General features: G+C 44.4%; 1 protein-coding gene across 1 annotated transcript; it reads right to left on the reverse strand.

Annotated features, from left to right (window-relative positions):
* Positions 1 to 9,687: 9,687 nt before the first annotated feature.
* On the reverse strand, positions 9,688 to 44,180 carry LOC144680390 (heme-binding protein 2-like). The gene is made up of 4 exons (XM_078541359.1): positions 44,007 to 44,180; positions 24,909 to 25,038; positions 15,802 to 15,976; positions 9,688 to 10,477 (listed from the first exon to the last, which is right to left on the reverse strand). Exons 1-4 carry the CDS (start codon positions 44,127 to 44,129, stop codon positions 10,306 to 10,308), a joined length of 600 nt encoding a protein of 199 aa, XP_078397485.1. The 5' UTR covers positions 44,130 to 44,180; the 3' UTR covers positions 9,688 to 10,305.
* Between the last annotated feature and the right edge of the window lie 27,909 nt (positions 44,181 to 72,089).

The raw sequence follows: 72,089 nt of genomic DNA on the forward strand, positions 1-72,089 counted from the left end.
GTGTTACGTTTGAACAGAGACTCTTAGCTTTCAGGACCAACAACAGGACTGGCTGCTGTGTCTCCTGTGCTTCATTCGGCAGCCAGCAGTTCACCTTGACATGTTTGTTCATTCATGCATGGGATATGGGCATTGCTGTCTGGGCCAGCATTTATTGCCATTCCTTAATTGCCCTTGAGAAGGTGGCGGTGAGCTGCCCTATTGAACCGCTGCAGTCCATGTGGTGTAGGTACACCCACCATGCTCTTAGGGAGGGAGTTCCAGGATTTTGACACAGCAACAGTGAAGGAACGACGATATATTTCCAAGTCAGTGTGGTGAGTAGCTTGGCTTGGAAATTCATGTGGTGACGTTCCCATGTGTCTGCTGCCCTTGTCCTTCCAGATGTTAGTTGTCATGGGTTTGGAAGGTGCTGTCTAAGGAGTCTTGGTTAATTCCTGCAGCGCATCTTGTAGTTGGTACTCACTGCTGCTACTGTGCGTTGGTGGTTTCAGGAGTGAGTGCCTGTGGATGTGGTGCCAATTAAGCGGGCTGCTTTGTCCTGGATGGTGTCAAGCTCCTTGAGTGTTGTTGGAGCTGCACTCATCCAGGCAAGTGGAGAGTATTCCACCACACTCCTGACTTGTACATTGTAAATGGTGGACAGGCTTTGCGGAATCAGAAGGTGAGATACTTGGTGCAGGATTCAAAGCCTCTGATCAGCTTTTGCAGCCAAATAATTTATATGGCTCGTCCAGTTCAGTTTCTGGACAATGGTCACCCCCAGGAAGTTTACAGTGGGAGATTAAGCATTGGCAATGCCATTGACTGTCAAGGGGAGCTGGTTAGATTCTCTCTTGTTGGAGATGGTCATTGCCTGGCACTCCTGAGGTGTGAATGTTACTTGCCACTTGCCAGCCCAAGTCTGCATGTTGACCAGGTCTTGCTGCATTTGAGCAGGGACTGCTTCAGTATCTGAAGAGTCACGAATGGTGCTGAGGGGTTTAAATTAAGTAGTGAGGACAAGCGTGCAAATTTGGGAAGATGTGGTAAATCAAAGAGTATAGGCATGACAAAAAAGGAAGTTATTATTATGCGAAATATAAAACAGAAGTGACAGGAAGGGTTTGAAAGTAGAAATCTAACAATAAATTGACAGAAGAGATGAGAGGTTATAAGAAGAATAAAATGATAAAACTAAAGGTTCTGTATCTGATGCAGGAAGCTTTAGAAACTGAACAGATGTTTGAGATCGCTCATAGAAGTAAGTAAATATGATTTGAAAGCCATTACAAAGGCATAGCAGCAGGAGGACATGGATTGGGACCTGAATATTAAAGGGTATAAGACATTTAGGAAGGACCGGGAGTGATGAAAAGGAGGAAAGATGGCTCTGTTAGTTAATTATGGGATTAGCGCAATAGAGAGAGATGACCTAAGTTCAGGAAGCCAGGATGTGGAAATGGTTTTGGTAGAGATGAGAAACGGTAAAGGTAAGAAGTCACGTGTGGGAGCCAGGTACAAGCCCCCTAATAGTAACCACATGGTAGGATGGAGCATAAAGGAAGAAATAATAGGAGCTTGTCAGAAGGGCACAACAATAATCATGGGAGATTCTAATCTACATATAGACTGGAAAAGTCAGATGGGCAAAGATAGTCTTGATGACGAGTTTATAGAACGTCTCCGGGATAGTTTCTTAGAACAGCATGTTTCGGAGTCAACCAGAGAGGAGGCAATACTCCACCTGGTGTTGTGCAATGAGATGGGATTAATTAACGACCTCATAGGGAAGGTTTCCCTAGATAGCAGTGACCATAATATGATTGAATTTTACTTTCAGTTTTAGGGTGAGAGGAGCGGTTCTAAGACTATGTTTTTAAACTTAAATAAAGGCATTTATGAGAACATGAAAGCAGAGCTGGCTAAAGCGAATTGGCAGATTAGGGTAAGGGTTAGGTCAATAGAGATCCAGTGGCTAATATTTAAGGGGATATTTCAGAATGCACAGTATATATACATTCCAACGAATAAGAAAAATTTCAAGGTATGGACACACCATCAGTGGTTAACCAGAAAGGTTAAAAATAGTATCAAACTTATAGAAAATGTATATAATTGTACAAAAATGGGTGGAAGACAAGAAGTTTGGACAGAATACAAGGAACAGCAAAGGGTGTCTACAAGATTAAGAAGGGGGGAAATTTAGAATACGAGAGAAAGTTAGCCCAAAATATAAAAACAGATGGCAAGAGTTTCTATAAATATTTGAAAAGAGAAACAAGTTAACAAAGTGAGCATTTTTCCTATTGTAAGTGAGTCTGGAGAATTGATAATGGAAAACAAAGAAATGGCAGATGAATTGAATAGGTATTTTGCATCAGTTTTCACTAGGGAGGATAAAAGTAACATCCCAGAAGCAGCTATAAATCAGGAAGTGGAAGAGTGGGAGGACCTCAGGAGGCTACAATAAGTTATAGATAGGTTAAGTGAGTGGGCAAAGATCTGACAAATGGAGTATGATGTGGGAAAATGTGAAATTGTCCATTTTTGGCAGGAAGAATAAAAGAGAAGGATATGATCAAAATGGTGAGAGATTTCAGAACTCTGAGATGGGGAGGGATCTGGGCGTCTTAGTACATGTATCGCAAAAGGTTACTATGCAGGTACAGCAAGTAATAAGGAAAGCTAATGAAATGCTGTCCTTTATTGTGAGGAGAATTGAACACAAAAGTTGAGAGGTTATGCTTCAATTAAATAGTCCACTGGAGAGACCACATCTGGAGTACTGTGTACAGTTTTGGTCACCGTATTTAAGGAAGGATATAAATGCTTTGAAAGCAGTTCAGAGAAGGTTTACTAGTCTAATACCTAGAATTATTGGGTTGTGTTATGAGGAAAGGTTGGACAGGCTGGGCTTGTTTCCGCTGGAGTTTAGGAGAGTAAGAGATAGCTTGATGGAAATATATTTGATCCTAGAGGGTCTTAACAGGGTGGATGTGCAGATAAAGTTTCCTCTTGTGGGAGAATCTAGAATAGGCATCACTATTTAAAAATAAAGTGTCATCCATTTAAAATGGAGATGGGGTGACATTTTTCCTTTCAGATGGTCGTGAGATTTTGGAACTCTCTTCCTGAGAAGGCGGTGGAAGCAGAGTCTTTGAATATTTTTAAGGCTCATGTGGATAGATTCTTGATAAGCAAGGTGGATGATAGGTTATCGGGAGTAAGCAAGATGCAAATTTGAGGTTATTATCAGCTCAGCTGTGATCTTTTTGATTGGCAGAGCAGGCTGAAGGGGCTGAATGGCCTACTCCTGCTCCTTGTTCAGATGCTCGTATGGAACATTGTGCAATCATCAGGGAACATCCCCACTTCTGACCTCATGATGGAAGGAAGGTCATTGGCGAAGAAGCTGAAGATGGCTGAGCCGAGGACACGACCCTGATGAACTCCTGCAGTGATGTCCTGGAACTCAGGTGATAGACCTCCAACAACCACAACCTTCATATACCACATTACTGATTTGTGTGATAGGCAGAATGACTTTTTGGCTTGATGGCAGCATCCTGCCACTAGTGAATACCACTCTTGTTACTGCTGCACAAATGATTGGGGTACTTTGCCCTTCCAGGGTAATCAGAGGTAGACTGGGCACTTTTCAGGGCTGTAAGTGACAGCCTTAGCCCCATTCATGAGTTTGTGTGATACACAACATGAACTGATCTGATCAGGGTAGCCATTCTCCAGCAGGATATCTTTGATACGCCCTATTTCAGCATCAAGCTTGCATGGGGAGCAAATGGCTCGGGCCCTATTTAGAAGGTTGCAGATAAGATCATTCTTATAGCTTGTGGAACTGTAAGAATCCCAACGCTGTAATTGACCAGTGCAGGTAGGCTTGTGGTAGACTTGGTAGAGAAACTCATGGCAGATTTCTAATCTAGCACATCAAGGAATGGGAGTGAATTTGACTGCTCCATTTCTCAAGTGAATTTGAGGACAGGATGGAGCCCATTAAGAAATGTTAGGAAATTATTACATGCAGCTGAGTTTAATGTAGCAAACGTACCATCCACATATCAGGAAATTGCAATGGTGTTATGGCACAGCGGATGGTAAATGCTGAGCTGTTCAAATACCAGAGGGAAACTTAAAACAACTGCCACAACTCATTTACAATTTCTATTTATTTTGAGCTGTGTGATTTAAGTTCAGTACTAATAGGCCCACCAAGTTTTATAGGTTCCTTGTACATCCAAATTAAACCTTTATTAATAAAAATGATTTTAAGCACATATATGGGTTTACAAATTGCTACTCTGAAAGCTCCTGGATCCGCTGGTTAATCTAACTCCCAGTTACACTTCCATTAATTCAACAGTAAAACACAGATTTTAAATGACCCAGGCAAAGTAACACGATGCCCTGAACAGTAGAATTCAAAGTGAGTTTTCATCACTTCAGTTCGTGTAGAAGCAACTTGAGGCTAAGAGGCTTGAGGCTTTTCACACTTGTTAGATCTTAGAATGCCCTCCTCTTACACAAAACCGCATCTCCTCTGTACAGGTTTCTCCCTTTTTAATGAAAATCCCATTGTCCCAATATGCCTTTCAACTCTATTTTACTAATAAAAATATTTTTTAAAGATCTTTCACAGTTCCAATTTTGTCAGTAAGCTTTGGGGAAAATAAACACACTGTTTGGCTTCTTCTGGTTATGTATAACATTTTAACGCCAATTTTGAAATTTAAACGACTCTGGTTTATCTAAAAATGCAAATTTCCCTTTACACCTCACATTCTAAAACTTCAGCCATGTTTAACTATTTATAATTTCAAACCCAGCTTCACTTCTGTTACATCAAATCCTTCAGACCAGCTATCTTTAATTCAATTAAGCCCTACCTTACAATAAATTGTGATACCAAACGAAAAATTATTATAACAAAAACAAAATACTGTGGATGCTGGAAATCTGAAACAAAAACAAAAATAGCTGGAAAAACTCAGCAGGTCTGACAGCATCTGTGGAGAGGAATACAGTTAATGTTTCGAGTCCATATGACTCTCCATCAGATAAAAATTATTATATTTTCCTAACTAGGGGTAGGAGGTTCGGTGTCACTCCATCAAAGACACGTTTCTCATGGAAACCAAAAAAGATGTTTGAGAGAGCTGGGCCTCGAGTTGACCCCATAGCAACACCATCTATTTGGGCTTACATGATGTCATCAAAGCTGAACTCAACTGCGCGAATTGTCACGATCATAAGTTCAATGAAAACTGATTCACGTCATGGCAACGCCTCTACCAGTCAGAGTCCACTTGCCAATCAATCAACACTCTCTTCTCATACAGTATAAATTATTGTTTTCCCCTTATATTGCTATTCTTGAGAAGAGTCCTGATGAGTATAAAATGAAAAGCTTTGACATGTCTCTGTTTTCAGCAATAATCATGTTCCCTACTACCAATATTGTAATATTAATAAGACTGCATTCTCTATTAGAGACAAGATTATACTAAGTTTTCCTCGAACTGTCAATGTTGCGATTGAATTACCATAAAAATGAATTGCATGCTCAGTTCCTGAATAAACATTTATATAATTTAGAAAGTATATTGTCTCATATCACCTTCTATATCCAAACCCGGAAATACATCTCTGTACAGCCTTCAGTGGAGAATTATAATGTTGTGGAGAGATGCCCGAACCTCAATAATATCTGGGCTGTTATAATCGAGTTTAAACTTGTTAAAAAGGCTATCTGGAGGACAGCAATATTCTCTGGTAGTTCCTTCCCTTCAGGGAGAGTTCGATCAGCTCTAAATATCTGTGAGGCCTCATTCTCTTAACCTGAAGTGAGAGTGATCATCCGAGGAGTGTGTCTGATCGGGAATAGCCCAAAGAGGGGCTAGGATTATAATCCACTTCATCCTTACCCAGTTTTGACCCTGTTGGAGGCTACACTATAAACAAAATTGTCAAAATCCCAGCTCCCAACCGCTGGGATTCATCCTTGAATTGAATGGTTGCTTCCTGGGAAGGTTCATCATGGAGCAGGATATCCGGCTGCCCCATGGATATGCTGCTGCCCCTCCCTGGAATTCCAGGATCAGGACGATTGGAATATATTGGGGCTGTGGCTGTGATTTCCTCACTAACTGGTGTGTCTGTCTGAGTGGGGTTTGGAGGGATATCACTGTGTTATCTTGCTGCCATGTAAGTGGGGCCTCTTCCCTGGAACAAAGATCCTTAAAAAAAAAACACCTGATTTTAAATGTTCTGTTTTTGCAGCAGGAAAAGTGTCCTTTAGAGGGAAAGCAGGTCTCACTCCAGCCAGGATCAGACCCTGGAATGCTAGTCTCCCAGTTTCCTACAGGGAGAAGCAACTTTCACACAATGGAGGTGGAACTGACAGAAATCCCAATTGATGAGATTCTCCCGTCAGTTCAACCTCTTCCTGAAAATTGTGGAGGGAAGGAGTTTTGGACCATTCTTGGGTGTAAATTTGAACACGTGAGGAAAGGGGAATGAGACCCGGATTAACCAGGTCCCTCCCTAGAATCGTCCCTTACCTGCCCAGATTGAGAGAGTTTCCATGCGAGATGAATTTCACAACACCCGACCGATGATTGATCCATGAATTGTTGTGTGTTGGACTCTGTCTATCCTGGGAGTTTATCAGTGAAATCCCATTGAGAGAGTTTTGAACCCTGTTCAGAGTGGAGTTTGACAGGTTGAAGTGTCAGGCTGCACGGGGTGTGAGCTGTCACCTGGAGAATAAGGAGCTCACTCTCCAAGTGTCACATCTCTCAAGAAATTACTCTCTGTCTCTTCATTCCTTCTCAGTCTTTCCTCTTACACCTTAATATTTTGACAGAATCATTTCACTGAAATGTGGAGAGTTTATCTAAGATTTTTATTTCATCTTCCATGGGATATGGGTGTTCACAGAATGACAGAATCACACAGTGCAGAAGAGGCTCTTCGGCCCATCGAGTCTGTACCGACACTTGAGAAACACCTGACTTACCTACCTAATCCCATTTACCAGCATTTGGCCCATAGCCTTGAATGTTATGATGGGCCAAATGCTCATCCAGGTACGTTTTAAAGGATATGAGGCAACCCGCCTCCACCAACCTCCCAGGCAGCGCATTCCAAACCGTCACCACCCTCTGGGTAAAAATGTTTTTCCTCACATCCCCCCCACTATTACCACAATACCACTATCTCCCCAGAAATAGTAAATGAGTGACCCAGATTTATTTCTGAGTAAGAATCTAACATGAGACCAAATGTTGAAATGCATCACCCTCTTTATTTCACAGTGAGAATACATTCCCAGCAGTTTGAAAAACAAAAGACAAACAAAGGCAAGAAGACAATGGCTTATTTGTTCCATGAGAGAAGCCTGTGAATGGGTCACCTGTTAACAGGGGTAATATCTGAATAGATCATGTCCTCAATCACAGGTTCAGTCTGTTGATATTCCAGATGTGAGCTCCCAATGTGGGTGAGGAGATGGGATTCTGATTTTTATTCCATATTCAGTCCTTGGATTCTAATTTTAGATTGGGGTTCTTTCTCAGTTTTAAGCTGCTTCAAACCAGAGTCGTAAAATCTTCCACTTCAGGTTCCTCACGATTCTAATGAAAACTTAATTTGCCGATTGTGTACATGGGAGACGTGTGTGACCATGCTGCGGGGAAGCTTTTCAGTGGTGAATACTGTTGTCAGCTGACATATGAACAGGTATAGGCGGGTTATAAAAGAGTCTCCTGGACAAACAGGGAGGATCTTCATCATGACCACAACTTTCCTGCCCAACTCTATTGCTACTAACAGGAGAATTATTGAGAGCAGAAAGGTGGACTGCATGTTTTTTAAATTTAAACTTCGCTTGTAAGTATTTCACATTACATTGGTTTCTCTTTATTCATGTCGGCACCATCGTTATTTGTTGAAACTAATTTAATCAGAAAGCTCAATGTCCTGTCACAGCTCATAGTTGGCACAGCTTGATGGTTACAGAAGAATTAGGGAGATACAATATTATCTCTTCCACAATAAAGGAGTTTTTTGCTTCACTCTTTATTGATGTTTATGTTAGTGTCCAGTGTTGCACTCACTGCTCTGTGGAACATGGCTGAAGTTGCCGGCTCAGCTGGCTCTCCCTTCCATGCATTGTAAAGGAGATTGTCGGAGATCACTCTCCGCAGGGATATTTGGAATGTTGTAGGTGAACTCAAGGACTCAGCCAATCAACAATTAGAAATGGATCCACATGTCCTGACATTGTCCTTTAAGCCCCTCATTTTCTGATCAAAAACTCCTTTTCCCCACCACCCTTACACCCACCCCGACCAGACCCAAGATGCCAGGCCCCTCCTATTTCACCCCTCCCTGCCCCAAGTCCACCCTCTGCCCTCCTTGGATCTTTCTGTTTTTGATTACTGTTTTGAAATTGCAATCTGTACATATTGTTCACTAGAATTATCCTTCCAGAATTATACCCGCAGAGGGAGTCTGCAGGAAGAAGTGGAGAGTCTGAAGAAGCTGTTTTAATACAAGGAGCCATGTTGCTCATGCACTTTAATTCTAGGTGTCTCTGGCTGTTTCTATTACCGAGCAACTCACACACTTTTTAACTTCTGCATGTCCCCGAGCCCTGACTCAACTCCACATACCCCTTCACCACTGAGTCACTCGTGCCGGTCCTGGGCCTCAATGCAAGCTGCCATTCTCATGCTCCTCTCCCTGAGCTCAGGTACAGTGCCAAACCTGACCACTCCATAATTTCATTCGTAACAACTTCAATTCTCTCTGCTCTGAAACACATCCCATTTTCAATTAGATACTTTCACTTCACCTTTAAGCATCCTGATCAGCATGATTGTGATAAACATAAATATAATCCACTGCTGTGTCAAGATAGAACATTCTGGAACTATTTCAGTCACTAGGACCATCTCAATCTCAGTCTGGTCATGATTCAATTAAAGCAAGATTATAGAAAAGGCAAATTACTGCAGTGATTAATCTCTGTTACCCAATGGAGGGCTCACTACCCATGTCCAACTGGGATTAGGCCTGTGTATATGCAGGGCGGTGATGTTAGACTCATTTTACCTTTGCTGCCCACAGAGGTGGTTGGTCAGAAATGAACCTGAAACATGAGCAAATAACTTGGAATTGAAGGAGGAACCTAATTATAAACAATATGAAAAGCAACAGCAGCAGTCAGGGCTCCTGTGTCAGGGACAGTCAGATCTGCCAGGGCTGGATCCTCATGTCTGGTTAACGTGTGGGAAGAAGACCATGTGGTTTCTCCATATTTGTTTGGTTAAGTGAATGGGTAAGAAGGTGGCAGACGGAATCTCATTTGAGGACATGTGAAGTCTGCCAAATATAGGAAAAATTTAAAGTGGAATATTTTGCATGGGTGAGTGACTGGAAAATGTTGGTATTCAGAGGGGCTTGGGTGTCTTTACTCATGAAGCATAGAAAGGTAATATGCAGTTACAACAAGCAATCAGGAAAACAAATGGTATCTTAGCCTTTATTACAAAGAGAGTAAAAAGAAAATAAATTTTACTTCAATTATATAGGTGACACCACAACTGTAGTTTTGGCCTCCTTACCTAAGGTTTGATGAACTTTCCTTAGAGGGACTGCAATGCCTGTTTATTAGACAGATTACACACTCGAGGGATAGTGTGGGAAGGTGGAATTGAGGGAGAAGATCAGCCATGATCTTACTGAATGGTGGAGCAGGATTGAAGAGCCTCTGTTTTATTTGACTTTGGGAAAGACAAGGAGGGACAGCCCCTGGTGAGAACCATGATCTGTCTGTCACTGGATAGTGTGGGAGACATTGAGCTGGACACCTGGAAAGAGCCGTTGTTTAGAATCACTGAATAAAACAACTAAAGGGACCAGTTTATGTAAATGAGGAAGAAAGGCTCACTGTTGATGCTAACGTGTTTGTATAATTTTGAATAAAGATTAAATGCAGCAGTGTGTTTGGGAGTCAGAGTTATCTGTCAGTAGAGGGCAATTTTCTAAACAGGGTCTCAGTGCTGAATGTGTCATTGGTGGAATTGTTCATAACCCCAATACCAGCACATATATGTAATCTGTCTAATGAACAGTCATTGCGTTCCCTCTAAGGTAAATATATCCTTCCTTAGGAAAGGAGACCAGAACTTTGCACAGTACTCCAGCTTAAATCCAAAGTGTAATTAGTGGAAGGTTCAATCAGTTTAAGAATAGAGTTAAGCACATCTCACTGTTCGATGTCTATAGAGGCAACAAAACCTACCCGAGAGGATTTACTATCTTTCTAAAAGCTATTTGCATGAGCCCATGTGTGTTAAAAAAAGCAATGATAAATGTTGGATCAAAGTGTCGATTGTCTTGTTCCAAGTCCTGCCGGAATTCAGTCACGAGTTTTTCATATTGTTGCCCATCAAGTTTCTGGTCAAAATCCCTGCAACAGAATTAAGAATATATAATTTTCATTTTTGTTCCTCCTGACAAAGCCCGTATGGAAGCCAAATGGATTGTCAGGACATTCAGCCCACTGAGGACCCTCCACCATTCAGTTCATCCACAGCTGTAGTGACATAATATCTAAGATAGCCCAATGGGCAGACAAGTGGCAGATTGGATTTAATACAGGGAAATGACATTCAATGGCATTACCATCACTGAATCCCCTACTATCAACTTCCTGTGGGTTACCGTTGACCAGAAACGGAACTGGACTAGCCATATAAATACTGTGTCTACAAGAGAAGGTCAGAGGTTGGAAATCCTGTGGTGAATAACTTACCTCCTGACTCCCCAAAGACTGTCCACCAATTACAAGAATGTGATGGAATACTCTCCACTTGCCTGGATGAGCGCTGCTCCATCAACACTTGAGCAGTTTGACATTATCCAGGAGAAAGCAGCGCACTTGATTGGCTTCCCATCCACAAACGTTCACTCCCTCCACCACTGGTGCACAGTGGTAGCAGTGTGTATCATCTAAAAGATGCACTGCAGGAACTCACCAAGGCTCCCTAGACAGCATCTTCCAAACCCACAATCGCTACCATCTAGAAGGACAAGGGCAGCAGATGGAGTTTAGAAGGATGAGGGGGGATCTGATGGAAACTTACAGAATAATGAAATGCCTGGATAGAGTGGACGTGGGGAAGATGTTTCCATTAGTAGCAGAGACTAGGACCCGACGGCACAGCCTCGGATTAAAGGGAAGACCTTTGGAGAGAGATGACTTTAGTTCTAAAAATCAAGATGAAGAATCAGTTTGGGAAGAGATGGAAGTCATTTATGGGAGTGGTTTATCGGCCCCAAACAGTAACCACACTGTAGGAGCGGGTATCAGAAAGGAATAACAGGGGCTTGTGACAAAGGTACAGTGATAATCGTGGGTAATTTTAATCTACATATAAATTGGATGAATCAGGTTGGCAAGATGTGCTCAGAGAGTGTTTTTGGGACAGTATCTTAGAGCAGCACATTCTACAGCCAACCAGAGAGCAGACGATGCTACACCTGGTCATGGGCAGCAAGACAGGATTATTTAATGATACGTAACAGTAAAGGCACATCTAGGCAGCAGTGACCATAATATGATTGAATTTTGCTTTCAGTTTGAGGCAGAGAACTTGGGCCAGAACTTCCGTGAATTGACAACGACTATTGCATTGCCACTCTGCTCCTTTTTCTGACCTTACTCAGGAGCTGCACCTTCCTGTCCCGACCTTTCACCTCGGGCCAGGTGAGAAATGTGCAGTGCAGCGTGTTCCCGAGGCCTTCAGTCGAGGGCAGCAGAATCATTCGAGAGGAGGCCAGACCCCTTTTTATGGCACCAGCTGCTATAAAGCAGGTAAGTTTAAAGTTTAATGAGCTGGAGAGGCTGGGCCGCAAAATACATTCAAGGCTGAGATAGACAGATTTTTATTCAGTAAGGGAATCAAGGATTATGTGGAAAAAGCAGGAAAGTGGAGTTGAGAATTATCAGGTCAGCCATGATCTCATTGAATAGCAGGGCATGCTTGATGGGCCAAATGGCCGACTTCTGCTCCTACGTCTTTTGATCTTTTGGACCCAGCCATTTTGAGAAGCCAGGGAGAAGGTAAGTGTGCAAGGTAAGTGGGTAGGATCGGGGGATGCCTGGTGGTCAGTGGGGGTGGTGGGATTGTAGGGTGAGCCAGAGGCTGGCACGGGAATGGGAGGGTATCCGCGGAGGATGGGGGTTGGTCATGGGATCGGGAGGGTTCAACCAGTTGCTGGGTGAGTAGTCGGGGAGGGTAGGGAGTAAAAACAAAAAGCTAAAAGCTACTGCGGATGCTGGAAATCCAAAACAAAAACAGAATTACCTGGAAAAACTCAGCAGGTCTGGCAGCATCGGCGGAGAAGAAATCAGTTAACGTTTCGAGCCTTCATGGCCCTTCGGCAGAACTGAAGCATAGTTAGAAGAAGGGAGAAATATAAATTGGTTTAAGGTTGGGGGTGGGGGGTGGGGGTGTGGTTGGTGGGGGGAGAGAGACACATTGAGGGTGTGGTGATTGTGGAGATGAGCAGATTATCTGCTCATCTCCACAATCACTACACCCTCAATGTGTCTCTCTCCCCCCACCAACCACCACCCCCACCCCAAACCTTAAACCAATTTATATTTCTCCCTTCTTCTAACTATGCTTCAGTTCTGCCGAAGGGCCATGAAGGCTCGAAATGTTAACTGGTTTCTTCTCCGCCGATGCTGCCAGACCTGCTGAGTTTTTCCAGGTAATTCTGTTTTTGTTTAGGGTAGGGAGTAGGTTGGGCATGTTGGGCCAATTTGAGTTTCGAAGAATGAGGTGATCTTATTGAAACATAAAAGATGTTGAGGCGGCTTGACAGAGTGGATGCTGAGAGGTTTTTTCCCTTTGTTGGAGAGACCTGAACCTGAGAGCAAAGTTTAAAAAGAGCTCTCCTATTGAAAATGGAGATGAAGTGAACGTTTTTTTTTCTCAGAGGGTCTTGAGTGAGTGGAACTCTCTTCCCCAGAGAGCAGAAGAGGGTCATTCAATAGTTTTAAGGTAGACGGAGTTAGATTATTGACCAGTAAGGGAGTGAAAGGTATAGGGGGTAGGCAGGAAAGTGAAATTGAGGCTGCAGTCAGATCGGCCATGATCTTAGTGAATGGCAGAGAAGGCTCCAGGGGCTGATGGCCTACTCCTGCTCCTAATTTGTATGTTTGTATGATCTTGCTGTGCACAAATTGCCTGCAGAATTTCCAGCTCTCTACAAATCTACCACATACTGCCAACCCATATAAAGGATCCACATCCAGCTGATGTCTCAGAAACTCCTCCCACCCCAACTTCTACTCTTTGAAGGGAAAACTTCCACTTTCTTTGATTGTTTAAAATATGAGGACAGAATCTGTGATCAGGAATTCCTGGAGTGAATTGTTGTTCACAGGGGTCACTGGTTGGGAATTCACAGGCCCCAAGTCTGAATTTCTGTCAATAATTTAAAGAGAGTGAAAACTAGGCCGTAATTTTACCAAACAGCAATCTCTGTGATCACAACTGCTCACTGTAAAAGCTCAATGTGCAAGCTCTAGAGATGACAAAATAGCATCACTGTTCATTGCAGCAGGAGGACAATGTCCACATTGGAGAGCGTCCTGTGTAGTGACCCTCACTGATAGTGTGAATTGGTGAATGTTTAGTGAGGAAAGGACTGGGCCCAGCTTGATCCTCTCTGAGATCAGCAAATCACACTGTCATTCATCATCCAGACACATATGAGGAAAATGTCCCATCCAAAGGGATTGGGAGCGAAGCCAGTAACATTTGGAACCGTGCCAGTTATGACTAAGCACAGAAAGAGCAGATAAAGGGACATTTAAACTAATTAGAATAGAACATCAGACATCTCAATGAGATGATGAAATGAAATGGTTTTGGGTGAGGCACTGATTAACCATAGAACCATAGAAAAGTTACGGTGAAGAAACAGGCCATTCAGCCCATCATGTCTGCACCAGCCAAAAAAGAGGAAAACAAGACTAACCACTCATTTTAATCCCACTTTCCAGCAATAGGTCCGTAGCCTTGCAGGTTACAATGTTTCAGATGCAGGTCCAGGTACCATTTAAAAGAGTTGAGCTTTTCAGCCTCAACCACCAACTTAAGCAGTGAATTCCAAAGTTTTTCCACATGTCCCCTCTAATATTCCTACCAATCTCCTTAAATCTATGTCCTCTGCTAATTGACCCCTCAGCCAGGGGAATCAAGTCTTTCCTGTTTACCCATTCTCGGCCCCACATAACTTTGTACACCTCAATTAGGTCACTCCTTAGTCTCCTCTGTTCTAAGGAAATCTACCAGAGCCTATCCAATCTCCCCTCATACTGAAATTTTGAAGCCATGGCAAAATTCTTGTAAATCTCCTCTGCACTCTCTCCTGAGCAATTATGTCCTTCCTGTAATGTGGTGACTAGAACTGTGCACAGAATTCCAGCTGTGGCCTAATCAGCATTTGATAAAGTTCCATCATTATATCCTTGCTTTTATATTAAATAGCTCGCCTGATAAAGTTAACCATCTTGTCCACCGGTCCTGCCACATTCAAGGACCTGTAGACATGCACTCCAAAGTCTCTCACTTCGTCAAACCCTCTCAATAATTTCCCGTTTATTGAATATTCCCTTGCTTTGTTTGTCCTCTCCAATTGCACTTTTCCGGATTGAATTCCATTTGCCATTTCTCCACCCACTCAACAAAACCATTGATATCATTCTGGAGTCAACAGCTGTCCTCTTCACTATCATCTGCACAGCCAATTTCTGTGTCATTTACAAATTTCCCAATGATGCCTCACACTTTAAAGTCTAATTCATTAATAAATACAATAAACAGCAAGGTCCCAACAATGAGCCTGATGGAAAACCACTGGAAACCCTTTGTTTCCTGTCACTGAGCCAATTTGGGATTCAACCAGCCACCTTCCCCTGTATCCAATGGGATCTCACTTTTCTGAACAGTCTGCCATGCGGGACCTTGTCAAATGCCTCATTAAAATCTATGTAGACAACATCCACTGCACTACTCTCATCAATCCTCCTTGTTGCTTCCTCAAAAATTTAATTAAGCTAGAAAGACACAATATTCCCGAACAAAACCAGGCTGACTATCCATGATCGATCCGTCCCAGTTCATCCTGTCTCTCAGAGTTGTCTCCAATAATTTGTCCACTGCTGAAGTCAGACTGACTGGCCTGTAATTTTCTGGCATATCCTTCACACCCTTTTTAAAAAATGGTACGACATTTGCAGGCCTCCAATCCTATTGAGGATTGGAGAGTGATCCTTAGAGCATCTGCGGTTTCTTCCCTGGCTTTATTCAAAAGCCTGGATACAATCCATCCGGCCCTGGTGATTTATCCACCTTCAAGGATGCCAGTCCCTCCAATACTTCCTCTCCCACTATGCTTATTGTATCTATATAAAACAAGGATGTGAATTTGTTCTTCCAAAAATAAACAATGTGGTGGATGTGAGAATATCGGAAAAACAGGAGCTAACTCCACATGAACCTGACTAATGTGGACGGGGAGGTCTCGCTGTGTTCTCAGAAGAAGGAACTGCAGATTGTGAGATATGAATCACTCCATTATACAATAAATATTGACCAATGTTCCAATGTACTCGGATGAGCCCATTAATCATAGCCTGATTCTAGGTTAGGTGATGTTGACACAAGAGCTGAGTTAAAGCAATATCAAACTCAATGTATCAGTAACTAAATTCACCTGACATAGTACCAATCTGTGGGTTGAATCCCTAGTTGAACTGTTGGATCTGTTGGTTCTGGTGGATTGATGACTTCAGCAACTATCATAACAGATATCAAGAATGTCTGTTCCATTGTGCCATTTTCCATGTATCCAGAAACTACCCAAGGTGCAGAGATGGGAACAATTGTACCTGTAGACAAAGAAACACATTGTTACAGCATTGCTCATGGTGAATCAGGGAGACTTTGCTGAGATGTGGAAAACACTGATGTGGCTACATTGAATCATAGACACACAGAATGATACAGCCTCCAGGCAGGCTGCTCCTGTGTTGTTTGGTGGACATAACCCACTAATCACCCTGACCTCCTCTTTTCCCACAGACACACAAAAATGTTTCCCATTATCTCAAGAATTGTCTTTTGAATTTTAATATTGAACTTGGTTCACCACCAGTTCAGGCAGTGCTCTCCATATCACAGTGACTCATTGTTTAAATAAATGTTCCACCTGATCCTTTTGCCAATCATCTAAATTCTATGCACTCTGGGTATCAGCTGCTCTGCCACTGAAAACAGTTTCTCCTTATTTACTCTGTCAAAACCCTTCCTGGTTCTGAAAACCTCTCTCAAATCTCCTGGCAACGTTCTCTGCTCGAAGGAAATGACTTCTGACCTCTCCAGTCTCTCCATGTAACTGAGACCCATCCACACTCCTATATTTCTAGTAAATCTCTTCTGCACCCTCTCCAAGGCCTTGATCTCCTTCCTATTGTAAAGAAACCAAAGATGTGCCTGGAGGAGGTGTGATTGACAGAATCTGAACAGCTACCGCCTGAAAACAAAAAGAGCAAAACAAGAGAGAGAAAAGGAAACCAGCAAAGAGAAAGGAAAGGAAATGGAGGCAGAGGCTCTGATGAGAGTCATTGGAACATGGCAGGAGACTGTGGACAGCAAGATCAGCATGGAAGCAAGATGGAGAATTAAAATGACAGGTGACCAGAGGCTTGAAGACTGAAGGGACGTGTTTTGCAAACCAATCGCCTGATCTCACTTTCATAAAAACATACAAATTAGGAGCAGGAGTAAGTCATTTGGCTCCTTGAGCCTGCTCCACATTCAGTAAGATCATGGCTGATCTGATTGTGGCCTCAACATTCTTGCCTACCCCCTGTACCTTTGACTCCATTGTTGGTCACAAATTTATCTATTTCTGCCTTAAAAATATTCAGTGACCTGCCTCTACCCATCTCAGGGAAAGTGGGTTACACAGACGCACAACCTTCTGAGAAAAAAAAAAATCTCTTCATCTCTCTCTTAAATGGGAAACCCATTAATTTTAAACTGTGTCCCCCAGTTCTGGTCTTTCCAACAAGGGGAAATATCCTCTCAACATCCACCCTGTCCAGCCTCCTCTGGGTCTTATATGTTTCAATAAAATCACCTCCATCTTCTAAACTTCAATGGATACAGGCCCAACCTGTCCAACCTTTCCTCATATGATAATCTGCTCAGCCCAGGAATCAGTCGTCTGAAACTTCTCTGAACTGCTTCTCACGCAATTATGTCATTTCTTAAATAAGGAGATCAAAACTGTACACAGTACTCTAGATGTGGTCTCACCAATGCCCTGTAAAACTGCATGAAAAGCATCACTACCTTTATATTCAACTCCATTACTCAAGGAGAGTCTGCGGAGGAGGAGTGGGCCTGGGCATGCTGGAGTTTGAAATTAAATAGGAGAGAAAAAATAAATCAAAATGTCACATCACTGGAAAGTATGAATTAATTGGCTGGTGAGTATTGTAGCTTGTTTCCCTATCTCCAAAGTTAAGGAGATAGTTTAAGGAGCAGGGAAATTAAAAACTACAAAACAAAATTAAGAAAGTCAATGAGATTTAAATAAAACATTTGGTTACATTCCCTATGTTTCAATGGCATCAGTAGAAAGGAAGTGAGAAGCTGGTGAGTCTTTATTTTTTTTAAGTAGTAAGCTGTATTAGTAGTAGTAAGTTTTCGTATCTAATAGATAGAGGAATGGAAGGGCAGCTCTGACCTCTTGAATGCACATTCTGCGCTACGTAGGAACTCCAGGATGCTATCTTCCTACCTAGCTCCCTAAATCCTGACTGCAGGATCACATTCCTCATTGCGTCTGTGCCGTTGGTACTGCTATGGACCAGACCGCTGGCTGTTCACTCTTCCCCAGCAGGATGCTCAGCAGCTGAACCGTGACATCTTTGACCCTGGCACCATGGAGGCAATATACCATCCAAATTCACCTCTGCAGTCACAGAAAAATACAACCTGTCCCCTAGCTATTGAATTTCCTATTACTATTGCTCTTCCAGTCTTCTTCAAGTGTCCCTCTACAGCTGGGCCAATGGTGGTGCTAATGACTTCCCAGAAGGTAAAAACTGTTTTGACCGGTATTCTTATTTCCTAGTTTTACTGGTGTTCCATTTTAAGGTATACAAGGTGGGCTCAGGGTAAGAGGGAGAGTAACAATGTCTAAATTAATGTTACTGTGCATGTATGTGAACACATGGGGCAGGATTTTACGCATCGGCGTAAAAACCTTTTTCTCCCAAAGGTTCATTGGTGTGTGGAATTCTCTTCCCCAGAAAGTAGTGGAGGCTGCGTCTTTGAATTTATTTAAGGCAGGGTTAGAAGATTTCTGTTAGTCAAGGGTTATGGGGGAAGGGGGAACTGAGACCACAGCCAGATCAGCCATGATCTTATTGAATGGTGGAGCAGACTCAAAGTGCCAAATGGCCTGCTCCTGCTCCTATGCTCCTACACTTATATTGGACGTCCTGTTAGAACCTCCTTATTTTTTGCTGCATTCCCCAACATTAATATCATCTGCAAATGTTGGCATTATGCCTTGCATACCCGATTCCAGATCATTAATACTTATCAAAAGTGTAATAGTCCCTGACCCCTGGAGAACACCACTGTAAACTTCCTTCCAACCTGAAAAACAACTGTCCACCACTACTCTCTGTGTTCTGTCACTTAGCCAATTCTGTATCCACACTGCCAACCCCTTTAATCCCATGGGCTTTAATTTTAATAACAGTCTATTATATATTAATTTGTCAAGCATCTTTTGAAAGTGTATAGACATAATATCAACTATACTCTCATCCACCTTTAACCATTAAATATCTCAATGAAGCTAGTCAAACATGATTTATCTGTAACAAGACAGAATTTCCTCAGTCTGGACCCAGCATTCCAGCAGCATCCAGTAACCTGAGAGAGATGCAATGTATCAGCTTCCACAAGGGTACTTGTCGACTCCAGTAGTGGGATTCATGCCTGGCATATGGAGCCTTTATTACACTAGGAAAATTCAGCAGCCACTGCTGGAGTAGGAACATGAGTTTGGAATCCCACTCCCACCATGGGCAGGATTTTCTGTGCCCGCTGGAGTCGGCATGATCGGTGGCGTGAGCGGATAATATGGCGCGATTGGTTTTGTGACAGCAGTAAACCAGTTTGCGATTGCCCGCTCAGCCCGCTATCGGGCATCATTGTAACTCATTAGGAAACTCACGGTAATACATCTGCATATCATTATCAGGCCAGCCCGCCAGAATCGGACCCCCCTCCCCCGGGTCATCCTTCCATGTCAGCAGGATAGTCCGCCAACGTGTTTCACAACAGCACATAAAAGGAGTGAGCTTGGTGGCCTGCACTTTGAGGGGAACTCGGAGGTGAGTACACAGTAACTTTGTGCAGCTCTCGCCAGGGTCCCCTGTTGGACTTCAAGCTTCAGGAGAATCGGGGGGGTTAGGGTTAAGGGCAGCCACGATGCTCACAGCTCCTTGCAATGTCAGCATCCCAGTTTGGACCAGTCTCCCCCATAGTACAAGCTAATAGGGCAGCCATGCAGCGCACTATTCTCTGACCATCCAAGTGGTGGCCAGCACTCTCCGGGAAGTGTTATGGGGCCATTACACTTAACCAGGACAGGTTCTTAGTGCACCCATGCTAACCACATGTCTCTCACTTTCATCCTGCAGGCTGAGTATATCAGGATCATGGAGCCTGGTGAACTAGCTGTATGCCTGATGGCCTACAGGATGCAAAGACGATGGAGGAGAGAGCGACTGAGGATCCTGGCTGCATAGAGGCAGGAGCAGCAACCTCAGGAAGAAGGGGCGGCTGGTGCTCCAGCAAACATCACCCACGAGCCCCAGTGAGCCATTGCAGGCCAGCGCCTAGCCACACCCAGGGTCTATAGACGCTGCCTGTCATTCCTGCAGATGACCAAGAACCAGTGTTGCCGAAGACTGCACATGTCTAGGGAACTGGTCGGTCCCATCTGCCGGCTCCTGCAGGATTTGGTGCCATGGGGACATGGAGAGTATCCAACGCCAGTGGCTGTGAAATTGACAGTGTAGCTCAATTTCTGCGCCAGTGGCTTCTTTCAAGGCTCCACAGGGGACCTCTGTGGGGTATCACAAGCTTCTACCCACAAATGCATCCATGAGGTCACGGATGACATCTTCACGAGGGCACACAACTCTGTGCATTTCACCAGGGACCAGGACAGCCAGGAAGCAAGAGGGATTGGATTCACCCAGATCTCGGGTTTCCCATAGGCGCAGGGTGCGATTGACTGCACCCATGTGGTGCTCAGGTCTCTATTGCAACATAGTGGACTATATCAACCACACGTGGTTCCATTCGCTGAATGTGCAGCTAGTGTGCGACCACCAGAAACACATCCTGCAGGTGTGCGCACGGTTTCCAGGGAGTGTGCACAATGCCTACATCCTCAGTCAGTCACAGATCCCTGGAGTTTTGCAGGGTCCACAGAGGCTGCAGGATTGGCTCCTCGGGGACAAGGGCTACCCGCAGAGGCCGGGGCTGATGACACCGTGCGGCAGCCTCAGACTGCAGCAGAACAATGTTATAATGAGGCTCATGCTGCAACGCGTAACTTGCTGGAGCAGACCATCGGGATGCTGTAGATGAGGTTCCACTGCCTGGACCAGTCTGGTGGAGCCCTGCAATACAGTCCGCAGAGGGTGACACACATTGTTGTCGTCAGATACGCCCTTTACAACCTGATCCTGCAACGTGGAGAGGAGCTGGCTGAAGAGGAAATGGAGGAGCTGCACATCTCCTCTGATGAGGATGACGCCAACAGGGATGAGGGTCAGGGGGTCCTCGGAGGCGACGATGATGGTCATAAGCCCTCACACTGACTAGATGAGACAGGCGTGGTCAGGAGGCCCTCATAGCTGCTAGATTTGTGGAGGATGATGACGACATACAGTGAGGAGACACCATAGATCCTCACATCACATCTGTTAATGTTTGACTCCAGTCTGGCTTATGGCAGAACACATACCCTCTGTGATAATGCTCCTGTCATGGAGATGCAGTGGAGGCCCTAATAGTCGCTTGATTACAGGAGGATGATGATGACATGCAGTGAGGACACTCCATAGATCTTCACGAAGCCTCTGACAATGTCTATCTCCTGGCTGGCTGAGGGGCAGGTCGCCTGTGCTCTGTGATCAGGGACATATCATAGAGACACAACCATGAAACTTTAGAAGCTTCTGATCCTTTGTCCACCTTCAGCACCTGAGCCCTTCAGGAGCACAGCGTCACTGGTCACAGATGCTGAAGAGACGGGGGTCAGCCCCTCCTTAAAGGTGCTGAGAGCACACTGAGAGAATTAGCGAGCTCTGTGGCACCTGCCCACTACATTCTGGCAGCAATGACAAGCACTGTCGAGGTGCAGACATCAGTAATATTTCCCGGGGTAGAATTTTCCGCTCGTCGTGCGGGTGCGCGCCCGATCTGAACGTGTGTAAAATGACGCAGGATGACATCAGGCGAGCATCCCGACGTCATCGCTCCCTCACGCGGTATTTCAGTGGGCAGGCGCGTGCAACAGTCGGCAGCTCGCCCGCCGACAATTAACAGGCCCATTAAGGACATTAAAGGTCCAATTGAATGAAATGTTTCACCGCCCGTCCGACCTTACGGTTGGTGGGTGGGTGAAAAGGCCAAGCGGCCTTTGGATTTTTTGTGAATCCTCATCCACGGGCGGGATGAGGTTTCGAACAGTCATCAAAAAAAATTTAAATGTTTCAACTAATTGCCTTTACCGCTCCAGCAACTGTGACATGACTGAGTCCAGAGGCTCGTCATCTGACTTGGACTCAGCACAATTCTGGCCTCCAGCGGTCCACCGAGTGCCAGAAACCTCGGGGGTCACTGCCTCCGCCTGCTGTGCGATGTGCTCACCAGATTGTGATCCCGGGGCTACTCTAAGGCTCGGTCCCACCGAAGTGTGTGTCTGCGCTGGTGGAGGGTGAGGGTCAGCACTGTGATGGGACTTCAGGGAGGGTGCCTCCAGATTCCTGCACAGAGGTTTCTTCGGGGCTTGTTTGGAGGTGCTGGGCTGTGGACTCCATCGGCTTTTTGGCAGATGTGCTTGCGCAAGCAAGGGGAGATAATTAGTGCATGGCAGTGGCCTGTGAAAGAGAACATATCATTCACAGCATAGTTGTCTGTTGTGAAGCGTTCTCAAAATTCCCACATTTTTAAAATCATCAACAAGTATATGACTTTTGGACTTTTAAACTGCTGAGTTAAGTGTAAAACCCTGCAGACAGAAGGCTGGGCCCATGAAGGCCTGGGGCTGCACATGCCCGGGCGTGTTGAGTGCAGTGTGGATTGTTTTGCCTGAAACCAGACAACGAGAGGAGACAGAATACGCATTCTTCCCTTTAATACAATCAACCCAGAGAAAAACTTCACCTCACACGAAACTGTAGCCCATCAAAAATCTTGCATAAATAATCAAAGGCACAATCAATTCAATTATGCGTACCCATCAATACTCCACACATACAATGGCTTTCAGTTTAAAGCTAGTTACCAGGCAGGAAGACAATGATAAACATCATGTGAGCCCATTAAAAACAATGAGACATCAATCACCTGGGGAATCCCACCAAAATCAAACAAAGAACTAACCTTGATTTGGATTCCAATAAGAAATTCGAAAGACAATATAACTGGGCAGTCAGTTACGAGAGGGAGAGAGGGAGAAACCAGCTAACAGAAGGGTAAGCGGTTTTGAAAGCTGACACAGGACAGTGAGCAGTTGGGAGCGGTTGAAACAGAGTTTAAGCAAGAAGATTTGGAGGTTTGTAGGCCCGCAGGCAACTTCACGGCGAGGGGCATGGGGTGGCAGGCTCAACCGAAGACAACAAGGCCGCAACCGCAGCCCTCCACGAAGACCGACCACCTACAACCGCGCCCTCCACCCAACTGAAGAACCTTCGCAGATTCCACAGAACAGGAACACGTGGGGATGGCAGACCCCAGAGGACACAAAGAGCGTACCCCAAAGCTGCAACCGGCTTACCTGGCTGGATTTCGAACTGTCAAGGAACCCTGGTTGGTGAGCATGATCCCTGACCTCTCCAAGATCAATTTAGTTAGGTTTTGGGGGTGGGACCAGGGTAAGGGGATTAGTAGCGTGATTTTCCCTCGTTATGCCGTGTGTTCCCCATTCTTATCTAAGTGTACTTTATAAATCTGTATAATCTCAGTGTAATCCTAATGTTATAAATTCATTTGTGACTTCAATAAACACAGTTTTTTTTGCACCAAAACCAGTTGTCTGCTGCACCTTGTCACAACCCCCAAGTAAGTCCAAGGTCTAGAACCCAGGGAGTGGGAGCGATTCGGACCGCTCAGAAGTCAGAGGTGAAGCTGACTCACACCACCACCTCCTACAGTTGGATGTTGCACTGCTGGACCCTCAGTTGGTAGAGCACCGCTGACCTCACCGTCAGCCAGGACCGGTCCAGATCATCACCGGCCAGCTGGACGGCTCTGTTTTCAAAGTCCATGAGGACCTTGATTTCGGGCAGTCCACCAGCGGTCTCTTGAACCAGCTGTGAGTGATGGCCCTGTGGGTCTGCGATGCGTTTGTGAGTGTGTGAGTTGAAAGTGATGAGAAGAGTGAACTGTCTATTTTTATTCGTTCATGGGATGTAGACGTTGCTGGCTAGGCCAGCATTTATTGCCCATCCCTAATTGCCCTTATTCAGAGGGCATTTTTAAGAGTCAACCACATTTCTGTGGGTGTGGAGTCACATGTAGGCCAGGCCAGCTGAGGACAGGAGATTTCCTTCCCTAAAGGGCGTTACTGAACCAGATGGGTTCTTATGACAATTGACAATGGACAATGGTTCATGGTCATCATCAGAACTTCAATTCCAGATATTAATTGAATTAAAATTTCAAATTCCACCATCTGCTGTGGTGGGATTTGAACCGGGTCCCCAGAGCCGGGGGGATTACCAGCCCAGTGACAATACCACTACACCACCGCCTCCCCTAATTACCCTGGCAGAAAGGAGGAGATCTTTCATGCTCTTGCGGCACTGGATGGCTGTTCTCTATTGAAGGGCGTTGGCACTGCCAACTGCTGCCACCACCTCCCAAGCTGGGTTAGTGCTGTTGATGCCCTTCCTGTGGCCAGAGTGGGGGAAAGGACATCCCGGGAGCCCCCAAGGCATCCAAACGGTGCTCGAGGGGCGCGTCGCTGAACCTGTGGTCTGCAGTCTTTTCCGTTTCAGGGCCATGTCTTAGGGGCGGCAATTGTGGTCTGGAAGCACTGAGATGTGTGCCTGCAGCTGGACTTTAAATGTGGTGCCCGGCGTGATGCAGCGGTGGGGTAATTGTGGGAGGGCGAATGACAGCCCACCCACCATGGAAATAGCGCATTTCCCGGGAGTACATAAATAATGTGGTGGGCTTCGGATGATACGGCGTGAAAACCCACCATCCTTTTACCTGCCTGCTTCCGCACTGAGTGCAAATCTGGGATGATTCCACCCCATATGTGGGAAACCTTCCAATTCTGGGAGTATAACATCTGCAAATATCAAAGAAATAGCCCAAGTGGCACTTCTACCCACTGGGAACAAGTGAACAAGGAAGCCTCTGGGATTGACAATGGGGGGATTTTTCGGTCAGTGTCTCAGTCTACACACTAAGTTTGAAACAAGACAGATCAAAGATCGAAAGGTTGTTTTCTATCCTTTTGTTATTTTGAGGGAACATTTGATGTACCTGCAGCATTAGAGAAATGTGAATAATTGAAAAGTCTCTCCAGGCCGGTCTCTATTGCTCGATTCATATCCATTCCACGAACCGTTGTTTCAACCCATTGGATGTATTGGAATTCTTCCTCTTCATAATTCTAAGACAAAAAGGAGCAGAATGTATTACCCTATGACACAACTGAACTCCCTCTGTAAAGCGTCATTGTTGAGAAGGCACCCTAGTTTCCCAGGTGCAGTAGCAGCATTCATGTCCTGGATGGGCTGGGATTGAAAGAGAGTTAGGGGGTTTTGATGGAATTCTTGGCATTAACACTTTCTGGTTCATTTTCCTTTTTTTTTCACTCTTTCATCTTTAGCGTTTCCTGCACTATTGGCCTTGCTCCTCCCCTTGGGTTTTCAATAAAAAAAAATAGAGAGTGTTATTGGAAGTCTTTTACACTGAGTCACGTCCCTCTGAGTGTTCTCAGGGCCAGGGAGAGAAGTGCTTCTCCTCTTTTTGGGCCCCTTATTCCCAACACCACTAACGCCCCACATGCTTACCCCCACCACACCATTCCCCCCTCAATGATGCATGATCATTTATCCCCATTCAACATTCACCAATTCATTCACCAAACAATCACACTAAGGTCCCAGTAAAATTGTAACTCCCATTGTTGGCATCTGGTTGTAAATATCATCTGGTATTTATGCAGAATGGGTCATTAATATTAAGAGCTACAGTGATACAATGCAGTGTTAGTTTGTGGGCACCCGAAAGGTGATCCCACCATGACCATTAAACAGACCAGAGATTACAAATTTTACTTTAACAGCATCATGCAATATATCCCATTAGTTATTTATAACACTGCAGACGATAACACTGATTTTGTTCAGCCCTCATTATAATATTCTGCGTGTTGTACCTTATGGAAGTGGTGACAGTAAATTAATATTTGTGGAAAGATTCTAAACTTGCATCTCCGATAAACTGCACAAGATCTTTTTCATTCTATGGAAGCAGTAGAAGACTTTATTCTGCCTTAGGTGCATGACATTATTCAATATAATTATTTCACACAAGGGGTCTTACAGTCATAGAGTCATAGAGGTCTATAGGACAGGAAAAGGCCCTTCAGCCGATCTTGTCTGTGCTGGTCAAACAAGTACTTAAGTATTCTAATCCCAATTTCCAGCACTACGCTCTTGTATGCCATGGCATCGCAAGTGCACACCCAAATACTTCATAAACGTTATGATGGTTTCTGACTCTACCACCTTTTCAGGCAGTAAGTTACAGATTCCCACCACCCTCTGGATGAAAAAATTCTTCCTCACATACTCTCTAAAGATCCTGCCCCTTACCTTAATAGATTTTACTTTACCAGTAAACTCACATGATAGAAATATCAAATACCTCCTTGTCAATAAAGTGGAATGATGGCACAACATGGTCTTCACTGTCAGTGAGAAGCATTGGAGCCCTAATGTGTCTCTGTGCAATGCAACATTTAAGAAGCTAAAGGACAAAGTCTGAATGGTTCACATTTGTATTTGTATTTTCTTGTTCAGCAAGTCTGAAGACTCTTCTGATTGCTGCTTCTTACTGTGATATATTTTAATATCTAGTATGCAATACAAATTTATCATGATATTTCAATGCCTCAAGAAACTCATAAAAGCACCAAGACAGAGTGAGGTAATAGGTAAGTAGATAAAAAGACAAGATTGAAGTCAATGGAAAAGACTTTTGAGAATCATGTAGAGTGTAAAATAGGTTACAGATTCACTATGAGCCCATTACGCTCTTGTGTCCTTGTAATTTCACCCCACAAAGTCTGCTCACAGTAAACTTCCATTGGCAAAAAAATAAACAGAACTCCAGCAATGATTCAACTTCCTGACGGCAAGATAATTATGGATGATAAAGGCCATCTTGACCAGCTTATTGGATCCATCCAGCATGACACACAAACATACTATTAGGAGCAGGAGTGAGCCATTTGGCCCATTGAGTTTGCTCTGCCATTCAACAACATTCCCTAAATGATAACAATAATTACAACTCAAATGCACTTAATTGGCTAGAAAGTGATTTGAGACATTGTGAAAGGTGCTGTACAAATACATGTTTAACTTTTTTCATTACACCTGCATTCAGTAGGCAGAGTGACTGTAGCAATGGTGATATTGCTGGACCAATGCTGATTCTCTTAGGATAATTAATCTCAGAGCAATCAACTAGTGTAGGCAAAGTGGCTACAAAGAAAACACTACATTTACAAAACAATTCGACTCTGTAACAATATAACCTTGCCATTCTGACTTCACTGGCACCAACTCATAGTATACTTTAAATGGAATTGGTCCCTTGTATGATAATGCCACTATCCAAGGGTTTGTCAATCAGACATTTACCAGCAGCTCAGAAAAAAACGTATATTGAATCGTTGATCTGAATGTTTCAGAGTAGAATGATACATGGTACAAGCATTCCGTACGGCCATCACTCAAGAACTGGATTGATTTCCCTGCCCCCAGAAGCTGTCGTACAAGTTGTGTTGAGCACTGAATTTACAGCCTATCCACAGGTTCAATGTGATGTTGCATTTCATTTCTACTAAATAAATGTGCAAATAGTATTTTTTTTAAAAATTCTACTTGCTTTTGAGATGTGTGAAAAACAGGGAAATTAAGTGGAAAAGTGTAATTAATAAAGAAGAATCTCCAAAAGGAAAAAAAAGTGACAGCAATTTTCAGTGTGACCGAGCACTGGAGTGTGACCTCAACAGAGTCCCGAGAGTTTGGTGAGTTTAGGTAACATAAATCTCATTCTAAATGTCTAATAATGTTTATATTTAGCATTTAACATTTAACTGCCAATTCTGTTTAAATTCTAAATCTCATTCAGGGGCCCAAGCAGGGAGAGAGTAGCTAACCACTGGGGCACAACTGTAGATAGCTTGAAATGTTTTTCTGTACCTGGGCTCAGCTAGTGCCATTATTTTCAGAGCACATGAATTCAAACATTTCAGTGCAACTTAGCACTGGAGTGTGACCTCATCGCACTGCTGGGAGTTCAGTGAGGAAGGGAGGAAGGTGCAGTTCTGCTTTTTCTCACTTTTCCACCTGTAGGAACTGGTTCTTGCTCTACTACATGGGAAGGAGCTAGCTGTTTGGTGAGGATCTGGTCAGTGGTTCAGGTCTATTCTATTCCTAAGGTTTAAAATAGCATAGGAACTGGTGGTGAGATTAATAGAATACATAAAATAAAATAAATAATTCAATAAAATAATTAAGTAGTTAATTAAAACATATAAAGAAGGCAGGGCAGGTGATGTGACACAGCTGCAGCATGTGGGATCTGGATACCACTGTCATCCAGGGCAAACATGAAGCCATTCAAGTGGGGGGAGCTAGAATGAATATAGTGATAGTCGGGGAGAGTACAGTGAACGAGACTGACACTGTTCTCTGCAGCAAAGAATGAGAGTCCAGGCAGCTGTGTTACCTGCCTGGTGTCAGGGATAGGGCTATTTGCTCAGGGCTGGAGAGGAACTTGCACTGGGAGGGGGAGAATCCAGTTGTCATGGTCCATGTACCAATGACATGAGCAGGAGAAGGAAGGAGGTATTACCTAGTAAGTGTGAGGAACTAGGCACCAAATTAAGAAGCGGAACTCCAAAGGTGATAATCTCCGGATTATTACCTGAGCAATGTGCAAATTGGCATAAAGGAAATAAGATTAGAGAGATAAATGTGAGGCTCAAAGACTGGTGTGGGAGAGGTGAGTTCCAGTTTGTGAGGCAATGGCATCAGTACTGGAGAAATTGGGGGCTTTATCGCTGGAAAGGCATACGTGCTGGGACAAGTGTTCTAGCGAGGCGCATAGCTAGGGAAATAGAGAGGGATAAGCTAAATAAAGGGGATCAGGGATCAAGCTTGGGTGGATGTTGAAAATTAAGGCATAGAGTGAAGGCAGGAGAGCCAATTAGCCACATGGGAAATGAGGGTTAGAGAATGGCAGGGACAGAGAGAAAGAAAACCTAAAATACACCAACAGTCAAGGCTGGATATTACAAAGATAACAAAAAGACAAAACTAAAGGCTCTGTATCTGAATGCACATAGCATTCAGCACATAGTAAATCAATTGATAGCGCACATTGAAGTAAATAAATATGACCTGAGAGTCATTATGGAAAATGGCTGCTGGGATGACATGGATTGGGTTCTGAATAAATTAAGGGCAAATGACATTCAAGAAGAATAGGAAGCTCGGTAAAGGTGGAGGGGTGGCACGGTTGATCAAGGATGGCATTGGTGCAATGGTTAGAGATGACCTTAGTTCAGGAGATCAGAATGTTGAATCGGTTTGTGTGGAGATGAGGAATAGTAGGGCAAAGAAGTCACTTATGGGACGGGTCTACAGGTCACCTAAAAGTAGCCACAATATAGGACAAAGTATACAAGAAGAAATATTGGGTGTTTTTGATAAAGGAATGGCAATAATCATGGGTGACTTCAAACTACATATAAACTAGAAAAATCAGACTGGCAGTATTAGCCTGGATGAGGAGTTCATGGAATGCATTCGAGATAGTATTTCAGAGCAGTACATTCTGGAATTAAACAGAGAACAGGTTATATTAGACCTAGCACCGTATAATGTGGTAGGATCAATTAACGACCTCAGAGTGAAGACACCCTGAGGTAGCAGTGACCACAATGATTGAATTTTACATTCAGTTTGAAAGGGAAGAGAGTGGGTCTAAGACTCGTATTGTAAACTTAAATAAGGGTAACTACTTGGGCATGAAAACTGAACTAGCTGAAGTGAACTGGGATATTAGGCTAAGGGATAGATCGATAGAAAAGCTGCGGCAGGCATTTAAGGGGATATTTCAGAATACTCAGAATAAGTATATTCCTACTCTAAGGAAAAATTCTCAAGGGAGGACCGATTGACCATGGTTAACTAAAGAAGTTAAAGAAAGCATAAAACTGAAGAAAAAAAGCCTATAACGGTACAAATTTGAGTGGCAGTCAGGTGATTGGTCAGAATACAAAGAATGGCAGCGAAGGCTAATCAGTTGAAAGAAATTAAAGTATGTGTGGAAGCTAGCTAGAAATGTAAAAATGGATAGCAAGATTTTCTACAGTTAAACAAAGGAAGGGGTTATCAACAGTGCTATCAAGTGGCACTTGCTTTGCAATAATCTGCTCACTGATGCCCAGTTTGTGTTGCACCAGTGGCACTCAGCTCCTGACCTCATTACAGCCTTGGTTCAAACATGGACAAAAGAGCTGAACTCCCGAGGTGAGGTGAGAGTGACTGCCCTTGACATCAATGCAGCATTGACCGAGTGTGGCCCTAGCAAAACTGGAGTCAATGGGAATCAGGGGAAAACTCTCCACTGGTTGGAGTCATACCGAGCACAAAGGAAGATGATTGTGGTTGTTAGAGGTCAGTCATCTCAGCTGCAGGACATCATTGCAGGAGTTCATCAGGATTGTGTTCTAAGCCCAACCATCTTCAGCTACTTCATCAATGACCTTCCTTCTAGCATAAGGTCAGAAGTGGGGATGTTTGCTGCTGATTGCAAAATGTTAAGCACCATTCGCAACTCCCCAGATACTGAAGCCGTCCATGACTTTTGCGCTACACAATGACCATCTCCAACAAGAGAGAATCCAACCATTTCCCCCTGATGTTCAATGGCATTACCATCACTGAATCCCCCACAACTGTCAACAACCTGGGGGTTACCAATGACCAGAAACTGAACTGGACGAGCCATATAAATACTGTGGCTACAAGAGCAGGTCAGAAGCAAGGAATCCTGCAATGAGTAGCTCACCTCCTGATTCCCCAATGCCTGTCCACTACCTGCAAGGCATAAGTGAGGAGTGTGATGGAATACTCCCCACTTGCCTGGATGAGTGCTGCTCTCGCAACACTCAGGAAGCCTGACATTATTCAGGACAAAGCAGTTCACTTGATTGGGATCACATCGACAAACATTCACACCCTGAAACATTGATGCACAATAGCAGCAGTGTGTACCATCAACAAGATGCATTGCAGTAATTCACCAAGGCTCCTTTGACAGCACCTTCCAAGCCCATGACCACTACCATCTAGAAGTACAAGGGAAGCCGACACCTGGAAGTTCCCCTCCAAGTCACACACCATCCTGACCTGGAAATATATAGCTGTTCCTTCACTGTTGCTGGGTCAAAATCCTGGAACTCCCTTCCTAACAGCACTGTGGGCGTATCTACACCAAATGTACTGCAGTGATTCATCACCTTCTCAAGGGCAACAAGGGATGCGCAATAAATGATGGCCCAGCCAGCGAAGCCCGCATCCCATTAATGAACATAAAATAAGCTTCCACACAAAAGCTTTTGCAGAAAATAAAAACGCAAAGTGTAGCTGGTAACATATTAATATTGAAAGAGGATTGGCTGGCTGACAGAAAACAGAGAGTATGCATAAATGGGTCTGTTTCTGATGGCAGGATGTGATGAGTGGGCTTCTTCAGATCTCTGTGCTGGGGCCTCAGCTTTTTATAATTTATCAATGGCCTCGATGAGGGGGAGTGAAGGCACGGTTGTTAAATTTGCAGGTGATAGGTAGAAAAGTATGTTGTGAAGAGGACACAAGGAGTTTGCAGAGAGATATATATATATAGGTTGAGTGAGTGGCAAACTCTGGCAGATGGAATGTAATGTAGGAAAATATGAAATTGTTTACATTTTGGCAGGAAGAATAAAAAAGCAGAGTGTTACTTAACTGGAAGACGGCTGCAGAATTCCGAGGTGCCGAGAGATCGAGCTGTTCGAGTGCAGGAGTCACAAATAGTTAGTGCGCAAATAAAGCAAGTAATTAAGAAGGCTAATGAAATGTTATCCTCTAATCCGAGAGAGGTTAAACATAAAAGTAATGATGTTTTGCTTCAGCTTTACAGGGCATTGGTGAGACCACATCTCGAATACTGCTGCAGTTTTGGTCTCCTTATTTAAGGAAGGATGTAAATGCATTGGAGGCGGTTCAGAGGAGATTTACTAGATTAATACCTGAAATGAGCAGATTGTATTACGAGAAAAGGTTGGACAGACTGTGCTTGTTTCCAATGGACTTTAGAAGGGTGAGGGATGATTTGATTGAAGTATATAAGATCCTGAACGGCCTTGACATGGTGGACATGGAAAGGATGTTTCCTCTTGTGGGTGAGAGCAGAGCTAGGGGGCACTGTTTTAAAATTAGGGGTCGCCCTTTTAAGGCAGAGATGAAGAGAATTTTCTTTCTCTCAGAGGGTTTCTGGGATTTCAATTAACTTTTTTTTGCCAAAGCTACAACGAATGATCAGGAATAGTCCTCCCCAGGGACATTTTAGTCCCACAGTGTGACCACATTCTGCTAGATTTTAAACAGGATGGTGCAGGGTGGGATGAATCTAGGATGGAGCAGGGATTTGTAAAACCTTCCTTTAACCCAGGCTTGTCCAACCTTTCGGCTCCGGGGGCCACATTTGCATATTTTTCACACTCAAGAGGCCCATGAGCAAATTTCAGAAAGATAAGATTTGGCACAACAATAAAGTGATTGTTTTTAAAATCTGAAGTTTCAAGGAAAGAAACATTTGGTGAGTGGATTAGTGATAGTGACCACAACATGGTACAATTTAAACTTCTTATGGACAACGAAATAGACAAGTTGCAAAAAAATGTTTTGGATTGGGGGAGAGTGCATTTTAGTAAAATAAGGCAGGATCTGGCCAAGGTAGAATGAGGAACTCCTGCAGTGATGTCCTGGAGCTGAGATGATTGACCTCCAACAACCACAGCCATCTTCCTTTGTGCTAGGTATGACTCCAACCAGTGGAGAGTTTTCCCCCTGATTCCCATTGACTTCAGTTTTGCTAGGGCTCCTTGATGCCACCCTCAGTTAAATGCAGCCTTGATGTCAAGGGCAGTCAACTCTTTTGTCCATATTTGAACCAAGGCTGTAATCAGGAGCTGAATGTCCCTGGCGGAACCCAAACTGGGCATCAGTGAGCAGGTTATTGCTAAGCAAGTGTTGCTTGTTAGCACTGTTGATGGCCCCTTCCATTGCTTTACTGATGATGGAGAGTTGACTGCTGGGGCGGTAATCCAAAGATTCACAAGCCTTTGAGTGAGGAAATTTCTCCTCCTCCTTCTCTCAGTCCTAAATGAGTAACCTCTTATCCTGAGTCTGTCCCCCCGTGTTCTAGGTTTCCCAATCAGGGGAAACAACCTCCCTGTGTCTGCCCTGCCAAGCCCCTTCACAATCTTGTACGTTTCAATGAAATCACCTCTCACTCTTCTAAATGCCAGAGAGCATGCTCCAATTTATCATTCCTCTCATCATAGCACAACTCTCCGCATCCCAGAAGTCACCCCCCGTGAATCTTCATGAATCGCCTTTAAAGTGTGTACATCCTTCTTTCGATCAGGAGATCAAAACTGTACCCAATACTCCAGGTGTGGTCTCCCTAAAGCCTTGTACAATTGGAGCAAGACATCATTATTCTAGAACTCCAAACCCCTTTCAATAAAGGGCAACTTAATGTTTGATTTTCTAATCATTTGTTATACCCATATACAAACTTTCTGAGTTTATTGGATTAAGGCACCAAATGCTTCTAAATACCAAAATGGAAATGTTCTTTATACCAATTCAAAAGTTAGAGCCATCGAGGCCTACAGCACTGAAAAAGGTCCTTCCGCCCATTGAGTCTGCACCGGTCAAACAATTACCTAACTATTCTAATCCCATTTTCCAGCACTAGGCCCATAGCCTTGTATGCCATGGCATTGCAAGTGCACATCCAAATACTTCTTAAATGTTATGAGGGTTTCTGCCTCTACCACCCTTTCAGGCATTGAGTTTGCAGATTCACACCACCCTCTGGGCAAAAAAATTCTTCCTCACATCTCCTCTAAACCTCCTGCACCTTACCTTAAATCTATGCCCCCTGGTTATTGATCCCTCCACAAAGGGGATGAGTTCCTTCCTGTCTACCATATCTATGCTCCTCAAAATTTTACGCACCTCAATCATGCCCCCCTCAATCTCCTCTGCTCCAAGGAAAATAACCCCAGTCTATCCAAACTCTCCTCATACGTAAACCTCTCCAGCCCAGGCAACACCCTGGTAAATCTCCTCTGCACTCTCTCTAGTGCAATCACATCCTTCCTATATTGTCGATTCCAGAACTGTACGCAATACTCTTAACTATGGCTGAACCAGCATTTTATACAGTTCCAGCATAACCTCCCTGCTCTTTTATTCTATGCCTTGGCTAATAATGGCAAGTATCCCATATGCCTTCTTAACCACCTTATCTACCTGTCCTGCTACCTTAAGGGACCGGTGGGCATGCACAGTAAGGTCCCTCTGGTCCTTGGTACTTCCCAGGGCCCTACCATTCATCGTGTATTCCCGTGCCTCATTTGTCCTGTCGAAGTGCATCACCTCAAACTTATCTGGATTAAATTCCATTTGCCACTGATCAGCCCATCTGACCAGCCTGCCTATATTCTCCTCACTATTTACCACCCCACCATTCTGATGACCCTCTGATTTTCTTCTTATCAAAGCGAATAGCCTCACACTTGCTCACAAAATATTCCATCTGCCAACTTGTTGCCCAGTCACCTAACCGGTATATATCTCTTGGCAGCAGAAAAGACAACACAACCTTCGGAACACCCGGTCATAGCTGCAGAGAATCGTATCGATCCACTGAACTGACCCCGAGGATGTAAACTATCAAGTACAGTGAATTGGTCAGCCTTTAGTCCCATTAGTTTCTCTAGTGCTTATTTTCTTCTATATTAATTACTTCAAATTCCACACTCTCTTTCATCCTTTGGCTCCCCATTATTTTATGTGGTAAGCCGTGGATGGACCAGTATTCCCGGAAAATTTATTGTTTCTCAATGGAATGTGGTTTCACTGAGAATTTGGATTTATTTCTTTAAATGTTTACCACAGTTTATCAAAACCCCATAGCTCTGTCTGTCCATTATCCAATCCCCTATTCATGTTAATGGCTCACAACATCCGGGGAGTGATAATCACCTTCTGATGCCACTCCGCTCCTTTTCACTCACCCAGGTGTGGGGGAGGGTCAGGATGTCAGGAAGGGTAGGGAGCAGTGAGAGGCAGGGGGTATTCAGGGGGGGTTTGGAGTTCAGGTGATAGTCGACGGGACTGGTAGGATAGTTAGTTCAGTGTGGGTTAGTCGTAGGGTCATCGAGATAGGAAAGGGGTGTGGTGGTTTGGGGATAGTCAGGGGTGGGATGTATTCAGAGTGTTTTGGGATAGTCATGGATTGGAGGAGTGGGGGAGTATAGTGTTCGAAGGGGTGGGGTGTGGGGGTTAGTCAGGGGGTTGTGGTGTAATCAGGGAGTGGGAGGGTCACAGGATAATGGTTGGGGGTGGTGGTGAGCGGTCAGAGTGATGCAAGGTCTTTCTGTCCTCTTTCTGTCCATTATCCAATCCCCCATTCATGCTAATGGCTCACAACTCCACTTTAGACCCACTGCTGGAGACGGAAACCCTGATATTCTCACGACACAAGCTGACAGTGGAGACCAATCAGCTGACAGCAGCTCATGTATAAAATGTTGTGGAGGAATAAAATACATGTATAATTGTGCATGATTGTGAATGAAATGAAATACACGTATAATTGTGAATGAAATAAAATACACGTATAATTGTGAATGAAATAAAATACACGTATAAATGTGAATGAAATAAAATACACCTATACTTGTGAGAGAAATAAACTTAAAATACATGTATAATGAAATTACTGTAGAATGTCCCCAGTCACGCAGCCAGCACATAAATAAGCAAATCAAAGGGCCAGTGCTACCTTCCCAGACTAAGGGGCTCCGGATGTCAGATACGGTGGCAAAATCTAAGAGGAAAAAAACTATTGTGTGTGCATTGCCCAGGATATGTAACCAATTAGCACTATCTATTTGCTGAACCATCAACATTGTCCTGTCTATTTGCTAAACCATTGACATTGTCCTGCCTATTTGCTAAACCATTGACATTGTCCTGTCTAATCGTTAAATCATTAACACTGATCGCTATCCTTTGAAGCCATTTGAAACTATTGTAAATGCCCAAGTTTCTGTCACAAACCTTTTGCTGTATCGAAGTTTTCAGTATATGGTTTGAGTTGAGATTTCTGGCAAAAATTGTAATTTGAAGGTAGTGTAAAGATAAAACAGGGCTTGCATTTGTTTGAGATGAACCAACCCTTGTACCACCCCCTTGCAGACTAGTAGGGAATAACCCTCATCATCAGCTTCCAAGCTGATTGGGATTAATACAACTGACGTTTCGGGTCCACATGACCCTTCAACAGAACTGAAGTACAGTTAGGAGAGAGGTGAAATATAAGCTGGTTTAAGGTGGGGGGCGGGGGGAGAGAGAAGTTGAGGGTGGGGTGGTTGTAGGGACAAGCAAGCAGTGATAGGAGCAGATAATCAAAAGATGTCACAGACAAAAGGATCAAAGAGATGTTGAAGGTGGTGATATTATCTAAGAAAAGTGCTAATTAAGAATGGATGGCAGGATAGTCAAAGTACAGCTCTAGTGGGGTTGGGGTGGAAAGACTAACAAGGTATTAGTTGTAGATTTAAAAATAATGGAAATAGGTGGGAAAAGAAGAATCTATATAAATTATTGGAAAAAAAAAACAAAAGGGAGGGGGAAGAAACGGGGTGGGGATGGGGGGAGGGGGAGTTTAAGATCAAAAGTTGTTGAATTCAATATTCAGCCCGGAAGGCTGTAAAGTGCCTAGTCGGAAGATGAGGTGCTGTTCCTCCAGTTTGCGTTGGGCTTCACTGGAACAATGCAGCAAGCCAAGGACAGACATGTGGGCAAGAGAACAGGGTGGAGTGTTAAAATGGCAAGCGACAGGGAGGTTTGGGTCTTTCTTGCAGACAGACCGCAGGTGTTCTGCAAAGCAGTCGCCCAGTTTGCGTTTGGTCTCTCCAATGTAGAGGAGACCGCATTGGGAGCAACGAATGCAGTAGACTAAGTTAGGGGAAATGCAAGTGAAATGCTGCTTCACTTGAAAGGAGTGTTTGGGCCCTTGGACGGTGAGGAGAGAGGAAGTGAAGGGGCAGGTGTTGCATCTTCTGCATGGGCATGGGGAGGTGCCATAGCTGGGGGTTGAGGAGTAGGGGGTGATGGAGGAGTGGACCAGGGTGTCCCGGAGCGAACGATCCCTACGGAATGCCGTCAGGGGGGGTGAAGGGAAGATGTGTTTGGTGGTGGCATCATGCTGGAGTTGGCGGAAATGGCGGAGGATGATCCTTTGAATGCGGAGGCTGGTGAGGTGATAAGTGAGGACAAGGGGGACCCTATCATGTTTCTGGGAGGGAGGAGAAGGCATGAGGGCAGATGCGCGGGATATGGGCCGGACACGGTTGAGGGCCCTGTCAACGACCGTGGGTGGAAAACCTCGGTTAAGGAAGAAGGAGGACATGTCAGAGGAGCTGTACCACTAGAGCTGTACCTTGACTATCCTGCCATCCATTCTTAATTAGCACTTTTCTTAGATACTATCACCACCTTCAACACCTCTTTGATCCTTTTGTCTGTGACATCTTTTGATTATCTGCTCCTATCACTGCTTGCTTGTCCCTACAACCACCCCACCCTCAACTTCTCTCTCCCCCCGCCCCCCACCTTAAACCAGCTTATATTTCACCTCTCTCCCAACTATACCTCAGTTCTGTTGAAGGGTCATGTGGACCCGAAACGTCAGCTCTTTTCTTCTCCACCGATGCTGCCAGACCTGCTGAGTTTTTCCAGGTAATTCTGTTTTTGTTTTGGATTTCCAGCATCTGCAGTAGCTTTTTGTTTTTATCTCTGGGATTAATACATGCAAGTTCATATTCTAAAATTCTGAGAAAAAGATATCACTTGAAATTCAGAAGGATTCTAGGAAAACCAAAAGACACAAACACAAGGTCTAGATGGTTCCAATGGATAAAAAGGGGTTTCTTATGAAGAGATGAATTAAATATTAAAGGAATTCTGCTTTCCAAAAGCACTGGAATTTGAATTGGGGAGAATCTTGAGATGTAAAGTGCAGTGTAATTTAACAGGTTACTTTTGAATCACTAGGATGCTATCTAAGATAAAGAATGTGTCGATAAACATACGGAAATTATGACTTGGATACAAATCATTACACATGAAAAAGAGGTTGTTTTAATATTCATAGTGTAAATTACAGTTCTTGCAAAGTTTAAAAATTTGAGGTTTGGTTCTTGATAAAGTTCTCAAAAGGGAATTTTCATTTTAAAAGAGTTGACAACAATTGGCACTAATTCAAATGCTGCAAGCTTTTGTGTTTGTAAGTCTGTTCCCAAAATATGAAGCTAAGCTCAAGACCTTGGCAAAGTTTGGCAGAAATCCAATTTTTGGCGGAGTTAATGAATCTGGGATAATTCTAAAAGAAAAGGGGCAGATACAATTTAGTGAGTTACTTTTAAGACAATAAAATCTTTGAGAAGAAGAAAAGGAAGCAAAACATGTCAATACCTGATTTCTGTTTTAAAACTGTTATGAGAATACTTTATTGGATTGTAAAGTCTCTCCGGACAACCTGAACAAGATAAGATGGTAGCTGTTGCAAGTGTAAACTGGTCTGAGGAAAGTAGGAGAATGAGTCAGGGAAAGAGGACATAATGTACAAACTGTTTAAGGGAAATGAATTTGATAATCTGGCCATCATCTGAGGCATTGGAACTGCACAGGGGGAGATATGCAAAGATCTAGAGACAGAGATTCCCATTGAAATGGAATAGTTAATATGGCCTAAAGAGTAAGGAAACATTTTAAACAATCAAGACAATAGAGAAACTGAACTCAAGAGAACCTTAGGATGATCATGGTCAGGGAAGAAAACTTAGAGGTAAAACTATGAGGAATCTGTAGTTCAGGAATTGAAATGTAAGGAGAAATAATACTTAACAACAATTTACCACAAGATGGATACAGGTAAAGGGAAAGCTGGAAAAAGGCTAAATAGATGTATTACTGATTACATTAATGTGCCTGTGAGCTACAAAAAGTAAAACCATAGGATTAACACCTTGATGGTAGGCAGAGTTAAGCGGTTCCCAGAGAGAACCATCACTGGAAGTGAAAATACTGAGCCATTGAAAGATAGGATAAGAAGATGCACTGTAGAGTTGTTTAAGGAATTGAGGTCTGACATGAGACAGCAGCAGGAGGGAGTAAACTGGAAGGAGTGGGGGTGCCTGGATTCAGATCAAGGAACTAATTTCACAGGGAGAGTCATTAAAGAAGCGTGCAATCTTATGGAGATTAAACAGAAATTCCATATTCCTTACCACCCCCAGAGTCCAGAGATGGTGGAAAGGATGAACTGAACTTTAAAAAAAAACATCAATCAAGAGACAGGGAACAGCCCAATATTCTAATGCACTTTGGGCTACCCCAAGCAGGACCGACAGATTCACCCCCATTTGAAATGATAACAGGTAAGGGCCATGCAGTTGCCTGAATGCATTATAGTAGGAGGTGTAGGGCCACAGAAGGGAAAAATACAGGACAATGTAAGGGAATTAAGTAGGCAATTACATAAGTTGAGAGAGGAAGTTAGAGACTGACAGATGATTAAGGATATGGAAACAGGCAAATCCAAAGAGCAACAATGGACCATACAAGGTAATTATGACAAGTGATACATGCACACTTGTAGATATGAGAACGGGAAGTAAATGGAGGCATTACACACAGTTAAAGATACATGACAATTGACCAAGCGGTAACCCAGAGAACGGGAGCCGATGTTAATGTCTCCACAGACCTACGATCCTGGTCGTGGGCCTATCAGTACTGGGAACAAGGTCGGGGATCGTCAATGCTCATCCCGCACCGCAGGAGGAACTTTGGTACAGCATGGACAGTGCCGAATGCGACACGCAACGGGGAATGATAAATGTAACATTAGGAGAACAACTGCTTTCAAATTGTAGTAAGGGTTGCTTCAGATCGAGCATGGGAGGTCTGCCCAAAAGAGCCACTACCCAGCCACCTCCCACCTCTACTTTCACAGTCTGAGTAGCGATAATTGAAGCCCCTCAAACCACACCGACTGATCCATCTTGTCCGACTAAGCATCCAGGACTGACGAATGGTTTGGTACTGGTTAATCAGAAGCTTTGTATGATAATGTACACCATGAGCTGGTACCCGTAGTCTTGAATGTATCCGGTGTCGTCCTGCCCCAATGGTACTCAACCCATACCCAAGCACTCTATACGGCTCTGACGCGCCAGTTGATGACTGAAGCAGTTCAGTTCAATGGCGAGATGCGATCAGGCTTGGGAGGGAACTGCGTTAAGCGCAGCCTGATAAATGATGCCGCTACAATATTCAATATAGGGACATCATTGGTTAATCCAAAGTCTGGCTACCGTGCTCGAAAGTCATACGGGGACTATCAATAAATTAATTGAAATAAGGAAAAATATTTCAGACAAAGCGAGCAGAAATGATGTATGCAACACCTATGGATCTTGGGCACTGGAACAAGCCCGAGAAAATTTAAGACAGACTAAAGAAGGGGTAGTCCCCTTTATGGGTAACTAATGAGCATTTATTGAATCTCTCACGACACAGTAATCATGACTTGACCGGTTGCCAACTCAGGGGTTTAACACGTGTAGAATGAATGTTGAATGTATAGTGAATAGTAATATGCTAATAGGCATTGTATTAGTAATACCTGTCATACCTATGTCAATGACATAACCCAGGCAAGACACCCACAGTGACTGCTGGTACAGGACCCCAGCCATGGGGCCCATTTGTACACCTACAAATGGACTTTATACAAGTGGCTAAATGTATGGAATATAATTATGTTTTAGTTCTAGTATGTTTGTTCTCACGATGGGTGGAGGTGTATCCCACCCGACGAAATGATGCTGTTGTTGTTGTAAAATTGTTGTTCATTTTACTGCTAAAGTGATAAAGGAACTGTTGAAGGCCTAACAATGCGACCATCACCTCCCTGCCCCCTAGTCTACTGGAGAAATGGAAAGACAAAATGGTATTCTGAAAAACAAACTAGCTAAATTATGTGAAGAAACCAGTTTGAAAGGGCCTGAAGCTCTACCCTTGGAGCTCATGACTGTGCTCTCTCACCCTAACTGTCTCAAGAGCTTGCATATAAAGGTAGTAGAAGCTCAGAAAAAGCCCACCATTGAAGATTGCCATCAATACCAGTCCGGGGACCTAGTCCTAGTAAAGACCTTCAGGAGAAAGAACTGTTTGGAACCTCGATGGGTAGGGCCTTTCTAAGTCCTGCTCACCACCCAAATGGCCGTAAAGGTTGAAGGACGCCCTTGTGGATCCACGCATCGCACGTCAAGCAGACGCTGACCTCGGACGGAAGTGCTTGTACAAGAATTTTAACTGAGCCGTCAGAATGCTGACTCTGATTTGGATCCTATCCTGCGTGGTCCTTGCGGGGGCCTGGAATACCAATTCTGCGGTTCAATGAATGCAGGCCGTAGCCTCGCAAGTTCATCGGACTAAATGTTGGATTTGTACTCATTTTCCTCTATGCAAAACAGCAGCTGAATTGCATGAGAGGGTGGAAAGGACTCTACCTTGTGCTGCTAACAACTCGAACGGCCCTGAAGATTAAGGGGAAGGAAGACTGGGTCCACGCCACTCGTTGTAAAAAACATTGTCCGGCAGTCCTATAACCGTCGTTATCAGTGAACTAATTTGCATTATGTATTGGATACTGCTTTTTGCTATATTCTGTCTTTTTGCTATAATTTGTGGGGTGTACCCAAAGGATTCTCACCCCAACACCTTTTTGTCTTTATGCTGCACCTATGGTAGAGAGGTAGGACAGGGCGCCTATTGGATATGCGCCCAGATTCCCCAACATGGGAGAGAGACGGGTAATTGGCGTGCTAAATGACACTGAGTATGCTGACGTTCGAACTTTTAATATTGTAACACCGCAGCACAATATGTTTAGGGGTTGGTTCCGTCGCTCTCCACCTGCCAATGGGTGGAACTATACAGAACATGGGATTAGAATTAGAGCCCCACTAGAGCCGGTAAACACCACCTGTTGGTGTTCCAACCTTACACTCAGCACTTATGATCTGGGACGAAGCTCCTGTCATACTACAGTATCATACATCTTTGACCTATCTGTCCGAAAGCCCGCCGGTACTGAACATCCACCAGACCCTCTTGATGGTACATACTGGGTTCGTGGAGATAAAGCTTACCCCTGGTTGCCTGGGATGCCTCAACTATCCCTTTTCTCTAATGTGCCTGTAGGAAATTTGGAAAAGAACGAAACCACTCTCACCTGGAGGGGCTGTTGCTACCTAGCATACTTAAATCCCTATCTTCGCCATATAGGTAAATCAGATATGCACCCACATCGGCGCCTACATCGCCGTGGCATCTCGGAATCTGAACGATTCTGGATGATTGCTTTGCCCCCTTATGGATCGGCTCGTAATTCACGTGAAATTATCAACCTGGCAGCTGCGCTTGAAAAAGTCGCTAATTCAACAGCTGATGCTCTGATTAAAACACAGAAGCAGATCTCAGCCAGCACCACTGAAATGATAGCATTACGCCAAACCGTATTACAAAACAGGATGACCCTTGACTTCCTTCTCGCTGAAAAAGGTGGCACTTGTGCTATGATAGGCGCAGAGTGCTGCACTTATGTACCCGATGTCTTTGAAAATATCACTGACTTGGGACAGCATGTCATGGACAAGGTACAAGAAATAAAGAAGGCTGGGGAAAGTTCAAGCAATTTTTATAAAAGAGATTCTCAGTGGTCTACAATACTAGGCTGGTTTTCCGGTTTGGGAAGTTGGTTGTTATACTTTTTAATTGGGATAGTCGGAGCATGTATCATAGGGTGCTGTGCATGTGTTACTTTACGGATTTGCTACTCCCAGATTATCAATAGTGTCTCTACTGGATTAGGGGTTGCCCCAATCATTCCCCAAATGATGTGCACTGGCTCCAGCGAAGCCCACTGGTGGGGAGAGAAAGTTTACCCTTTCAGGGACCGGCCTTTTCCTCATGGTTATGAACCCCTGTATGATGATGAAGATATTATTCCTCACTGGTGTTAATCTAAAAGAAAAGATTAATGAGGAGGGACTGTGGAGGAATTAAATACATGTATAATTGTGAATGAAATGAAATACATGTATAATTGTGAATGAAATGAAATACACGTATAATTGTGAATGAAATAAAATACACGTATAATTGTGAATGAAATAAAATACACGTACAAATGTGAATGAAATAAAATACACCTATACTTGTGAGAGAAATAAACTTAAAATACATGTATAATGAAATTCCTGTAGAATGTCCCCAGTCACGCAGCCAGCACATAAATTAGCAAATCAAAGGGCCAGTGCTACCTTCCCAGACTAAGGGGCTCCGGATGTCAGATACGGTGGCAAAATCTAAGAGGAAAAAAACTATTGTGTGTGCATTGCCCAGGATATGTAACCAATTAGCACTATCTATTTGCTGAACCATCGACATTGTCCTGTCTACTTGCTAAACCATTGACATTGTCCTGCCTATTTGCTAAACCATTGACATTGTCCTGTCTAATCGTTAAATCATTAACACTGATCGCTATCCTTGGAAGCCATTTGAAACTATTGTAAATGCCCAAGTTTCTGTCACGAACCTTTTGCTATATCTATGTGTGTAAAGAGGTGTTAGTCAGAGACTGGTTCGCTCCATTGTGTGCGACTAGGCTCTCCGTGATATCACGGCTTTAATAAAGACTTCCTAGACAAACCTCCAGGGTCTGAGTGTTCACTCCGTTTTTCCGCGACAAATGTTAATGAAACCCAAGGACCAATTTCAGCCCAGTCTCATGTTTCAGGGTTGGGGTGTGCACTGTCGGTGCACCACAGGTTAATTACCCCAAAAACGGGCATTGAATAATTTCCCCTGGTACAAACATGACAGAACGCAGTAAACTCTGAACTATACTTACCTTGTCCACAATGACTTCTGCGGGCTCAGTGCAGTCATTTTCATCACAGAAGTTGTCCACCTCATCCTGTGCAGCAAGTTGCTGCCAGAAGAGGACAGACACAGTTAGGAAGAGTCTCAGCATCCTGGTGTCCGCTCAGATCACTGGTGAATGCACTGAATGACTCTCAGCACCTTCAGGTGGATCTGCAGATTGAGCAGAGAGCTCAGGTCTTTTTATACTGATTTATGAAGATGATTTTGAATAAAGTTAAGCAGCAGGTAGCAACATCTTGTGTTGAAGAAACGCACTAGCTGATTCATTATGGAAATGTTAGTTGAAGTGAGAAACCATTAACTCTCTGAGTGCCGGTTCCCGGGAAGTCTGAACACTCGGGAAGCTATTTTACAATTGATTCCAGTTCACACACTCAGGATTGTCAACCCTCCCTGTTTGGGAGTCGCCTGGAATGGAAGATTGATCTGCCGGTCGCTGGTGTTAGTGACCCGGGAGAAAACAATTTCACATTCGGGTTTCATGTCTGCACAGTTTCATTTCTTGGGTCTCCTGCATTGGCGGAAAGTGGGAACCCAGTGGCCATGCTGCACTCCAACCACGGGACACACCACCATTTCCTCACTGAGTAGGTGAAGCTGGTGTGGGTCTCACTGCCCAATGACTTGAGCATTTCACATTGTTCCTGTTTGTTTCTTCCCCTCCTCTCCTGAGGTAACTGAGACTGGCTGAGGTTCATAACTCTTGGTAACAACTCCCACTGAAGTCCAGTTCCTGACACTGCCTTGGGTTCGCTGATGATTACACGATGTTCAGCAACATTCGCCGCTCCTCAGATACTGAACCAGTCCATGTCCAAATGCAGCAAGACCTGGATAATGTCCAGGCTTGGGCTGACAAGTGGCAAGTAATATTTGTGCCACACAAGTGCCAGGCAATGACCATCTCCAACAAGAGGGAATCTAACCATCGCCCCTTGACGTTCAATGGCATTATCATCACTGAATCCCCAACCAGCAACATCCTGACCTGAAATTGAACTGTGCCAGCCATATAAATACTGTGGCTACAACAGCAGGTCAGAGACGTGGAATCCTGCGACATGTTACTCACATCCACATTCCCCGAAGCCTGTCCACCATCTACAAGTCACAAGTCAGGAGTGGGATGGAATAGTCCCCAATTGTCTGGATGAGTGCAGTTCCCACAACACTCAAGAAGCTTGACATTGTCCAGGACAAAGCAGCCTGCTTGATTGGCACCACATCCACAAACATTCACTCCCTCCACCATTGATGCACAGTAGCAGCAGTGTGTATCAACTACAAGATGCATTGCAGGAATTCAGCAAGGTTCATTTCACAGCACCTTCCAAATCAACAGCCACCACCATATAGAAGGACAAAGGCAGCAGATAGATGGGATCACCACCACCTGTAAGTTCCCCTCCAAGTCACTCACCATCATAACTTGGAAATATATCGCTGTTCCTTCACTGTCGCTGGGTCAAAATGCTGGAACTCCTTTCCTAACAGCACTGTAGGTGTACCTACACCACATGGACTGCAGTGGTTCAAGTAGGCAGATCACCACCACCTTCTCAATGGTAACTAGGGATGGGCAATGAATGCTGGCCTAGCCAGCGAAGCCCACTTCCCTTAATGAAAATTTAAAAAAGTTTTCCTGGCACTGCCTCTCACCAGGTTACTTTATCCTTGGCACTGCCTCTCACCGGGTTACTTTATCCCTGGCACTGCCTCTCACCGGGTTACTTTATCCCTGGCACTGCCTCTCACAGGGTTACTTTATCCCTGGCACTGCCTCTCACTGGGTTACTTTATCCCTGGCACTGCCTCTCACTGGGTTACTTTATCCCTGGCGCTGCCTCTCACTGGGTTACTTTATCCCTGGCACTGCCTCTCACCGGGTTACTTTATCCCTGGCACTGCCTCTCACCGGTTTACTTTATCCCTGGCACTGCCTCTCACCGGTTTACTTTATCACTGGCGCTGTCTCTCACCGGGTTACTTTATCCCTGGCACTGCCTCTCACCGGGTTACTTTATCCCTGGCACTGCCTCTCACCGGGTTACTTTATCCCTGGCACTGCCTCTCACCAGGTTACTTTATCTCTGGCACTGCCTCTCACCGGGTTACTTTATCCCTGGCACTGCCTCGCACTGGGTTTTTGTTTCCTGGCACTGACACTCACCCGGGTGCTGATCCCTTGGCATTGAACTCACTCGGTTTCTCTTTCCCTTGCACTGCCTCTCACTGTGTTAGTTTTTCACTGGCACTACCTCTCACTGGGGTGCAATCCCCCTGGCACTGACTGACTGGGGTAAAAGGGAACCTGCAATGGGGGGCACAGTGTGAAAATAAGGAGAAGCCTAGACATGTGCATCTTTATTTTTTGAAGGCTGGGGAAAGAGGACAGGGATAGATAGTACAACCCCTCGAGACTGACCATCCATTCAGGCCCAACAGTCTATCTGAGTGTCACTCCAGGACCTGGCCTGACCTCCAGTTCAGGCATCCCTTCAACTTCCCCAATTCCAATCATTTCCAGACCTTTTCCCTGACCACTTTACTAATGCCAGGGGTCATTCTCTCCCGTCTCTGGTCGTAGCCTTTTTAATGGTTCTGTTATTTTTATCTCCCGGTAAGGTAAGCCAATTCCCTTCAACTTATTGCCAGCTTAAAGTCCCAACTAGAAGAGGTTATAAGCATTAACAGAACATAATCTTAGATTCGTTCCTCAAATACAAACCCTCTGCTCCAGGAGTCTCAAAGCCCCTAAAATATCTCAGGACCAGACATACATTGAGGCCTGTCTTAGCAGACCAGCTTCTTTGAAAGTCAAACAATATCAGCTCTTAGAAATCATAATAAGACTTCTGGAGTAGTGTATTTATGTGGATTGCCGAGACAATAAATATTTTAGATTACACGTAGCATATGCTTCAAAAACATACACAACTTATTGAAGCCCACTATTCTTTATAGCTTATACATCAAGTTATAAATGATAATTAAAGCTAAACATAGCATGTCAATAATAGTCTTAAATACATGAAATTTATAAATCCAACTTACCTGCAAATATTGTTGGATAACTCAAACAATCAGTCACAATTAATAAAGATATTTACTCACCAATTCAATATGGTTATATTGAATTTTGATAAATCTCTGTCTCAACCCGGGGTAATTCTCAAAAGGGAACACTGATCCTTTATGTTCCAAAGGTGGCTGAATGGCCTAATCCTCATGGTGTGATCTTTTAAATGCAGTGGGTGGAATTGTCTGTGCCCGCTGGCGTCGGGCGTGTTCGATGCTGTGAGCGAACAATATGGCAAGAAGGCCAAAAATGGGTTCCAGGGAGTTGTGAAACCAGTTTGCGATCGTCCTCTCAGTCCATCGATGGCGGGCTGTATTTCCATCCATTGGACATGGGGAACCTCAATGCCGTACACCTGCATATCATTGTAAAGCTCACCTGTCAGACTCATTCCTCCCCCAGCCGGATTGTCCACCCACGCTGATGTGTTTCACAACAGCATATAAAAGGCGTGCACTTGACGGGCTGCACTTTGAGGCAAACTTGGAGGCGAGTGCACAGTAACATTGCGGAGCACTCACCAAGGATGCCTGTTAGACTTCAAGGTTCAGGCGTGTTTTTCAGGGGGTTTGGGGCAAAGGCTGCCCTGCAGTTGAAGGTAGTGTACAAGCCCATGTGGGGTGGCGGGTGGGGGAGTGGGTGAGGGAAGCGGCCACGCATTAGGAACACCTTGTATAAAGTGACCCTTACTCTGCAGCTGAGACAGTTCAGGAGCAGCCACATTGATATGATTGGAGTTGGGCCTCGAGCTTATCTGCCCACTCAAGCAACACAGAGGCATTAAAGTGCCACCAAGTGCTCCAGAGCTTATTACAGCATGGGTTATGAGAATGCCTGCCCCTGAGCTGAGAGCACAGCATGCAGTCCAATGGGCAAAGCTGCCGCCAATCGGCCGGGTGGATTGGGGTGGAGGAAGGTGGGGTTTCGGGCAGCCATGCAGTGCAATAATCTCTGGCCATACAAGTGGTGGCCAGCTCCCTCCGGGATGTGTTAAGGTGACTTCAAACTTAACCAAGAGAGGTTCTTAGTACACCCATGCTGACCCACAACTCTCTCTCTTTCATCTTGCAGGAGGAGCACATCAGGATCATGGAGCCTGGTGAATTAGCTGTCTGCCTCATGGCTTACAGAGAGCAAAGACAATGGAGAAGAGAGTGACTGAGGCTCCTGGCTGAGCAGAGGGAGGAGTAGGACGTGGCTGATGACACCCGTGCGGCGGCCTCAGACTGTAGCAGAGCAACGCTATAGTGAGGCTCATGCTGCAACCTAGTGGAGCAAACCATCGGGATGCTGAAAAGGAGGTTCCGGTACCTGAACCAGTCTGGAGGAGCCCTACAATACACTCCGCAGAGGGTGTCTCCCATCATCGTCGCCTGCTGCACCCTTTACAACCTGTTGCTGCAAACAGGAGAGGAGCTGGCTGAGGAGGAGATAGAGGACCTGGAGGTCTCCTCCTCCTCCAACACCTTTGAGGACATCAACTGTGATGAGGGTGAGGAGGGTCTTGAAGGCAACCATGACTAGGATGAGGCCCTCACACTGGCCAGACGAGGCAGACGTGCTCGGGAAGCCCTCATAGCCTCTAGACTTGTGGAGGATGATGACACCATAAGATCCTCACATTACATCTATGAATATTTGAATCCAGTCTGGCTTATGGCAGAACACATACCCTCTGTGATAATGCTCCTGTCATGGAGATGCAGTGGAGGCCCTAATAGTCACTTGATTGCAGAAGGATGATGACGACATGCAGTGAGGACTCACCTAATATGTTTACATAGCCTCTGTGAATGTCTGACTCCTGTCTGGCTAAGGGCAGCTCGCTTCTGCTCTGTGATCAGGGTCGAATCAAAGTTACTCGAGAGACATGTCATTGAACTGGGAGGGCTGCAGTCTTTTTTCCATTCAGGACTATGTCTATGGCAGCAGCCGTGGGTTGGAAGCACTGAGAGGTTTTGCTGCAGCTACACTTTAAATATGGTGCCGGGTGTGAAGCGGTGAGATGATGGTGTGGAGGGCAAATGAGAGGCCGCCTGGCATGGAAACGGTGTGTTTCCTGGGAATGCATAATTAACACGGTGGGTTTGGGACAATGAACTGTTTTCTGGCCGATGGGTAAAATGTCGTTTTACTTACCTGTCACTAGTCTCCCTGACTTTGCCTCACGGTGCAGCGCACTTTGACAGATGGGGAATCCCTCACTCCCCCCACCCTGCACAGGAAGCGCAAAGCGTTTCCCGTCGGGCAGGCCGCTGGGCGGACCTTAATTGGCCCGCCCACTCAAAATGGCGGCGGGCCCCGTTTCGGTGGCGGGGGTCGGCTGTCCGCCCGCCACAGAGCCAGTGGGGCCCGCCCACCATCCGAGGGCCAAATTCTGCCCAGTGTGTTTCCTGGGAATGCATAAATAACACGGTGGGTTTGGGACAATAAGCTGTTTTCTGGCTGATGGGTAAAATGTAGTTTTACCCGCTCGCTACCGCACTTAAAGCAAATCTGGGCCAAATTCCCCCAGTGCCTGCAGAGACAAAACAAGCTCCTATTGTCTATTTTATTAATAAATCTTATCATTGAAGAATTAGTGAAGGCTAAATGTTTTCTTTCCAACCTGTGTAATGGGGTATTTTGAAGTGAATGGCTAGTTGGCTCCCTTCCAAAAGTAATTTAGCTTCAGGGTTTAGCTGTACTCTGTGTTTCTTTCAATTTTGGCTGATACAAATGAACATACGAATTAGGAGCAGGAGTAGGCCACTCAGCTCCTCGAGCCTGCTCTGTCAATCTATAAGATCATGGCTGATATGAATGTAAACTGAACCCCACATTCCTGTCTACCCCTGATAACCTTTCACCCCTTTTTAAAATCAAGGATCTATCTTGCTCTGCCTTAAAAATATTCAAAGACTCTGCTTCCACCGCCTTTGGAGGAAGAGAGTTCCAAAGACTCACAATTACCTGAGAGAAAAAATCCCCCCTCCTCTCTGTATTAAATGAGCTGTCCTTATTTTTAAACAGTCATCTCTCGTTCCCGATTCTCGCACAAGGGCGAACATCCTCTCCACATCCACCCTGTCAAGGCTCCTCAGGATCTTGAAGGTATCAATAAAGTCAATTCTTACTCTTTTAAATCCCAGTGGATACAAGCCTAACCTGTCCAGCCTGTCCTCATAAGACAACCTGCTCATTCCTGTCATTAGTCTAGTAAACATTCTCTGAACTGCTTCTAATGTATTTACATCTTTCTTTAAGTATCGAGAGCGGTGCTGTTCACAATACTCCAGATGATTCATGCATTAGGATCCCCAGATCCCTCTGAATCTCAGAGATCTGCAATCTCTCACCATTTAGATAACAAGCTTCTTTCTTATTCTCACTGAAAAAATGAACCAGTTCACAGTTGCCCACATTACTCTCCATTTGCCAGATCTTTGCCCACTCACTTAACCTACCTATGTCACTTTGTAGCCTCCTTACATTCTCTTCACAATTTACTTTCCTATCTATCTTTGTGTTGTCAGCACATTTAGCAACTATTCCTTCGGTCCCTTCATCAAAGTCATTTATATTAATTGTGATAAGTTGAGGCTCCAGCACTGATTCCTGTGGCACAAGAAACATAGAAACTAGGAGCAGGAGTAGATCATTCAGCCCTTCGAGCCTGCTCCACCATTCAATATAATCACTGCTGATCCTCTATCTCAACACTTTCTCTCCATACCCCTTGATGCCACTAATATCCAAAAAATTATCAATTTCTTTCTTGAATATACTCAGCGGCCTGGCCTCCACACCCTTCTGTGGTAGAGAATTCCACAGATTGAGCATCCTCTGAGTGAAGGCATTTTCCCTTCTTTCAGCCCAAAATGGCCTGCCCTGTATCCTGAGAGTGTGATCCCTGGACTCCCCAACCAGGAGAAACATCCTCTCTGCATTCAGTCTGTCTAGCCCTGTTAGAAGTTTATATGTTTCAATCAGATCCCCTCTCACTCTACTAAACTCTAGTGAATACAGTCCCAGTCGAACCAATCTCTTCTGATGCGACTGTCCTGCCATCCCCGGTATCAGTCTAGTGAACCTCTGCTGCACTCCCTCTATGGCAAGTATATCCTTTCTTAGGTAGGGTGACCAAAACTACACACAGCACTCCAGGTGTGGTCTCACCAAGGCCTTGTATAACTGCAGTAAGACATCCCTATTTCTGAACTCAAATGCTCTTGCAATGAAGGTCAACATACCATTTGCCTTCCCAATTGCTTGCTGCACCTGCCTGTTTACTTTCATTGACTGGTGTACAAAGACACCTTTGTACATCCACATTTCCCAATATATCACCATTTAAATAATACTCTGCTTTTCTGCTTTTCACACCGAAGTGTGTAACTTCACTTTTATTCATATAATGCTGCATCTGCCATATGTTTGCCCACACACACAACTTGTCTAAATTGCCCTGAAGCCTCCTTGCATTTGCCTCACAACTCACAACTCTGTCCAGTTTTGTGTCATCAGCAAACTTGGAAATATTGCATTTGGTTCCCTCATCCAAGTCATTTATATTTCTCCTGAATATCTGGGGCCCAAGCACTGATCCCTGCGGTACACCACAAGTCACCGCCCGCCATCCGGAAAAAGATCAATTTATTCCCACTCTCTGTTTCCGGTCCATCAACCAATTCTCAATCCATGCCGGTATATTACCACCAATCCCATGTGCATTTATTTTGCCCATTAGCCTCATATGTGGGACCTTATCAAAAGCCTCCTTGAAATCCAAATGCACCACATCCACTGGTTCTCCCTTATCTATTCTACTAGTAACATTCTCAAAAAACTCCAGTCGATTAGTTAAGCATGATTTCCCTTTCATAAACCAATGCTGACTTTGTCTATTCCTGTTAATGCTTTTCAAGTGTTCTGTTACCATGTCTTTTATAATAGACTTTAGCATTTTCCCCACTAATGATGTTACGCTAACTGGTCTGTAGATCTCTGTTTTTTCTCTCCCTCCTTTTTTAAATTGTTACATTTGCCACCCTCCAATTGTAGGAACTGATCCAGAGTCTATAGAATATTGAAAGTTCACCACCAATGCATCCAATATTTCCAGGGCCACTTCCTTTAGTACTCTGGGGTGTAGATTATCAGGCACTGGACATTTTTCAGCCTTTAAACCCATTAATTTCTCTAGCGCCATTTTTTCAACTTATACTGAACTTCTTCAATTCCTCCCTCTCATTAGACCCCTGGTTCCCTAACATTTCTGGGAAATTATTTGTGTCCTCTTTAGTGAAGACAGAACCAAAATGTATGTCGAATTCTTCTGCTATTTCTTTGTTCCCCATTAGAATTTCCCCTGTTTCTGACTATCAGGGTCCTACATTTGTCTTTGCTAAACTTTTTCTCTTCACATGTTATTGAAGCTTTTACAATCAGTTTTTATGTGCCTGACAAGTTTACTCTCATACTCCATTTTCCCCTTCTTGATCAATCTTATTGTCCACTTTTGCTGAATTCTAAACTGCTCCCAATCCTCAGGCTTGCTGCTTTTTCTGGCAATTTTATATGTCTCCTCCTTGGATCTGATACTATCTGTAATTTTTTTTGTAATCCATGTTTGAGCCACCTTTCCTGTTTTATTTTTGCACCAAACAGGAATGAATGACTGTTGTAATACATGCATACCTTCCATAAATATTAACTATTGCCTATCCACCATCAAGACTTTTAGTAAGGTTCCCCAATCCATTATTGCCAACTCGCACCTCATACCCTCATTGTTCCATTTATTTAGATTCAGGACCATAGTTTGGGATTCAAGTTCTTCACTCTCCATCTTAATGGGCAATTCTACATTTTATGGTCACTCTTCCCCAAGGGATTTCTCAGTGCACAATACACATTCTAGCCTGCTGCCTCGATGGTTCCTCAATATTTGATCTAAGAAATCATCATGTATACACTCCAGGAAATCCTCCTTCACAACCTTATTACTAGTTTTATTAGTCCAATCTATATGTAGATTAAAGTCACCCCTGATTACAGTTGTACCCTTATTTCCTGTTTAATGCCTTTCTGCGTTACTGTTTCGGGGCCTATAGACAAACCCCACTGATGTTTTCTGCCCCTTGGTATTTCTTATCTCCACCCAAACAGATTCCACATCATGATTTTCTGAGCCAATATCCTTCCTCACTATTGCATTGATTTCATCCTTTACTAACAATGCTCCCCCAGCTCCTTTCCCTATTTGTCTGTCCTTCCGAAATATTGAATAGTCCTGGATGGTCAGTTCCTTTCATTGGTCACCCTGCAGCCATGTCTGTGTAATTGCAACTATATCAGAACTGTTTATATCTATTTGCGTTGTTAATTCATCTACCTTATTGTGAGCACTCCGTGCATTAAGAGACAATGCCTTTAGACATGTCTTTCTAACCTTGTTAGTCATCTTTATGTTGCACCATTTGTTTTACACCCTTGTTTTTTGGGGTTGAGAAACTTATCAGCCATGATTGAATGGCGGAGCAGACTCGATGGGCCGAATGGCCTAATTTCTGCACCTATGTCTTATGGTCTTATGGTCTTATGCTCTCTGGCCTCTCCTCTCCGGTCTAAAACTCACCTTCCTCTAACCCGAACAGCAACTTTTAGTTAATTGTTAAATTAAAGAAAGACTAGACTTTACATTGAATTTTACCCTTAATTTAACGCTTATACTCTCTTAGTCTCCAATCTCCAACTGAAGCTCTCTACTGCAACCAAACACAGCACTCCAGTGCAGACAAAAGACCACTCGTGACATCCTGCCAACCAGAAAAAGACCCATTTATGCCAACTCTCTGCTTCCTGTTAGCTAGCCAATCTTCTATCCATGCCAATATGTTACCTCCTACACAATGAGCTTTTATTTTCTGCATTATCCTTTGATGTGACACTTCATCAAATGCCTTCTGGAAATCTAAGTACAGAACATCCACCGGTTCCCCTTTTCCACAGCACATGTGACTCCTTCAAAGAACTCTAATAAATTGGTTAAACATGATTTCCCTTTTACAAAACCATGTTGACTCTGTCTATTTGCCTTGAATTTTTCTAATTGCCCTGCTATAGCATCTTTAATAATAGCTTCTAACATTTTCCCTATTACAGAGGCTAGGCTAACTGGCCTTTAGGTTCCTGTTTTCTGTCTCCCTCCCTTTTGGAATAAAGGAGTTATATTTGTTATTTTCCAATCGAATGTAACTTTCCCCAAATCTAGGGAATTTTGGAAAATTAAAGCCAATGCATCAGCTATCTCACTAACCACTTCTGTCAAGACCTCACAGTGAATTCCATCTGTACCTGGGGATTTGACAGCCCGCAGCCCCAACAATTTGCTCAATACCACTTTTCTGGGGATTGTAATTTTCCCGAGTTCTTCCTCCCTTCCATTTCCTGATTTACAGCTAAGCCCAGGATGTTACTTGTGTCCCCTATAGTGAAGATCGAAGCAAAATATCTGTTTAATTCTTCCGCCACCTCCCGACTTTCAATTATCAATTCCCCCGACGCATTCTCTAAAGGACCAACGCTCACTTGTTAACTCTTCTTATTTAAATATCCATAGAAACACTAACTACCCATCTTTATATTACGAGCTAGCTTTCTCTCTTTCTCTAATTTGTCCCCTCGTATTACAAAGGTACAGAAGGCCAATCGGATGACCTGCTTTAAGATTTTGTCTTATGTTTCAGAGGGGAAGGGCCCAGAGTCAGAAAAAGTGTATAAACGTCAGAGCCCAAAGAAGACATCAGCGCTGCAGGCGGAAGATAGGGGCCTGGTCACTCACTGGGAGACGTGGGGAGATATCGTCCAGTGGGCCGACCACCTGTAGGGTGAACCCGTGCACAGGGAGTCACCAAGATCCCAGTACAGTGAGTACGAGCTGTCACTAGTGAATGAATAAAGGTTTTCCACCTGAAGTAGAAATTGCATCCAAGACTGGTTTTGTGTTGTTGATACCCAGAGAACAGGTCTCGAACCTTGTAGACACCTTGCTTCTAGTGTTTTACACCTCCTGGACAGCCGTTGCAGTTCAGAGCTGCATACTGCAGACCTGGACAACACCCTGGCTTGTCTGATGAGGGGTAAAGAAATTTCATGCCACCCAAGTGCCAGGCAGTGGCCATGAATGATGGTATCACCATTGCTGAGACCCAAGCATCAACCTCCTGGGTGTCACCATTGTGCAGAAACTGAAGTGACCAACCACACAAACACTGTTTCTATCCACCCAGATTAGAGACTTCATACTGGATCAGCTCCTGCACACCCAATCCTCACTGCAAGGTAGACATCTGGGTGTAATGTAATCCTCACCACTTTCCTAGATGCTCAGGGCTACCTGTGCGGGCGGGGGCAGGAGGGAGAGTCGGGGCCTGCACTCTTTCACACACATGGAGCTGCCTCAGGGACATTAAGGAAAGTCATAAAAATTGATCAACAAAAAAATAAAATTATTCAGACACGTCCCCTCATGTGACATTGTTACATGAGGTTGGATATGTTTATCAATTCATACGAAACAATTTATTAAATTAATAAAGCCTTCATGAGATCTCATCCTGCCCGTGGATGAGCTTCCATGTAAAATGCGAAGGCCGCCTGGGCTCTTCGTCTGCCCAATAACCTTAAGGTTGGCCGGGCAGCCCTGTTAATTACTTCAATTCGTTTTTAAATGGCCTTAATAGGTCTTTGACAGCTCGATGGGCACGCAGCCGATTCCGCTGGGCACCTGCCAAACTCAGGATCAGAATGACGCGCGGTGACGTCAGGACGCACGCTCAACATCACCGCGTGTCATTTTACCCGTGGGTGAGCGGGGCCCACCCCCACACACCGACCAGAAGTTTCAGGCCTTTGTGATTGAAGAGCACTTGAACAATTTAAAATATAAAAATCAGCTCCAGTTATTGCTCTGAAATGTAGGCCCTGTAAATGTCCGGAAGGACAATTGGGATTTGATTTCAGATCTGTCTTTGGAGGCAGCTTTACTTCAGTGATCATTGGGTGGTCCAGATCTTACCCACATTTACAATGACCCTGTTTTTGAGTGAGGTACTTAGCTGATTTTATTACTTTGCATTGAGAGAGCAAAAGTCATTTCTTGGCCTCTCTTCTCAGTAACATTTACAATGTGCTTTGCATCTTTTTATGCAGAACTAATGAGAGATGAAGAAAACCAGTATCACAAGACATAAAGTGACTTCATCTGCACCTGGACAAACCAAATACCTGAATTTTAATAACTGGAGATTTTCCAACCTGAGACACAAAATGTACCTGTTATTCTCTCTGACTCTTTATTCCCTGGGTTAGTTACAAAGCTTGTAGTCAAACCCGAATCTAGCAGACATGAGGAGGTGGGCGGTGGGTAGCAGTGCGATTGGACATGGCATGAGGCTGTAAATTAAGTTACAGATCAGGTGGCAAATCTGAGATTTGAAGTTGTTAATCCCAGGATTAGCAGCACCAGATTAGCAGCATCAGGTTAGCAACATAAAAAGTCAGAATTGACTTTAACTACTTAAGATGGCTGATAACTTGAATTCTTGCCAATGTAACAGAAGAATATAAGAACAAAAGAAATAGGAACAGGAGTAGACCATTCGGCCCCTCAAGCCTGCTCCGCCATTCAATAAGGTCATGGCTGATTTTTTTGTGTTTTGAATTCCACATTCCCATCTACCCCCGAAACACTTTGTTTCCCATGCCTAACAAGAATCTAGCTACACCAAAAATAAAAATACCTGGAAAAACTCAGCCGGTCTGGCAGTATCTGTGGAGAGGAACACAGTTAAAGTTTCGAGTCCGTATGACCCTTCAACAAAACTAAGCAAAAATAGAAAAGAGGTGAAATATAAGCTGGTTTAAGTGGGGGTTGGGTGGGACAGGTAGAGCTGGGTAGAGGGCCAGTGATAGGTGGAGATAGCCAAAAGATGTCAGACAAAAGGCGAAAGAGGTGTTGAAGGTGGTGATATTATCTACGGAATGTGCTAATTAAGGGTAGAAAGCAGGACAAGCAAGGTACAGATAGCCCTAGTGGGGGTTGGGTGGGGTGAAGGGATTGAAATAGAAATTAGCACATTCCTTAGATAATACCTATCACTGGCCCTCTATCCAGCTCTACCTGTCCCACCTTCCCCTTAAACCAGCTTATATTTCACCTCTTTTCTATTTTTGCTTAGTTCTGTTGAAGAGTCATTCGGACTCAAAATGTTAACTGTGTTCCTCTCCGCAGATGCTGCCAGACCTGCTGAGTTTTTCCAGGTATTTTTGTTTTTGTTTTGGATTTCTAGCATCACAGTTTTTTGTTTTTATGCAAGAATCTATCTGCAGCTGCCTTAAAAATATTCAGTGACCCCGCCTCCACCACCTTGTGAGGCAGAGAATTCCAAAGTCGCACAACCCTCTGAGAAAAAAAAAAATCTCCTCATCTCTGTCCTAAAAGGCCATCCCCTAATTTTAAAATAGTGCCTCTTAGTTCTGGACTCACCCACAACAGGAATCATTCTTTCGACACCCACCTTGTCAAGGCCATTCAGGATCTTGTCTACTTCAATCATATTAGCCCTCAATCTTCCAAACTCCAGTGGAAACAAGCCCAGTCTGTCCAACCTTTCCTCATCAGGCAAAGGAAGCTTCAGATGGTGAGAAATTAGAATGTAGCCAAAATAGACATCTACTCTCAGAATCAGTCTGAACATGAAATCACTTCAGATAAGCAAACATTTTTTAAAACAACTAAACCTTGAAGTGACATTACTTTTGGAAGGTAGCCAACCATCCAGCCATTTCAAAACACCCCATTACACAGTTTGGAAATAAAACATTTAGCCTTCACTAACTCTTAAATTGATAAGATTTATTAATAAAATAGACAATAGGAGCTTGTTTCGTCTTTGCAGACTGTCTAGAAAAAGTGCACACCATTAGCTTTCGGTCAGTCAGCCATCTTTGGAACATAAAGGGTCAGTGGGCAGTCTTTTGAGAATTCCCCTGGGTTGAGACAGAGATCTATCAAAAGTTGATATGACCATAGTGAATTTCTGAGTATATATCTTTCTTAATTGTCACTGTATGCTTGAGTTATCCAACAACATTTGCTGATAAGGTAGATTTATAAATTCCGTGTATTTAGGACTACATTATTTACATTTTATGCTTAGCTTTAATTATCATTTATAACTTAATGTATAAGATATAATCTACAATGGGCTTTAGTAAAATGTATACGTTTTTGAAGCATATAGAATGTGCAGTCTGAAATATTTATTATCTCGCCAATCCACATAAATACATTATTCTAGAAGTCTTAGTAAGTTTTCTAAGAGCTGAAATTGGTTAACTTTCAAAGAAATTGGTGAACTAAGAAATTCCTCAATGTGTATCCCGTCCTGAGATAATTTTGTGGGCTTTGAGACTCCTGGAGGAGAGGGCTTGTATTTGAGGACCCAGTCTATGACTATCTTCCCTTAATGCTTAGAATCTCTTTTAGTTGAGACTTTAAGCTGGCAATAAGTTGAGGGATTGGCTTACCTTGCCAGGAGTTATAAATAGTAGAACCATTAACAGCTGGCACCCAACATGGGGCTTGAGATAATTTTAATGGAAACCATCTGAAACTAGAGTTATCCTCTGAGAGATAAGGGCCAGGATTTTCCAGTTGTCGAGCGGGCATGACGGGAGCGGGTGTGGGCGGTCGGGAACACGATCACCGACTGCGTTTGGCTCTGCACCGCTATTTTACACGGGTGGGCCAATTACAGCCCGCCCAGTATAATACACGACAACGACATCAGCAAGAAGGGGCGGGCGGGGGCGGGAGCTCATTGATTAATGACATGTCCTTGTTCTTCCTTTCAGGTTCACCAGAAGCCCCTCAGGGTCAGGGGCCTGAAGGCCCGCCGCTCACCCCAGAGGACAGAGGCGATAGAAACGCACCAGTGTCACACCCTCTCAGCCAGGCAGGCATTAGCACAGATACCAGCACCTCGGTGGGCATTAGATCGGTGGATAGTATCTTGGTGCACAGTGGTGAGGGCACTTTACACTCACTTGAGTTGCAGGCAGAGGCAGAGTGTGCCCAGGGTGCCGGCAGTCAGAGTACTGCTGGGGAACTGGAACATGCTCAGTCGGTAGCTGGTGATGAGCCTCTGGAGTCGTCCCTGAGGCAGCAGATGCTGTGAGTCCAGCAGGGTGTGCGGGAGGATCTGGCAGAGATACATGAGGAGTTGCGTGCCATGGTCTCCATTGTGGAGGAGTCCATGCGGAACATGAGTAATGCAATGACCCTCATGGCCAAGCACACTGCCTCCTCCATGGAGAGAGTGGTGACTCTCATGAAGAGGCTGCTCCAGGGGCTGAATCAGGGCTTCCTGGGGATGCGCTCGGGCCTGCAAGCCCTCACCCCGGCAATGACCTCAATGGTCACTGTCAGTGTGGCAGATGGATTGGGCACCCAGTATCTCAGCCCGTCCAGCAATGGTGATCAGGGAGGTCCGAAGTGACCTGACGCTGGTGCACGAGCTGCTTGTCATCTCTGCAGGATCCTCTCAGGGTGCTCCGGATGATGGCAGCAGCTCCTCCGCCCATCTGCCAGGGACCATGGCATCCAATGAGTCTGTGGGCACTGGGGAGACGCCAGCCATGGCACTGGGTGCTCCCTCCCAGGCGGGGCCAGCACAGGCTCCACAGGCCAGAGGATGCCCACCAAGGTCTTCAAGGCCAACAGGACAGCAGTGTGAGCGGGCGGTCTCCAATGCCAGTGCCAGCGAAGGGGGAGAACCTGGACATCACACCCGCAAATTAAAACTTAAAGCACAACACGGGCTTATCACTGATGATAGTTTTTATCTCCACTTTTCCGTTAATTATTAGTAGGTGTGATGGAGAACATCTTTCCATTTAATTTGTTTTTTGTACGCCAGGCACCGCACCATTAAATGTGTTTGTGTTCAACAAGCCTCTGGGAGCTTCACTAATTCTGCAGGTGCAGGGTAACCCATGATGTTATGAGTGAATTGCAATCAATTGTAAAATAGCTTCCCGAGTGTTCAGACTTCCCGGGAACCGGCACTCAGAGAGTTAATGGTTTCTAATGGAATCAGCAAGTGCATTTCTTCAACACATGATGTTCCTGCCTGCAGCTAATCTTAATTCAAAATCATCTTCATAAAACAGTATAAAAGGTCTGAGCTCTCTGCTCAATCTGCAGATCCACCTGAAGGTGCTGAGAGTCATTCAGGGCGTTCACCAGTGATCTGAGCGGACACCAGGATGCTGAGACTCTTCCTAACTGTGTCTGTCCTCTTCTGGCAGCAACTTGCTGCACATGATAAGGTGGACATCTTCTATCGAGAAAATCACTGTGTTGAGCCCGCAGAAGTCATTCAGCACAAGGTAAGTATTGTTCAGAGTTTACTGCGTTCTGTCATGTTTGTACCAGGGGAAATTATACAATGCCCGAACCCCAGCCCTGAAACATGAGACTGGACTGACATTGGTCCTTGGGTCTCAGTAACATTTTATACATGAGCTGCTGTCGGCTGATTGGTCTCCACTGCCAGCTTGTGTGATGAGAATATCAGGGTTTCTGTCTCCAGCAGCGGGTCTAAAGTGGGGTTGGTGTGGAAACAGACAGGCTAGAGGGACAATGCGAAGGACTGTAGAGTCGGGACACATTCCTGTTACTCCTGTATTCACTGAATCTAACCTAATTTCGGAAATTTATATCAGACTTAAGTTCACTATGTTACATCTGTAAGAAGCCAAGTCTTGCTTTAGGCGATACCCCCACACCACAGATACCTGCAAAGTCACATCAATACAGCAGTGTCCTTAAAGCAGGTTTGGCTGTGAGAATTAAACAAAATCCTTGTTAGGGTAATATAAATTGGCCCAGAACTTCTGATCTCTGGGGAGTTTTACCCAGGAGGTTCCCCTGAAGATGTGCTGGGGACACCCGCGAAGTTCCCATGCAAGGACTTCACGGGTTTTGTCTGGGAATGCTCAAACCTCCGATGGGTAATTATCCTGTACTGGGAACTATGCGATGCTCTGACTTAAATCAATGACTTTGGATGGTTCCGACTCTCTCAGCAGAATAATTACCCAGGAAAAGTTAGGCAGATTAAAACAACTTCTAAATCCGAGCTACCCCCTGTGGTACTGACCCTCCAAATCCCCACTGAAACCACTGACACCCTCCCACCCCACCCCCGCCAATGCCCCCACCCCCGCCCCTTTGGAAGCTGGCATCAACAGAACAGATGCGATGGAGGCTAAGGTACTGAGAGAATGGGATGGAGCCCTCACAGGAAGCAGGGTGTGAGGAGCTGTAGTCGAAGTAGCTGATGGGAGTGGGTGGGCTTGTACTGAATATTGGTGGACATTCTATCACCAGGAGCAGAGACAGAGGTCAAGGAAGGGAAGGGAAGTGTCAGATGCATCATGTGAAGGTGATAGAGGGGTGGAAATAGAAAGCAAAATTGATAAATTTTTCCAGGTCTGGACAAGAGCATGAAGCAGCCCCAATACAGTCATCGGTGTACCGAGAAAAGAATTATGGGAGGGGTCCTCATGGTGCCACCTTCCAAAGTGGCACTTCTGACATGCCTTCTTTCCTCCTTAACCGAGGGTTACCCGACCCCAATTGTGATTGACAGGACCTCAACTGCATCCGACATGTTCCCTGTGCCTCTGCCCTCACCCCTTTCCCTCCCTCCTAGAACCATGATAGCGTCCCCCTTGTCCTCACCTTTCACCCCACCAGCCGCCACATTCAAAGGATCATCCTCCGCCATTTCTGTCAACTCCAGCATGATGCTACCACCAAACACATCTTCTCCTCACCTCTCGCCATCAGCATTCTGTTGGGTCCGTTCCCTCAGTGACACCCTGGCCCACTTCTCCATCACCCCCAACACCTCATCCCCTACCCATAGCATCTTCTCATGCAATCACAGAAGGTGCAACACCTGCCCCATTCCCTCCTCCCTCCTCACCGTCCAAATGTCCAAACACTCTTTTCTGGTGAAGCAGCGCTTCACTTGCACCTCCTTCAATTTGGTCCACTCCATTCGCTGCTCCCAATGCGGTCTCTTCTCCACTGGGGAGACCAAACGCAGACTGGGTGACTGCTTTGCGGAACACCTTCGGTCTGTCTGCAAGCATGACCCAGACCTTCCTGTCGCTTGCCATTTCAATACCCTACCCTGCTCTCAGGCCCACATATTCGTCCTTGGCCTGCTGCAATGTTCCAGTGAAGCCCAACACAAACTGGAGGAACTGCAGCTCATCTTCCGATTAGGTACTTTACAGCCTTCCGGAGTTAACAATAAGTTCAACGACTTCAAACCAAGACATATCTCCTTCGTTTTCACCCCCTTTTAATCCATTTTTAAAATTGTATTTATATTTCAAAAGTATATTATTCATTTATTCATTGTTTTACCCCTTCTTTAGTGAAGGAAATCTGCTTGGCTACATGTGACTCCAGACCAAAGCAAAGTCGTTGACTCTTAACAGCCCCCGAAGGCAATAAATGCTGGCCTAGTCAGCAACGCCCACATCCCATGAACCAATAAAAAAAGTGTCTCTCCAGAGTGAAAGTGCCCCTGGGTAGCACCAACCACAGTCTGATTGAATTTTACACCCAGTTTGAAAGGGAGAAGAGTGGGTCTAAGACCAGTATTTTAACTTAAATGACGGTAACTACATGGGCATGAAAGCTGAGCTAGCTGAAGTGAACTGGGATACTCAACTATGGGCTAGATCAATAGAGAAGAGTGGCTGACATTTGAAGGGGTATTTGAAAGGGGCATTTGAAGGCCTTTATCCACAGTGCATGTTACTCCTTCAAAGAGCTCCAAAAAATTGGTTAAACATGATTTCCCTTCCTCAAAACCATGCTGACTCTTCCCACTTACCTTGAGTTTCTCTAAGTGCCCAGATATAACCTCCTTAATGATCAATTCTAACACCTTCCCCATGACAGGTGTCAAGCTAACTGGCTTATAGTTTCCTATTTTCTGCCTCCCTCCCTACTGGAATAGAAGGGTTAAATGTGCTACTTTCCAGTCTGATGGAACCTTTCGAGAATCTAGCGAATAGTGTAAAATAAGCACCAACACATCTGTTAGCTCATTAGCCACCACTTTTACGACCCGAGGATGAAGTCCATCAGGACCCGGAGACTTGTCAGCCCGCAGCTCCATCAGTTATCTCAGTACCGCTTTCCTAATGATTGCAATTTCACCAAGTTCCCCTCTCCCTTCCACATTCTGATTTACAGCTAATACTGGAATGTTTGTTTGTATCTTCTATAGTGAAAACAGAGCAAAATATTTCTTCATTTCATCCACCATTTCCTTATTATTTAATATTAACTCCAATTCTACTCTCTGGAGGACCAACACTCACTTTACCTAATCTTTTCCTTTCTAAATAACCTGTAGAAGCTCTTGCTATCCATTTTTACAATTCTTTCTAGCTTCTTCCCATCATTTAATTTCTTTCCCCTGATTAACCTTTTAGTCATTCTCTGCCGTTCTTTATATTCTGACCAATCATCGGACCTGCCACTCATCTTTGCACAGTTATATGCTTTTTCCTTAAGTTTGATATTTTCCTTAACTTCTTCAGTTATCCACGGATAGTGGGTCCTCCCTTTAGATTTTTTCTTTACAGTAGGAATATACTTGTTCCAGCACCAAGCAGAGAGGTCACGTACAGGAGGAGGCCCGTCCAACCTGCTGCTGCCCTCCCGGTTCGAGCAGGACACCCTTGAGCTGGAGAGCCAGCACGCACCCGTGCACCCGGGCATGGAGAGGCGAGGGTGCCAGATGAAGGTAAGGGCTCAGTGCACAGAGGTGACTCTCTCGGATTGTGCAGCCATTCTAGTGCAGTCTCCTCATTGATGGGAGCCTCGAACCTGGCTTCCCCATTGATCATTGGAAGATTGGAAGACAATGGCACTCTGATTCCGATCTCTGTTGACTCACCAGGGTGCCTGGCATGCACAGTGACAGAGTGATGACTTTAACTAATGAAATGTCCTTCTTCTCCTTTTTAGGTTCACCAGCTGACGTCCGATCTGTAGACCTCGAAGGGCCTCCCCCTAACGGCAGAAAACCTCCGGGCATCACTGTCACCTGCATCACACCCGCTCACTGAAGCAGGCACCAGCGCAGATACCAGCACGTTGGTGGGCATAAGTTCAGTGGTTAGTAATTCAGTGCACTTTGTTGAAGGCACTTCACAGTCGCTTGAGGTGCGTGCGGAGGCAGAGAGTGCCCAGCGCGCCGGCAGTCGGAGGATTGCCGGGGGCCAGGGTGATGCTCAGTCGAAGGCTGAAAATGAGCCTCTGCAATCATCCATTAGGCAGCAGATGCTGAATGTTCAGTGAGATGTACGGGAGCATCGAGCGGAGATCAATTAGGATATGCGCACCATGCTCCCCGTGATGGAGGAGTCCATTTGGAGCGTGAGCACTGCATTGACCGTCATGGGCGAGCGCACTGCCCCCTCCATTAAGACAGTGGTGTCTCTCATCAAGAGGCAGTTCCAGGGACAGAATGAGGATTTCCTGGGGTTGCTATTGGACCTGCAAGCCCTCACACAGGAACTGACCTCAGGTGGTAAGTGTCAGTGTGGGAGAAGGATGAGGCACCCAGTATCCCATCTAGGCACATGTCCATTAATGTTGTGCAGGGAGATCCACAGAGACCTTACATTGGAGAACGAGCTGCCAGCCATCTCTGTGAACTCCTCAGGGTGGTCCAGGTGATAGCAGCAGCTTCTCCGCCCCTCCACCAGTGACCATGGCACCAGGTGAGGCTGTGGCAATTGGAGAGGTGCCAGCTGTGGCACTGGCTGCTCCATCCCAGGCGGGGCCAGCACGGGCGCCACTGGCCTGAGGACAACCGACAAGGTCATCAAGGGAACAGGATGGCAGGTCAGCAGGCTGTCTCCGCTACCAGTGACAGAGAGGGGGGAGCACCGAGAGGGAGCACTCACAAGTGTAAGTTAAAGGCAGCATGAGCACAAGAGGGACAGGTCATTGGTGATTTTATGTTCATTTATGTTTAGTTAATGTAAACTGGTCTGGGACTTAAGACCAGAGGGTTTCATGTAAGTAGCCTGTTCTTGTCAAAATGATATAAATCTGTTTTTTTCATCATGGCCTGAGTATCTTCACCTTTTTAATTCATTGGTGTGGGGAACGCCAGGATGTAATTCAGGATGTAGGTGGCTGAGAACTTTATTGCTGAGTGTTCTTCGTGTTGAAATGAAAGGGTCCTTTCAGACATCCGGGTTGGAGGAGGCAGCCCTGGCATGAATTTGAAGCTGATCTTTGGTAGCCTCGCTGAAGGGGCGTTGGATCAAGGCATCCCTGCTGTCTCTGCCTTCCTGGAGGATACCGAGGTCAGGCTCCACACCCACAGCATTCTCCTCTCTGTGCTCATCTTCCAAATCACCACTGGACACATCATCTGTGGCTTATGCAGCTGCATCAAGATCCCTTTCCTTCAGTGTGTCCCCCCCTTGCTAGTGCCAAACCACAGTCCCCATTAGCAGAGTAAAGGAAGGCTGTCTGATACCTGGAAAGGTCCACATGGTTTGAACCCTCCTGGCAGACAGCAATGAGTCCTGAAATGAGGCCGGGAAATGCTAAGAATGAGGCCCTGAACAGAGATGAAGCTGCCAAATACCAATAAACAACCAGCTGCAAACTATCTCCAAAACTCCTCACTACCCACACTGGCAATGCTGCTGACCCTTTTTATCCCGCCCTTAGATGAGGTTTGAGGAAATGTCAGCTGGCCACCTGCCTGTTTTGCCCGTACAATGAGCAGAAAATCGCTCGGGCAATGAAAAACCTCAGACAATTGCATTGTTCAGGGCCTTGAGTGGCTTGTTAATTAATGGTGGGCACCGCTCTCGCACCCGCACGCACCCACCGGGTGAATGATCGCGAGACTGCGCGGTGACGTAGGGAGGCTCGCCCAGGAGGGAAACATTCTGCCCTTGGAGTTTGGTGAGAGGGGAGTTTTAAGTGTTAATTTTGTTCTTAAATTTTGCTCTGAGAATCAAATCTAGTCGGTAATTAGCAGTAACTGGAAAGTGCTGTGTAAGCAGGCTAAGTTCTTTCTTGCAGTTTAGACAGGGTAAACTCACTCTCGGCTGTAGGAGCTGAGTAGTTAATTAGCTAACTGGTTCAATCTGGTTACTGTTGCCCCTGTTCAGTTTACTATAAATTCAGGGTTCTTTCATGCAGCTGACAAATTGAGTGAAGACTTGGAGTTTGGTTGGAGGGAGGAGTTGTTCATTTCCTCTTTCTACCATTCTCAGCCCATAGAAATTGGTTCTTGCCCTACTACAGGGAGAGGAGCGAGCTGTTTGGTGAGTATCTGGTAAGTGGGTAAGTTCTATTCTATTGCTAACTTTATTTGGATGAGAGTGGAGGCTTCAGGTGGATGAGCAAACTGACCATGGAACCGTGGTACAGGGAGCCATTCAAGTGGGGGAGCAAAAAGGAATGTAATGGTAATAGGGACAGTATAGTGAGGGGGATTGACACTGTTCTCTGTAGCAAAGAGTGAGAGTCCAGACAGCTTTGTTGCCTGCCTGGTACCAGGGTTCGGAACATCTGCTCAGGGCTAGAGATAAACTTGCAATGGGAGAGGGAGGATCCAGTGTTCGTGCTCCATGTAGGTACCAACAACTTAGGTATTCAAAGCAAAGCAGATGAACTGATACCGCAAATCGAAATAAGTAAGTACAATCAGATAGCCATTATAGAGACATGGCTACGGGATGTCAAAGATTGGCTATTGAATGTTGAAGGGTACGTGACATTTAGGAAGGACAGGAAGTTGAGAAAAGGTAGATGGCTGGCTCTGTTAATTAATGATGGTGTTAAAACTTTAGAGAGGGATGACTTAAGTTCAGGAAACCAGGATGTAGTAGTGGTTTGGGTTAAGATGAGGAATGTTAAAGGCAAGAAGTCACTTGCAGAAGTGGTGTACAGGCCTCCTAATTGTAACTACACACTAGGACAGAGCGTAAAAGAAGAGGGAATGGGGGCTTGTCAGTAAGGTACAGTGATAATCATGGGGGATTTTAATCTGCATAAAGACTGGAAAAATCAGATGGGCAAAGGCAGCATAGATGAGAGTTGATAGAATGTTTTCAGGGTAGTTTGTTAGAACAGTGCATTCTGGAGCCAGCCAGAGAGCAGGCGATACTAGACCTGACATTGAGAAACAAGATTGAATTAATTGATAATCTCCTAGTGAAGGCACCCCGGGTAGCAGCGATCATAATATGGTTGACTTTTACATTCATTGTGAGGGAGAATCGAGTGCGAACAAGACGAGTATTTCAAACTAAAATAACGGCAATTATGGGGGCATGAAAGCAAAGGTAGCTAAAGTGAACTGGCAAATGAGGTTAAGGGATTGGTCAATAGAAGTTCACTGGCAGGCATTTAAAGGGATATTTCAGAGACACAGAATATAAATACATTCCAATGAGAAAACATTCCAAGGGGAGGGCCCAACATCTGTCGTAAAGTAAAACAGTATCAAACTTCAAGAAAAGGCAGATAGTAAGAGCTTCTTTCGATATTTAAATAAGAAAAGGGTTAACAAAGTGAGCATTGGTCTGATCAAGAGTGTGTCTGGGGAATTGATAATGGCAAGTTGGGGGATGTCGGACAAATTAAACAGATATTTTGCTTTGGTCTTCACTATAGAGGACGCAAGTGACATTCCGGAAATAGCTGTAAATCAGGAAATGGAAGGGAGAGAGGAACCCGGGAAAATTACAATCACCAGGGAAGTGGGATTGAGCAAATTGTTGGGGCTGTGGGTTAACCAATCCTCAGGCCTGGATGGACCTCACCCTAAGGCCTTGAAAGAAGTGGCTAATGAGATAGTTTACGTATGAGTTTTAATTTTCCAAAATTCCCTAGATTCGGGAAGGTTCCAGTAGATTGGAAAATAACAAATATAACTGCTTTATTCAAAGAGAGAGGGACACAGAAAGCAGGGAACTTTTGGCCACTTTGCCGAACATCTGTTAGAGGAACATAAGAAGTTATTAGGAAAGATATAATAGCAGGGCACTTAGAAAAATTCAAGGCAATCAGGCAGAGTCAACATGGTTTTATAAAAGGGAAATCATATTTAACCAATTTATTGGAGTTGTTTGAAGGAGTCACATGTGCTGTGGATAAAGGGGTAAATGTACTGTACTTATATTTTCAGAAGGCATTTGATAAAGTGCCACAACAAAAGTTATTGCAGAAAATAAAAGTTCATGATGTAGGGGATAACATATATTGGCATGGAAAGAGGAATCTAATAGGAAGCAGAGAGTTGGCATAAGTGAATCTTTTTTTGGTTAGCAGGGTGTGACAAGTGGTGTGCCACAGGGATCAGTGCTGGGGCTCAACTTTTTACAAATGATGTAAATGACTTGGATGAAGCGGCCGAAGGAATGATTGATAAATTTTCTGGAGGCACAAAGATAGGCAGGAAAGTCAATTGTGAAGAATATGTAAAGAGGCTACGCTGTGACATGGATAGGTTAAGTGCGTGGGCAAAGATCTGGCAAATGGAGTATGGTGTGGGCAAAAGTGATATCAGTCACTTGTAGGAAGACTAAAAAAGATACCTAAATGGTGAGAGATTGCAGAGTTCTGAGAATCAGAGGGATTTGGGTGTTCTAGCACATGAATCATTAAAGTTTATTATGCAGGTAGAGCAGGTAATTAGGAAACATAATTGAATGTTATCATTTATTGTGAGGGGAGTTGATAACAAAAGTAGGGAGGTTATGATTCAGTTGTACAGAGCATTGGTGAGACCACATCTGGAGTACTGTGTACAATATTGGTCTCCTTATATAAAAAAAAGATGTAAATGCGTTCCAAGCAGTTCAGAGAATGTTTACTAGACTAATGCCAGGAATAGGCAACTTGTCTTATGAGGAAAGGCTGGACAGGCTAGGCTTGTATCCACTGGGATTTACATGAGGAAGGAGCAAATTTATTGAAACCTTTAAGATCCTGAGGGGTCCAGACAGGGTTGTCGTGGGGAGGATGTTTCCTCTTGTGGAGAATCTGGAACTAGATGTCAGTGTTTAAAAATAAGGGGTCGCTCATTTAAGACAGAACTGAGGAGAATTATTTCTCTGAGGGTCGTGTGTCTTCAGAACTCTCTTCCTCAGAAGTCAGTGGAAGCAAAGTCTTTGAATATTTTTAAGGCAGTGCTAGATAGATTCTTGACTAACAAGGGGGTCAAAGGTTTTAGGGGAAAGCAAGAATGTGGAGCTGAAGTTACATTCAGATCAGCCGTGAACTTATTGAATGATGGGACAGTTTTGAGGGGCTGAGTGGCCTACTGCTGTACCAAAATCATAAGCTCTTATGTTCATTTGTCTGACTGACGAATCCTTGGATAGTTTCATTAGCATCAAACTGGCAGATGTCATTTAAAATTCTTTTGAGTTATCAACAGTCACAGATTGCAACTCTTTCGAGTATAATCACAGTTCTTGGTTTCCAGGAGTGGGACATGAACCCACAACCCTCTGATTCAAAGGCGAGGGTGCTATGAACTGAGCCACAGCGTCATTTAAGGTGTGCTGTGATTTGGTGCCAGACAAGTCAGAATGGTAAAAACAAAAAGCTAAAAGCTACTGCGGATGCTGGAAATCCAAAACAAAATAAAAACAGAATTACCTGGAAAAACTCAGCAAGTCTGGCAGCATTAGTTACAGAGTTGAATTGCTTTGTAAATGTAGTGATTTTTTTTGTAGCCACTTTCCTGACACCAGTTGATTGCTCTGTGATTAATTATCCCCAGAGAATCAGCATTGGACCTCCAATATCACTATTGCTCCAGTTCTCTGCCTACTGCATGCAGGTGTAATGAAAGAAAGACAACAGCTGCATTTACACAGCACCTTGCACAAAGTCTCAAATCTCCTTATTGCCAATTAAATGCTTTTTCATTGTAGTCACTGCTTTAATTTAGAGAATGTTATTAAATGGCAGAGCAGGCTCAACAGGCCAAATGGCTCACTCCTGCTCCTAACAGTATGTATGTGTTTCATTCTGGACAGATCAGATGAGCTGGTCTCGATGACGTTTGTCATCCATAATTACCTTGCGTTCAGAGTATTGAATAATTGCTGGAGATCTGTTTATTTTTTTGCTAAAGGTTCTTTACTGTGAGCAAGTTTTGTGGGGTGAAATTATAAGGACACAAGTGGATAATGAGCTCATCGTGAATCATTAACTTGTTTTACGCTCTATATGATTCTCAAGGTTCTTTTCAATTCTGTCTACTCACCTATTAGCTCACTCTATCCTGGTGCTTTTATGACTTCCTGGAGGCATTGAAATATTGTGATAAAGTTGTGTTGCATACCAGATATTAAAAATAAAGTGTTATAAGAAGCAGCAATCAGAAGAGTCTTCAGAATTGATGATCAAGAAACCCAATACAAATGTGAACCATTCAGTCTTTGTCCCCTGGCCTCTTAAAAGTTGTGTTACAAAGAGACACGTTAGGGCACCAATGCCTATCACTGACGGTGAAGACTGATGTTGTTCAATCATTCCACTTTGTTCCTCAGGAGTTATTTGACATTTCTAGCCTATGAGATCACTGGTAAAGTAGAATCCAGTTACACCTCTTGTGTAAAATAATTATATTGAATAATATCATGCACCCAAGTCAGGATGAAGTCTTCTACATCTTCTATGGAATGGGGAAGATCTTGTACACTTTATCTAGGTTACAAGTTTTGAATCTTCCCCTAAATATTAATTTACTGTCACTGCTTCCATAGGACCCAAAGTGCAGAATATGTTAATGAGGTCTGAAGCACTGAACAAAATCAGCGTTATCGTCCGCAGTGTTATAAATAAATAATGGGATACATTACAGGAAAATTTGTACACTCTGGTCTGTTTAATGGCCGTGGTGGGATCACCTTTCGGGTGGGCACAAACTAACACTGCATTGTACCATTGTAGCTCTTAATATTAATGACCCATTCTGCATAAATATCAGTCGATGTTGGCATCTTCCTGCAAATAATAGGAGTTATCATTTTAATGGGACCTTTCTGTGATTGTTTGGTGAATGAATTGGTGAATGTTGAATGGGGATAAATGACCTGCATGATTGAATGGGGAGAGTGTGGTTTGGGGGGAAGCATGTAGGGTGTAGGTAGGATTGGGATTAAGGGGCCCGGAGACAGGAGGAGCACTCGTGCTCATGGCTTCTCTCTCTGACCCTGAGAACCCTCAGAGGGAAGTGACTCAGTGTAGAAGGCTGTCAATAACACTCTGATTTTTATTGAATACCCAAGGGGAGGAGCAAGGCCAATAGTGCAGGACAACGCCAAAGTTGAAAGAGTGAACGAGAAAGAAAAATGAACCAGGAAATGTTAATGCCAAGAATTCCATCAAACCTCCTAACACACTTTCAAACCCAGCCCATCCAGGATATGAATGCTGCTACCGCACCTGGGAAACCAGGATGTCCACTCAACACTGGTGCTTTACAGGGGTAGTTCAGTTGTGTCGTATGATAATACATTCTGCTCTTTTTGTCTTAGAATTATGAGGAGAAAAAATTCCTACATCCCCGATGGCTTGAAACAACGGTTCGTGGAAAGGATATAAATCGTGCAATAGAGACCGGCCTGGAGAGACTTTTCAATTATTCACATTTCTCTAATGCTGCAGGTACATCAAATGTTCCATCAAGGTAACAACAGACTATAAAACAACCCTTCAATCTTTGATGTGTCTTGTTTGAAACTTTGGCTGGGATTTTCCGTGCCCGCTGGTATCGGGCGTGTTCGGTGGCGTGACTGGACAATATGGCGCGATTGTTTCACAACCGTGTG

The sequence above is a fragment of the Cetorhinus maximus genome, chromosome 5 (genome assembly GCF_964194155.1).
Source record: "Cetorhinus maximus chromosome 5, sCetMax3.hap1.1, whole genome shotgun sequence".
NCBI lineage: Eukaryota > Metazoa > Chordata > Chondrichthyes > Lamniformes > Cetorhinidae > Cetorhinus > Cetorhinus maximus.

What these genes read in the sequence shown, in the direction of transcription:
- LOC144680390 (XM_078541359.1), bottom strand. Translation starts at nt 44,129, where the DNA reads ATGCTGAGACTCTTCCTAACTGTGTCTGTCCTCTTCTGGCAGCAACTT. An exon ending in CAGAAGTCATTGTGGACAAG is followed by an intron (nt 25,039 to 44,006) that starts GTAAGTATAGTT and finishes TTTTTGTCTTAG; the next exon opens with AATTATGAAGAGGAAGAATT. An exon ending in ACATTTCTCTAATGCTGCAG is followed by an intron (nt 15,977 to 24,908) that starts GTACATCAAATG and finishes CTTTGTCTACAG; the next exon opens with GTACAATTGTTCCCATCTCT.